Source organism: Hordeum vulgare, chromosome 3H (genome assembly GCF_904849725.1).
Source record: "Hordeum vulgare subsp. vulgare chromosome 3H, MorexV3_pseudomolecules_assembly, whole genome shotgun sequence".
Taxonomy (NCBI): Eukaryota; Viridiplantae; Streptophyta; class Magnoliopsida; order Poales; family Poaceae; genus Hordeum; species Hordeum vulgare.
In genome coordinates this window covers 576,611,841-576,683,929 of record NC_058520.1, presented here as the reverse complement: position 1 = coordinate 576,683,929, position 72,089 = coordinate 576,611,841, and the positions used below count along the sequence as shown (strand labels likewise).

General features: G+C 44.2%; 1 protein-coding gene across 1 annotated transcript; it reads right to left on the bottom strand.

Moving 5' to 3' along the window:
* Window positions 1–22,706: 22,706 nt before the first annotated feature.
* LOC123442076 (protein HASTY 1-like) lies at window positions 22,707–56,748 on the bottom strand. Its single transcript, XM_045118187.1, has 41 exons — window positions 56,683–56,748; window positions 56,216–56,473; window positions 56,003–56,104; window positions 55,413–55,457; window positions 55,246–55,326; window positions 55,116–55,161; window positions 54,970–55,040; window positions 54,701–54,864; window positions 54,550–54,621; window positions 54,222–54,456; window positions 53,986–54,048; window positions 51,379–51,639; window positions 51,095–51,208; window positions 50,859–50,994; window positions 50,605–50,774; window positions 49,918–50,016; window positions 49,487–49,574; window positions 48,293–48,570; window positions 48,105–48,209; window positions 46,268–46,371; window positions 45,863–46,154; window positions 45,382–45,581; window positions 44,198–44,668; window positions 43,804–44,119; window positions 42,965–43,114; window positions 42,774–42,854; window positions 35,309–35,425; window positions 35,128–35,217; window positions 34,969–35,064; window positions 34,846–34,905; window positions 34,688–34,756; window positions 34,533–34,619; window positions 31,899–31,997; window positions 31,723–31,797; window positions 31,530–31,610; window positions 31,113–31,193; window positions 30,952–31,041; window positions 30,802–30,876; window positions 30,687–30,728; window positions 30,542–30,607; window positions 22,707–23,142 (listed from the first exon to the last, which is right to left on the bottom strand). The coding sequence occupies exons 1-41, from the start codon at window positions 56,746–56,748 to the stop codon at window positions 23,101–23,103; spliced, it is 5,238 nt and encodes a 1,745-aa protein (XP_044974122.1). The 3' UTR covers window positions 22,707–23,100.
* Between the last annotated feature and the right edge of the window lie 15,341 nt (window positions 56,749–72,089).

Genomic DNA, 72,089 nt, shown 5'->3' with positions numbered 1-72,089 from the left:
CTAGGTTGAATCATCTTGAACATCACTATTTATATTATCATTAGGCTCATGTTCATCACCAGATTGTGTTTCAGTATCAGAAGCAGAGGCATCATTTGGACTCTCAGGGGTAACAGCAACAGGGTTGCTAGTGTTCCTATCATCTTTCTTCTTCTTTCTAGGATGACTAGGTGCATCAGTGCTAACTCCTTGAGAATCTTGTTCAATTCTCTTAGGATGACCCTCAGGATACAAAGGTTCCTGAGTCATTCTACCGCCTCTAGTAACGACTCTGACATAATTGTCATTCAACTCATTGAGCAAGTCATTTTGAGCCTTAAGTACTTGTTCTACTTGAGTAGTAACCATAGAGGCATGTTTACTCGGGAGATTAAGATCATTGACATTTCTGTCCACACAAGCACTTAAATGACTAAGCATACGAGCATTCTGTTCCAATTGTCTGCTAACATAATCATTGAAACTCTGTTGTTTGGCAACAAAGTTATCAAATTCATCGAGGCATATGCTAGCAGGTTTATCAAAAGTAATATCACTCTCATCAAACCTACGCACAGAATTTACTTCTACTACCTGTATCGGGTTATCAAGACCATGGATCTCTTCGATAGGTGGTAGATTTTTAACATCTTTAGATTTAATGCCTTCTCTCGCATAGACTTCTTAGCTTCTTGCATATCTTCAAGACTGAGGAATAGAATACCTCTTTTCTTAGGAGTTGGCTTAGGAGGTGGTTCGGAAATAGTCCAAGCATTCTCATTGCACAAGATGTTATTCAATAGGATCTCAGCTTGTTCTACGGTTCGTTCCCTCAAAACACAACCAGCACAACTATCTAGGTGGTATCTAGAAGCATCGGTAAGTCCATTATAGAAGATATCAAGTATTTCATTCTTCTCAAGAGGGTGATCAGGCAAAGCATTCAGTAGCTGGACGAGCCTCCCCCAAGCTTGTGGGAGACTCTCTTCTTCAGCTTGAGCAAAGTTGTATATTTCCTGCAAGGCAGATTGCTTCTTATGGGCAGGGAAATATTTTTCAGAGAAGTAGTAGACCATATCTTGGGGGCTACGCACACAACCAGGAGCAAGAGAAGTGAACCATGTCTTAGCATCATCCTTTAGCGAGAAAGGAAACAGCTTGAGGATATAGTAGTGGCGGATCTTTTCCTCACTGGTGAATAGGGTGGCTATATCGTCCAGTTTGGTAAGATGGGCTACAACGTTTCAGACTCATAACCGTGAAAAGGATCAGATTCGACCAGAGTGATTAACTCAGGGTCGACAGAGAATTCATAATCCTTATCGGTCACAAAGATAGGCGAAGTTCCAAACTTCGGGTCGAATTTCATCCTAGCGTTCAAAGATTTTTCTTTCCACTTGAGCAGTAATTTCTCAACATCATAGCTATCCTTACACGCAAGAAAGTCCTCAGCTATCTCTCCCTCCATAACATAATGTTCAGGCATAACAGGCAATTCAGGCATAATAGCAGGTTCTACTTCAATAGTATCAGCTGTTTCAGAAGTATCATCACATCTAGCAGCAACTCTAGCAATTTGTGCATCAAGGAATGCACCTAGTGGCAAAGCAGTATCAAGCATAGCATTATCAGGCAAAGTAGTATCAAGCATAGCATCATCATAAGCATCATGGGCAGCAGAAGTAGCATCATCAAGCACAGACGACATATCAAGATTTCTAGCAGGAGGTGATGTTGCAAACTTCTCATAACTGAAGGTGAATCAAGTGCAGAGCTAGATGGCAGTTCCTTTCCCGTCCTCGTAGTTGAGGGAAAGACTTTAGTTCTTGGATCTATCGGATTCCCCATAGTGACCAGCAGACGTAAATCCCAAGTGACTCAGAGAATATAGATGTGCTTCCCCGGCAACGGCGCTAGAAAATAGTCTTGATAACCCACAAGTATAGGGGATCGCAACTGTTTTCGAGGGTAGAGTATTCAACCCAAATTTATTGATTCGACTCAAGGGGAAGCGAAAGAATATTCTCAAGTATTAGCAGTTGAGTTGTCAATTCAACCACACCTGAAAGATTTAGTATCTGCAGCAAAGTATCAGTAGCAAAGTAGTGTGATAGCATCAGTAGCAACGGTAACCAGTAGCAGCAGAGTAACAACAGTAGCAACAGAGTAACAGTAGCAAGGACCAGTATTAAAAGACTCGTAGGCATTGGATCGGTGATGGATCATTATGCCGGATGCTATTCCTCATGTAACAGTTATAACACGGAGAGATAAGTAACTAGCTCCCGTTCGTCAATCTAATGTAGGCATGTATTCCGTATGTAGTCATACATGCTTAGGGAAAAGAACTTGCATGACATCTATTCTCCATCCCTCCCGTGGCAGAGGGGTCCTAATGGAAACTATGGGATATTAAGGTTCTCCTTTTAATAAAGAACTGGACCAACGCATTAACACTTGGTGAATACATGAACTCCTCATACTATGGTCATCTTCGGGAGTGGTTCCGGCTATTGTCACTCCGGGGTTGCCGGGTCATAACACATAGTAGGTGACTACAACTTGCAAGATAGGATCTAAAACACACATATATTAGCGACAACATAATAGGTTCAGATCTGAAATCATGGCACTCGGGCCCTAGTGACAAGCATTAAGCATGGCAAAGTAGTAGCAACATCAATCTCAGAACATAGTGGATACTAGGGATCAAGCCCCGTCAAAACTAACTCGATTACATGATAGATCTCATCCAACCCATCACCGTCCAGCAAGCCTACGATGAGATTACTCACGAACGGTGAAGAGCATCATGGAATTGGCAATGAAGGAAGGTTGATGATGACGATGGCGACGATCTCCCCTCTCCGGAGCCCAAAACGGACTCCAGATCTGCCCTCCAGATGAAGAACAGGAGGTGGCGGCGCCTCCGTATCGTAAAACACGATGAACTCTTCTCCTTGATTTTTTTCCGGGCGAGACGGACTAAATAGAGCTGGATTTGGAGGCGGTGGAGCGTCGTGGGCTCCACAAGCCTGCCAGGCGCGACCAGGGGGGCCCGCGCCTGGTGGGCTTGTGGGCTCCACGCTCCACATCCTCCGCATACATAGTGCGCCATTAATGTCCATATTAGGTATAGGCCTTTTTCTAGTAGTGTTGGATGTCATTGATAACGGGATCACATCATTAGGAGAATGATGTGATGGACAAGACCCAATCCTAAGCATAGCACTAGATCATATTGTTCGTGTGCTAAAGCTTTCTAATGTCAAGTATCATTTCCTTAGACCATGAGATTGTGCAACTCCCGGATACCGTAGGAGTGCTTTGGTGTATCAAACATCACAACGTAACTGGGTGATTATAAAGGTGCACTACAGTTATCTCCAAAGGTGTCTGTTGGGTTGGTTCGAATCGAGACTGGGATTTGTCACTCCGTGTGACAGAGAGGTATATCTGGGCCCACTCGGTAATGCATCATCATACTGAGCTCAATGTGACTAAGGAGTTAGCCACGGGATGATGTGTTACGGAACGAGTAAAGAGACTTGCCGGTAACGATATTGAACAAGGTATAGGGATACCGACGATTGAATCTCACGCAAGTATCATACCGGTAGACAAAGGGAATTGCATGCGGGATTGATTGAATCCCCGACATCGTGGTTCATCCGATGAGATCTTTGTGGAACATGTGGGGACCAACATGGATATCCAGATCTCGTTGTTGGTTATTGACCGGAGAGGTGTCTCGGTCATGTCTGCATGGTTCCCGAACCCGTAGGGTCTACACACTTAAGGTTCGATGACGCTAGGGTTGTTATGGGAATAGTATACGTGGTTACGAAGGGTTGTTTGGAGTCCTGGATGAGATCCCGGACGTTATGAGGAGCTCCGGAATGGTTCGGAGGTAAAGATTCATATATAGGAGGTGGAGTTTTGATCACTAGCAGAGTTTTGGGGATTGTCGATAATGTACCGGGACAACCGTAAGGGTTTCGAGGATCCACCGGGAAGGGCCACCAGCCCTGAAGCGGTGTGTGAGCCAAAAGTGGATAGGAACCAGCTCCAAAGTGGACTGGTGCGCCACCACCATCAGCCCAAGGCGCAAGAGAGGGAGGGTGGGCTAACCCTGGGCGTGATGGGCTTGCCTTGGGTGGCAAGCCACCCTAGGGCACCACCTCCTCCACCCTTGGCCCCCGCCCCCTTGCCTATCTAGGGCTGCCACACCCCCTAGGGTGGAAACCCTAGGGGTGGGCACCCTCCTCCCTCTCCTCCTATATATAGTGGAGGGTTTTGGAGCTGCACACAACACAATTACACCTCTCCACAACGCAGCCCTACTCCTCCTCCTCTTCGTCCTCCGTAGAGCTTGGCGAAGCCCTGCCGGAGTACCACACAGCTCCACCATCACCACGCTGTCGTGCTGCCGGAGCTCTCCCTCAACATCTCCTCCCTCCTTGCTGGATCAAGGCGTTGGAGACGCCACCGAGATGCGCGTGTGTTGAACGCAGAGGCGCCGTTGTTCGGTGCTTAGATCGGAATCCACCGTGATCTGAATCGCTACGAGTACGACTCCATCAACCGTGTTCTAGCGACGCTTCCGCTTGGCGATCTTCAAATGTACGAAGATGCTCTACTCCTTTGCTCATTGCTGTTTTCTCCTAGATAGATCCTTGTGTGAGATAGGAATTTTTTTGAAATTACTACGTTCCCCAACAGACCCTCCTGCTCCTTACATAGACGTGGGAGTGCCAACAAAATCTCATCGTTGACCTTAGAGGGTACTTTGGACATTTTGTCTCCTTAATTCAAGAATAATGTTAAGATTTTTCCCTTGATCTAATTTCCTAAACTAAAAATCCCATCCGATCAAGCGCACGTCGACTCCTCTCATCGTGCACAATGACGGTTGCCACATCCTCCGAGAGGAATTGCCAACATAGTCGCCGACAAGTACTCCCGACAACTCGGCCCACCGCTGGATCTACCCACTACCTACACCTCTGTTCCTAGCATTGTCAACCAATTCATATTTCTAATTTCAAAAATCGCACAATTACTAATAGTTGTATCTCACCGCATCGCGTTTTATCCCTTTTGAGATCTGACGTATCAATTTTGCTTTGGGGATATGAAGAAGTCCTGCTCTAGGGATCCCATTATTCTTGGCTTGGCCGGCAGCTTAATCAGCGGCTGCATGTTGATCATAACCCTTGATTAGTCAAGAATTAACAATCTAATCCTAGATTGCCAAATTACCTATGAAGTGGTGATACTCCTCACCTTTTAATGGTAGTACTCCAAGACATCTATACTGGAGTACCAAATAATCCTATCCATCAGAACAGAGCAAATGAAGGGTTTATATTCATTTGAGGCTACCATAAAACAACTCATTACTAAAATGGAGTGGGCCGAAAAAATTGCATTGGCAATTGTAAGAAGTAAAACAAGAATACAAAATGACCAAAAGCCAAAATAAATATTTGCTTAGAGCATCCACGACCACACAATGGGTAAATTTGGCTCCCAAAATGTTCACGGACGCGTCTGCTCAATGCACGGGTGAATCCACTTTGAACCCCTATTTCCCGTGGACGCAACCATGCTCCCCATTTTTCCCGTTCTTTTTTCTATTGAGGGTCAACTCAGGTTACCTCTGTCCCTCTCTCTCTTGTCCAGGCAGTGATCGGGTTGTTTGTCCAAAATTTACCTTTTTCTTCTCTTTATTGCCTAGACAGTTATCGGGTTATCCGCCCAAACGTTCAGATAAAATTTAAGAGGATCGGCTGTAGATGCTCTTAGTAAGTAAAAATTCGCTGTCGGGTCAGAAAGCAAGCTGAACAACAATGCATGGAATTGCCATCATTGAGATTTTCAATCCATTTTCCTATAGTGGTTACAAAGCAGGAGTTGAACAGAGTGGGGCGTCGCAGAGACCGGGCTCCATGAAACCTATTTTACCAAAAAAAAACATAATATACTTAACTATTTTTTTAAATATCAATATTTTATGTAAATACATATGCATGGTCGTCAAGTATGTAAAAACTTTCATCAGGTAATTCCTTTATTTGCATGCTTCACAAAAAAGATGAATGTCTATCCCAAAAACAACAAAGATAAAGCCTATTTTAATCTGTGTATTTTTTGTATATGTTACATGAGAGCATATATGTTCATGGAAATTTGTACGTGTGTACTACAAATACACATCTATGTACATACTTTTCTTCAGATTTTTTAAGTATGTGGAAATAGTATTTTGGCTGAAAAAAAATAAAGAGCTATGTGGAGCTAGGTCTCTCCCGTGCTTTTTCGGAGTTGAACAATTGTACATAAAATTGCCATTGTTGACATCTTCAATCAAATTTCCTATAGTAAAATCATTCTCTGACGGGAGTGGTAAAGAAAGATTAATTAGTATTTTTTGGGGCTAGGTTGGGCGGTTGGGTGATCGCATAGGGGAGACTGCGTGCGTGGGTAGGTTGTTTCTTTTTTTTTCTTTTGGTTTAAAATTTAAATCGCTCTAAAGCGGACGTGGGAGTGGAACTCCCGATGATAAAAAATCGGTGGGATGTGAGAGGGTGGGAGGACTTATCGATAGGGACGAGAGCGAAGAGCTTGAACCATCACGACGGCAGGTCCCCTTCAATAATAAAGATGTACTGTTTGTTCTACTTAAATTTACAAGGGATTGGGCAGACTTCAATATTTTGGGCAGAGTTTTTTTGGACATGGTCCTAATTAAGCTAGCTGTGATACGAGGCTCATATATAGAGAAGCACAGACACACAAGGGACACGTGACGAAGTACCACATATGAAAAGGAGCTAGTTGTGATACTTGTAAGCATCAAGGGGTTATGTGCATACTAACATTGTTGAGAACGGGCGTTTTTCTGAAAAACTACATGTAGCAGTTATAGATGAGGCCTCGTTTGGATTGTCGGTTTGTTTTCAATACCTCCTAATAAAAATACAAACCTACAACCATCGTTTTTAATCCAGGCAAAAATAACATCGTGACCGGTAATATACACCTGCAGAATAAATCCGGGTATATAAATTTGCACTGAATCCAAGCGAGGCTTGAATCTAGTCCATGCATGCAAGATCCAACAACATGTGATGAGGTTTCCAAAACTGGATTTTCACATGATATTGTCTCTTCTACTTGACATCACATGTATCCTTCCAAGCATCTATATCTATATTTACATTTTATTTTTTCTATTAATAAAAAATAGATATTTTTAGTCCGTCGAAGCGTTTTGCTGAATTTTTCTGAAGTTTTATTATAACTAGTAAACATGTCCGTGCGTTGCAACGGGAGAAAAATATCACATACACCTAATATAACTCATGCAAGTACATGTCCTTTGTTTCAACATGGTGTCTCATTTGTGTTGGTCATTGCTATAAAACATCAATTCTTTTGAAAAAAAATTAAAACTACTACATATTTTATAAGAAATTCGAAAAGCATATGTACTTTTTTTTTAAATGTCAAAACTACCACCCCGTCAGCCTCTGGTGGACCGACGGGGTACCTGTCGGCCTGTGGGAGGCCGAAGTGGGTCTATCGGCCTGCGGGTGGTCGAAGAGACACCTGTCGGCATGCGATTGGCCGAAGAGGGTCCGTCGGCCTCGAGGAGGCCGAAGAGTGTCAGAGGCATAATAAATGATTAAGATGGCCACAAATGAAAAAGTTATCAACATGAAAAATCTTCGTCTCGTCGAAACGGTTAATTTTGATTTAAAAATCATCTTAATCCGAGGTCGTATGCGACCTGTAGAGCCAAAACAAGGTCAGAGACAGAAGCTGTAGAGTTACTTCGGATGGATGTCAGAAAATTTGTCACATGGCACCCGGTGCACTCGGTGAGACCGTGTGAAATACAGAAGAGTACACAAGTTTGGTCACGTTTACTCGGAGCACAAAGAGAAGCACGAAGCTTCGAAACAAATTTCAGCCGATGTGAACAATAATTTACAACTCTGTAGGTAAAAAAGAACAAAAATAATATTATGATAGTATGTTTCACTTTTGTGTCTTGTCCAGTCCATCATCAACAATTTAGCCACCACTCATATTCATAGTAACATCATCCTGATTGTATGAGAAACTAACAAGCACGTCTAGAGACAGTGCAGCAAAATATATGTACAATCAAAGCATCCATGAGAAGAGAAGCAATGAAGCACACACCAACATAGGTCAAAAATAAAATTCTTCAAAAAAATCAAAATGCCAGTACAATTTACCAAGATAAGCAACACAACATTGTTTGAAGCATACTTTAATGTTGGTTGAAACATACTCTAGCGACGGCCTAAGCAAAAGTTCATTGCCATAGTAACACATGTGAGAAACAATAATATATAGTTACATGTTTGTTGGTGTCTACATTGTGAGCCCCAAGAGTCCCGTGGAGAGCAGCGACACTGTCACCAACGAGGGAACGACGCCCTTGAACTTGAACAGCCTAGTTGTGTTGCTAGTTTGCTTCCAAAATAATGACAAAACATTGGGCCCTCGAGATGCTCGATCTCATGTTATACTCCATGCCCACCATCGATGACCATGACATGCCCACCGTCGGGAAAGCATGACCTTCACTCTTGCTAGCCTTGCAGAAGTTTAGGAAGCATGATTAGTTTGATTTGGATACGAAGATGATGCCTAAGAAACAATATGAAGCATGCAATGAAGCAAACTGAACACAATGTAGAAGCACGAGTGTGAAGCACTTAAAGTAAACCATATGAAATGAAGAAGCATAACTATGATGCGTATGAAGCAAGTTGTGAACCGTAAAGAAGCAAAATTATGATACAAATGAATCATGAAAATTGCATGCATCATATTTATGTGATCTCAACATAATTTCTGTATGGTGGAAGCGTATTTTAAAATGGGGTTAACAAGATTTATGCAGTCACTCGGAGAGTTTGGTCACGTTCACTTGGTCTCATCGAGTGAACGTGACCAAACTTGTGTACTCTTCTATATTCCACACGGTCTCACCGAGTGCATCGGGTGCCCCGTGACAAAAACCAAGTGAACGTGACCAAACTTGTGTACTCTTCTATATTCCACACGGTCTCACCGAGTGCATCGGGTGCCCCGTGACAAATTTTTTGACATCCATTCGGTCTGTCCGAAGTAACTCTACAGCTTATGTCCCTGATCTTGTTTTGGCTTTACAGATCGCATACGATCTCGGATTAAGACAATTTTTATATCAAAATCAACCGTCTCGACAAGACGAAGATTTTTCATGTTTATAACTTTTTCATTTGAGGCCATATTAATCACGTTTTATGCCCCTGACACTCTTCGGCCTCTTAGACTCCGACGGACCCTCTTCGGCCAACCGCAGGCCGACAGGTGGCTCTTCGGCCACCCACAGACCGACAGGCCCACTTCGGCCTCTCACGGGCCAACAGGTCCCCCGCCGGCCCACCATAGGCTGACGGGGTGCTAGTTTTAACATTTAAAAAAAGCACATATGCTTTTCGAATTTATTATAAAATACGTCGTAGTTTTGAAAAAAAAAATCAATTCTTTTTCATGCCAAAGCGGCTACTCAACTGATCAAGCAACATGACGATTGCATGAAGCAAACATGTATTCATAGTAATTTTCTTTGCATCGAAGAATGAATTTTATTTTTCATTTGCAGAAGGAACAAACAAAAATAGTAAGTAGAGATCTCACATGGTGCTTGGCTAGCATGAAGTAGAAGATGCCATGAACAGAGACCTTGATGATGCCCTCCACTCACTCGGATGGATCAGCATCCACCGTCGTCGCCCTCCCCGATAGCCCCGCACGCCAGTTCCTCTTTATTGATGTGACGAGCACCAATGACACCCTCACCGATGGCGCTTCGTCTAGCGGCTCATTCGCTGCTTCTTGCCCTCCTCCCTGGCAGCGAATTCATGGAAGGGGTTAGGGAAGGTTCGACTTCGAGCTGGAATCCTGATCGTGAGGAGAACGTAGAGAAGGATTTGTTTCATAGTATACTAGCAAAAATGCCCGTGCGTTGCAACGGGAGAAAAGAAACATCACATCTCTAAGAATGATACAAGACCCTTTATTTAGGCCCATGATCTCTATTTTAACATACCAATTCAACAATGTCGTCACTTATCCTCCAAACCATCTCCCTCTCTTATGTGTGGTCTATAATTGCAATGCTTTAAGATCTAATGTAATACTAAAAATCCTAGCCCGTGCGTTGCAACGGGAGAAAAGAAGAAACATCACATCTCTTAGAATGATACAAGACCCTTTATTTAGGTCCATGATCTCTATTTTAACATAGCAAATCAACAATGTCTTTACTTATCCTCCAAACCATCTCCCCTCTCTTATGTGTGGTCTGTAATTGCAATGCTTTAAGATCCAATGTAATACTAAAAATCCTATTACCAGAAGCTATATTTGCTTTATTATTATAGCAAATATGTCAGTGCATTACAACAGGAAAAAATAAATCATTCATCGTACATACATTAGACGTTATTAGCAGATCTCTTAAAATCTTTCACGGGGTCATATTTGAAACAACATGATAAGTGGTGTTGTGCAAAAAACATGAAGGTGATACGGTGTTATAAGTGTACTGAAGTTGTGTCCAATTTATTAGACAAAAAAAACCTATCTAGTTGCTGCTATCAATTCATGTTTTTGCCGGCGTTTCTCCTAACTGATGGCCAACAAATAGTGCATTAGGTTGAAAATAGCAAAGTACATTTTAGTACTCAATGTTAGCATGTGCATAACAACATTATTTTTGTCTTGTTGATATATGTTTTTGCAATTGTATCCATTTGAAGACTTAACTTAGTTTCAAACATACACCAGCAATTTAGTGTACATCATCGTATATGGGTTGGTTATTGTGCGCTCGACGAATTAGAGAGAATGGTCATGTGCTTGTTGTGACCTTTTGCATATGGTAGTTGATAGGAATGAACATTCCTAATGTGCCGATAATCGATTTTATGAGAGTATTTTTTTTTTTGCGGGGTGATTTTATGAGAATATTAATCTATCCTAGCTAATCAATTTAAATGGTAGGAAACATATATAATAGACATTCAATATATCGCATATAAAGAGTATGAATTAAGGATAGATCATAAATATAATTATTGAAATGATAAACATGCATGATAATATTATAATTGGAATCTGCATAATTTTTTGGATGACTTTCATATGTAAGATGTTAAATTAGAGTCAAGGCTTGGAAGATATCAAAAAAAAATACAGAAAAAGGAGAGTAATAGGATTTGAACTCAGATCTCCCGAATGCAAGCGTGAATACATAGCCAGTCGGGCTCTTGTTTTTAGGTGATGCTTGCCGGGATAAGCTTTTATGAATCATCTTTGATGGACTCGGGTCTCCCGAGAGCAACTCCAATAATGTAGCTAGTCGGCCGCTTATTATCTTATGCACATATCTAGGGATAACTATATATGAAACATGTGCGACGGGCTGCAATTTTAAAAGAAACGAACCATTTTTTGTAACTTATGGATAACATAATGGATAATTTATTACTCCCTCCGTTTCTAAATATAAGGTGTATTATTTTTTTCAAAAAATTAAAGTTGTCGAACTTTGAACGAGTTTGTAGACCAAAATATCAAGGTCTAGAATACCAAATCATTATCACTAGATTCATCATGAAATATATTTATATACTATAAATATTTTGTATTGTAAATCATTATATATTTTGCTGTAATGTTGGTTAAACATAGAAATGGTTTGACTTTTTAAAAAACTAATACACCTTATATTTAGGAACGAAGGGAGTACAACTTTAAGGTTAGTTTTAATGACGAACGACAGAAACAATATTTGCTTTATTAATAGGTATAGATATTTGGACACAAATACGAACGTCGGGTGACGAACATGATTATGTGATTCATTGGAAGGGTAAATCTATCTTTTACACATGACGGACAAGAAAAATATCACGCCCTTTGTAACCTTGAATCACGCCGTGTAGTTTCCTAGTGCTATCTATCTTTAGATTTATAGTATTCTTGTATCTTGTCCCTTTCTTCTACGGATTTCTAAAACTATCATGCAACTCTATCGAGGATCTATGAATACTGGTGTGCTCACCTTTAACTTTCTCAATCTTATCATCCAATTGTTTGTTTAGCAGTTCCAAACTTTTAATCCTGTTAGAAATTTTCTCAGGCTCACCAACTCGATTCCACTCAAGCAAAGTAGCTTCTCTCTAAAATGAAACATCTCATCAGCTAGCTCCACCAGCGGCCAAAACGACTCATTGGAAAAAAGTCACCACGAATTCCCACGGTGGCTCGGACACCCCACCCCTAACAAGGGCGATGGCGGGAAAACGAGAAGGGAAATGAGGCGGGAAAGGAGGCGGGGAAATTTGGCGGGAAAGTAGGGGGGATAAATTGGCGAGAAAGTAGGGGGATAAACTGGCGGGAAAGAAAGTGGCGACAGAGAATGGCGGTAAAGAAAATGGCGAGACAGTACGATCACTATGGCAGATTGCTGAAAACAACAGCTAGCTCATGTTCACGCTCTTTGAAGGTTATGAACACCAAAGTGTTGACTTCAGTAGACGATGCCAGAAGAAAATTATCGAAACCTTCCTTCTTCAACACCATTCTACCACCCAAGCCAATAAAGTAGGAACAAGGAATGCTCACGGATATATCATCATCTTCATAATCCAAAGTAATTTCAAGAGTTAAAGAACCAGTCCTAGGAATTGACACAAATTCCTTCAAACTCCTCACAACCATGCTAGGAATAACCTGACAAAAAACATCAAGTTATATGGTATTTAGCTTACAAATTTAAAACAGTATGCTACAACAAAGAACAAACAAATAAAAAAGTACCCAAAACCAAAGCTCACCATATGTTGAGAAATAACTTTCGTGGAATCCATCCTATGAACAAAAGGAGTATACAATATGTAGTTGTCATCAAAGATCTGTCGCGATATGACATACATTTGATGATAATCCAGAGTGACACCACGACTATAAAAACACATGTCAACAAGTTCCCTCTGAGTTTCACTCAGATCCTCAAAAGCTACAAAAAAATGATTTCACAAACTGAGAAGAAAAGCAAAACGTATAAGCTGAAACAAAACTGAAAACCAGTCTAACAAATAACTCACCAACACAGGGTAAAGGGAATAACATAACACCATTCCGATGAAAATCGACACCAACCATAGTTCCATAGTGCTCAAGCCTAACAGTCATCATCTCACGATGACGGAGACCATAATCATTCACAAGTTCCTCCCATGAAGAACCATGGAATTTACTGCTCATCCGACCATGTCTAAACAGAACATGGTATAGCTTACCCTCACTGTTGTGAAGAGCAAGATCAATATCTGTGTCACCCCTGCGAATAGCTAAAGTCCTGCACTCCTTAATGTACCGAGCAAGATGTGATCAAACACCGCACAGAACATACTACAACAAGAATGGAAGCAAACATCATAATCATATAAACAAAGGCATTCGCATACATTCCAACCAAAACAACATCCGCCCAGGACAACTTCCTGCGACGTCGCGCACGTCTCATACTCCCCTGCAGATGCTTCATGGTTCAGCTGGATCGGCCCTTGCTTTGGTACACAGGGGAGGCCGGCTGTGGTGTGCCCTGCAGTGCTGCATCACGACACCTCCCCACGGACTACAGAGCTGGACATCATTGAGCTGCACCCCACGCCAGCTCTATCCCACCCTTGTGGTTCTGCTACATCACCGTTGTAGCCGTCTTCATCAACCCATGGCTCGCCTCCTGCGGCAGAGGCGGAACCAGCCACTCCGATCTTCATACCAATGTCCAGCCCGCCTCTCAGTCTGGTGGCAACATCTTCTGCTGGTCCTCTCATGCAGTCCCCATTGTTTGTGGATTGTGCCCCACCCCTGTTGTCAGCGCCGAGCTCTACACCGCCGAGACCGCCCAAGACAAGGAGGAAGACACTCACTGGCGTGTCGATCTTCAACCTCAACCGTAGGAGCTAGCGTCTCCAAGCAAAGAAGAGGACTATGCCAGTGGCCTACCTAGCTGAGCAGCTTCTCTGTCAACGCATGGGCATCATCAACAAAGGCCAAGAAGCTACCGAAGAAGCCATCAGCAAATTTGTTGCCATATTCCAGGGACAACTTCCTGAGATGTGGAGGATGCGCTGGTCGAACACGGAGGCGCGACTGGAACTGAACTACAAAACACAAGCGGAGAGGCTGCTGGCAAGGCGGCATAGATGGGTTGCCAGGTCCCTGATGATGTAGTCTAGTTCCTCATGTTAGCAAAGGAATCCTGTTACTTCCTGCATGCGTGTGTGTGTGCCTGTTTCTGGCTGTCGATGAAGATAGTTGCTTCTTGTAGCCTTGGCAAGGCGAATATGTGTGTGCTTCGTAGCTGCTGCAACCGTTGTAGCGTTCTGCTGATGTGCTGCTACCACTACAATCTCTGCTACCTGAAGATGTTCAATGGAGCGTGCTCTATCAATGCCAAGCAACCCCTCCATGTCGTGCTCCAGACTGTCGTTTCCATTTTGATGTATCCCAGGTTTCATTATGGCATGACCAAAACTTCTGTATCCTGAGCTGGAATGTTCGTGGTTTAAATTGTCCCAATCATCGATCAGCCATCCGAGAGACCATCGCTGCTACGCCTTGCCACCTTCTCTGCTTACAGGAGACCAAGCTCGAACAGACCGACACCTTCCTGGCCTCCTCTCTCGGTGGAGAGAGACTCAAAGGCTTTGCACAACGGCCTGCCATTGGTACTCGTGGTGGCATTCTATGGCTGTGGGATGAAGACCTCGTCGAGGTTAAGGATATTTTCAGTGAATCTTTCTTCCTTTCTGCCACAGTCAACATCATTCGTACCGACACTTCCTTCAAGTTCACAACCATTTATGGGCCAACTCGTAGTTATCTCAAAGACTCCTTTTTCCAAGAGCTGATCAGCGAGAAACCAGCCCCTGGTTCTAGATGGCTGCTTGTCGGCGACTTTAACCAAATTTATCGGGATAGCGATAAGAAAAGATTCAACAGCGACCGGAGCCACATGACTCGCTCCCGAAGCACCCTCAATACCTGCAAACTGAAAGAAATACACTTACAAAACAGAAAATTTACCTGGAGTAATGAGCAAAGTGTTCCAACGCTTTGCAAGCTGGACTATTTTTTCTCCAACGATGAGTGGGACATTGATTTTGGCAACCATCTCCTGCACGCCCTCTCCTATCACTCTTTGACCACTGCCCTCTCCTACTTGCCAATAACCAAGGGCCACCGAAGACCAAGTGCTTCCGCTTCGAGAACTTTTGGATCAACATACCAGGCTTCAAGGAGATCGTGCAAGCTGGAGAAAATCAATCAAGCCTTAAAAAATGGAGCACGACCATTTTTGCACACTCCAAGTTGCAGCTGCACATGGCTCTCGAGGTCATCCTTCGTCTGGATGTGGCACAAGAACATAGGCATCTCAGTACTGAGGAACGTGATATGCGTACGAGGCTCAAGAGAAAGATTGTTGCCCTGGATGTCATGGAAGGTGCACGAAAGTGGCAAACTTCGTGAATTACAAATCTCAAAGAGGGCGACGCAAACACTCGCTTCTTCCACTTGTGTGTCAACCACAGAAGAAGAAATAATTTCATACACCGTCTGAAGCACGACAACGGCTGGGTTGTGGATCATGAGCACAAGAAATCCATCATCCAAAACCACTTCGTCAAGGTCACCCGTGCCGTAAGGACGTAAAATGGAGCAACATTCTGATGCCTGCTACTGACCTTTCCGAGCTTGGGGCAGCCCTTACGGAGGAAGAGGTTAGGAAGGCGTTTTTTGACCTGCCCCGTGATAAAGCTCCAGGCCCTGATGGCTTCACCGGAGCCTTCTTTAAGGAATGTTGGGAGATTATCAGGACTGACATTATGACTGCCGTGAGCCACTTCTCAAACTTGCACACTTCCAACCTTCATTGGATCAACTCGGCCAATATTGCTCTCTTACCAAAGAAAGATGGGGCGGATCAGACTTCCATCCCATTAGCCTCATTCATGCCATTGCGAAGATTCTCACCAAGGTGTTTGCTACGCGCCTAGCTCTGCATATGAACAATCTTGTATCCCCTGCCCAAAGCGCATTCATTAAGAAAATAAGCATCCACGACAACTTATGTATGTCAGAAACTTGGCGAGGAAGCTCCACAGAAATCGTACACCAACTTTGTTATTCAAGCTGGACATTAAGAAGGCATTCGACTCGGTGAGATGGGACTTCCTTATGGACCTGATGAGACACCTTGGATTCCCGACCAGATTTAGAGACTGGGTTTCGGCTCTCCTCTCCATGGCCACCTCGAGGGTCTTGATTAATGGGGTTGTGGGTGACCCGATGAAGCACGGTTGTAGTCTTCGGCAAGGAGATTCACTATCCCCACTCCTTTTTGTCCTGGCAATCGACCCCTGTACCACCTTCTCAACAAGGCCACCAAACAAGGGCACCTGCACCCAATATGTGGAAGAGCGCCGACCATCAGGACATCATTATACGCAGACGATGTCGCCATCTTTATCAAACCCACGGGAGAAGACGTCTAATTCCTTGCTACATCCTTGGCTACCTTAGGAGAAGTGGCCGGCCTTGTTACTAACTGTGCCAAAAGTCTGGTGGCTCCTACCCGATGTGACAACATAAACCTGGACAACATTTTGCCTACCTTCCCAGCGGCGCATTCCGCGTTTTTGTTGCGATATCTTGGCCTTCCCCTGTCAGTTAAACGTCTCAATAATATTCACTTTCAACACCTTATCGATAAGGTCGCTAGTAAACTTCCCCCTTGGCAAGGAAGACATGTAGCTACCGCTTGGCGTGTGGTTCTTGTGAAAGCGGTTCTTACGGCCATCGCGATCTATCACCTCACACCTCTTGATATCCGAGTTGAAATCTTGAATGCAATCGACAGCCTTCGATGCGCTTACCTATGGGCCGGTACGGACAAAGTTTCAGGCGGAAAATGCAAGATTAATTGGGACCTTGTCTGCAAGCCTAAACATGTTGGTGGTCTACTCAATCTGAACAAATTCGCCAAGGCCTTACGCCTACGATGGCTATGGCTAAAATGGGTGGACAAATGCAAGCCTTGGATTGGCATGGGATCGCCATGCACCGAAGATGACCGCAAATTTTTTGCGGCTGCAAAAATGGTTACAGTAGGAAATGGCCGCACGGCCAGATTTTGGAACTCACCTTGGCTGAACGGCTTGTGCCCCCAAGATTTAGCGCCAAGCATCTTTGCCATTTCCTGTAGGAAGAACTTCTCTGTTTTGCAAGCACTTACCAATAACAACTGGATCTCATCCATCGACGCCTCCATTGGTTTGTCTCTCGCTCATGTGCAGCAGTTTGCTAGCCTTTAGGGGAGGATTTCCACCATGAGCTTGTGAGAAGACATTGAAGATTCCATCATTTGGAAGTTCACCAAGGATGGGGTGTACTCTGCCTCCTCTGCCTACAAGGTGCAGATTGAGGGACTATCTTCGTCCGATCTCGTACACTCAGCGTGGAAGGTTCCCCCCCCCCCCGGTTTCAAGTTCTTTGCGTGGCTTGTCCTTCAAAATAGGATTTGGACTTCAGATCGCCTGCTACGTCGCGGCTGGCCTAACTGTGGCCTCTGCCCCCTATGTAAGCAATGTCAAGAGTCGGCCACCCATCTCTTTTCCAATGCTGCTTCACCACCCGCATTTGGAGTCATATTCTCACGTGGCTGGGCATACATCACATCTCCACGACGGATTGGCAAATATTAGCTTCGGTGAGAGCTTGGTGGAATGGCAACCTTCAGATTCGTCTTGGATCCCCCAAGGCTCTTTCCTCCCTGATGATGCTCATTTCATGGGAAATCTGGACGGAGCGTAATGCAAGGATCTTCAGAAATACGGCAAGCCCTTCTTCGGATTTAATCAATAAGATCAAAGCGGAAGTGTCTCTTTGGGCGATGGCCGGTGCGACACACATGAGTATTGTAATGTCGCGAGAGTAGATCTTTTATTTGCTTTGCCGCTAGGCGGCTTTGTTCTAAACTCTTCCTTCTTAATCAATGAATGGCAAATCTTTTACCGTTGTTTCAAAAAAAATCTACACCTTTATACATGAGCACATAGCTCCAGTACAGTAGCTATAATAACTTGAAGAAGTCTGGCGCCAATAGCTACTAGTACCATTACTCTAGCCAAGAGCATATGAATGGAATGGAATACCATTAGTCCTATTAACTTGTAGAACTCGATTGGGCCACCGAGCAACCTGAAACAAAAAGGTTTAATTGGTCAAGCAGCAAGAAAAATCTCAAGAAATTATATTGATTTATATAATTATTTTTGATATTAATCTATGGATATAGATACATCAGTGCATGTTGTATTTATTATATTTATTAGCAAGCAAAATTTTAGCACTATTCTCTAAACTAAGTCGAGACGATGTACCGTAATCATGTCTGCTGCATTTCCTTGTCCTTGTTCTTGTTCTTTTCTTTCTGTCTTTGCTTTCCTCCGTTATCCCTGTATCCCTTTAGTCTTTTGATTTTGCCCCTGGATCGAATATCATTTGGAGGATGGGTCTCAACCTCGCTTGGAATGGAACAACCTAGAAATTCCTCAATTGTTCCGTTTGAGTTTGTTCTTCCACTGGAACTTGAGTCGACAATTGCTCTCCAAGTGTGAAAATGTGCTCTCTCAAGAATTGTATGCCCACCTGAGATTGCTTCGCTTGTACTAAAAGGTCTTCTATCTTCTTACATGTTTCTGAAACTAATTTTTTTTATCTCTGGATCGATTGAACTGCTCTCATTGCCTTCCAATAGAATGCCATCCTCGTCAAAGACTGGGTCGGTTTTGCGGTCCTTTATAAACCTTTTGAGCATATAGTGCTTTCGCAGTTCATTTAGTTGGGCAATTCTTAGAACATGTATGAGATGACGACATGGGATACCATGTGTCTCAAACAACTTACATGTGCAAGAACCTACCATGGTTGTTGTGTTGTAAGTTTTCACCCTTAGTTTCTTATAGCCATCACGCATAGTTACTGTTTTAACCTCAGCATCATGTGCCATCATCTCAACAAGGCAACGATCCCTGAAAATCCTGAAATATCTCATGTGTGAATACCTCAGTGCCATGCTTTTCAATCGCCCATGATGTCTTCAACACAGTCATCGTATGTAGGCTCACATGGTGCTCTTGCAACTCCTTATGATGTTGTTCTTCCAAAGCCGTGTCAAACCTAAGCCAAAACTCAACCAAGGCATGTTTGTAACCGATAATACGTGAGAAAAAAGAATTGGCACTCTCTGACCTTGAAGTAGTCCGCATAAGCCCTCACAAAGCTATTTCTTTGAAGTAAGCTGGTATCCATGATTCTCGAAGGGTGAACCTTTTACTAAAGCAATCATCATCTTCCAATCCATACTCTGACATAATTTCTTTCCATCGCTCCTAAAATTCAGTAGGAGTTCCAAAAGACCACACACATCGACCTAATCGTTCATGGAAATCCTCATTGGCCTTCAAATCAGGGCCAACCTTCTGTGGAATCTTATTCATAATAAGCCACATGCATAACCGGTGTGTGGCTGCTGGGAAAATTTCCCTTACTCCATTGTCCATGCTACTACATTCGTCGGTTATTATAAACCTAGGTGCATCCCCTCCCATAGCTTTCACGAATGTGTGAAACAACCACTTATAGGAATCTGCCTTCTCATCATATAACATTGCAGCACCAAAACAAACACTTGCCTTATGATGATTGATTCGAGTAAAAGGGATCAATATCATGTTATATTGATTGGTGCTATACATTGATTCAAAGGACACAAGCTCTCCAAATAGAGCATAATTTTTCCTACATGTGGCATCCGCCGAGAACACATGTACTAGCCTGCCCTTATCATCAAGAACATAATCAAAATAAAATCCTGAATTTGCAAGATGTTTTCTAGCAAGTTGGTCGACAAACATTTGAGCATCGGATGACTTGATGAGGCACCTAAGGTTTTGGTGGTAATTTTGCAAGTCCCTCTTTGTACAACCAACATTCTCAACCCCCCTCCCCCCCCCCCCCCCCCCCCCAAGTCTACACGAAGGAACCTATATGCTAGGGATGTGCCAATGCTAGCTTTATGACAGTTCCACAATCTAATGTTTGCTTGTTGGTTAACTTTCCTGTTTGATCTAATGAATTGTTTTTTACTGGGTGATACAAGTGTGTGTGTGTGCTCCTGTTCGAAAAGTGTCACAATGTACTTATTCTCGGTCGTGCATTTGACTGCAAGTTTAGCTTCACACCCACATCTTGTGATTTTCCTCTCATATCTCCTCTTACTACCAGTGCTAGCTACCAAAGTTTTCGTACGTTTCCGCTCCTCATGGAAACCTTCATGATCACAGTAGAAATGCTTTGTGAGTAATGACACCATTGACTGTCTTTCGCTGCCCCACACGTACTGAAAAACCCACATGATGTGCATAAGCTTCATAGAATTCCTTGGCTGCGTTCAAATTAGCAAAAGTCATGCCTATGATTGGTCTGATGGCATCATCACACTGCGGAGTACAAGATGAGCCCTACAATTTGAGCGAAAAGCACAACAGATTTACTATGTTGGAATACAGGAAATTATAGAGATATATTGTACATATTAGTTAGGAAAGTACTTACACAGAAAGGTGCACTATATGATTTCTGTGGTGTGGTAGACCCAATGTACAGACTTGGCCTAGTGTGTACGGCTGATTCTGCATTAGATTGGACATCACAAATAGCCAAAGAAGGAGCCTTGCTCACTTCACTTTGGCATTCCATAGTTACTGCACAAGACAAGATATACAGATTGTCACCTCCTCTGTTTGCTTTGCAAATCTGGCCCAATCTAGAGAAGAGGGAACCACTAGATGAGCCATGGTACAAAGGAGAACGGGGCAAAGCACAAAATATGAAGGGTACAAATCCTCATACCTGGGATCCTAGATCCAATATGACGTCGTTGGGGATCGCTTGGACGAGTATGGTCGGACAATCACCGGAGAGGAACCAGCCGCGTCGCTCGCTGACGGCTGCCCCAACACGGAACGCTCGGAGGAGGACTGTCACTGTTAGCAGGACAATCGCCACAGAGGAATCACCCGCGCTGCTCGCTGGCTGAGCACAGAACAAGAGGGTCTCGCCGGCTCATCTCCTAACCCTTTTTTTAAACAAACGCAAATCCATTACTCAACGAGGGCAGCAAGATTGCTGGCTAGATAACAGTGTACAAAATCACGAGGATGCCCTGGCCAAACTACTTGGGGAACGTCCCTGAGCATTGCACCAAATGTGGTGAGGCCGTCCGCAACTCTATTACAGGTTCTAGGACAGAAACTGATATTGAAGCAAAAAAAATTTAGGAAAATAGACTCCTTTATTTCCTTGATTAGTACTCCGCACTGCCCCATCTCGTTGCCTTCATTGTTTAGCGTCTGAACCAATAGTTGCGAGTCAGACTCAATCTGAATTCTTGATATGCCACATTCCTGGACCAGATGTAAAGCTCTACTACATGCATCTGCTTCCGTATGGAGTGCATCCTGAGCGTGGTCCAGACGACCAACTGCCACCCCCACAGCCTCGCCATTGGAGTTTCTCACCACGAAGCCCCAACCACCGCTTCCAGACATATAATTAAAGCAGCCATCAGTGTTAATTTTGAGGACCTCGCCATCAAGGGGGTTCCATCGAGGGGTAGGAAAGGTTTGTGAATTTTCTCATTCAGGAAGGATTCCCCGTACTCCCTCGCCAGCCCAGAGACCTGCGACGCCACTCGGTTTGGCTGCCAGGGGCACCTTCAGAATGTTTCGCGTCTTCCACCAAGTCCAGAATAAAGCAACACACTTTACTCTAAACTTTGGGTCCAATTTCATAACTTGAGAGAGGACCTGTTTTGGGCCTAAATAGGAGAGAAGTTTGTGTTGATATCTTCCATTCCAGGAGTTTCCAAACTGCGTGAACACCTTTACAACGAAACAGCAGATGCACGCAATCTTCATTCGGATGGTTGCAAACCGGGCAAATAGGGTCAGCCTTAAAACCTCTGCGAGCAATGCTTTCACGGAGGCTGTTATGGGCAATTCTCCATAGAAACACTTCCACATTTGAAGGGCAAGGGCTACAAATATCATAGCAGCTAAACGCCTCATGGTCAGCCGGCTCATCTCCTAACCAGAAGAGGAAATTGAATCAGGATGGCATAATGCGACAGGAAAGGGGAAAGGTACAGAACGGCTTAGCCTCACGAGGTTTCTGTAACTTGGTACATAATTCTTGCAGGGTTTAATTCGTAATTTGTACGTCCTTAAATCTCCAAGCGCAGATTTCCTATCCAATGGTACACAATCAAGACCGTGGATGAAATACAGATACAACTAACTCCTCTATCACTAACTTCTAAGACACGCATACGTGTGGGTTAGTAGAATTTTGAATATTGCTCCATCTTAATTTCCTATTCCACTCTTATGGAATAGAGTACCAGCATTTTAGCAGAACCAATACATAAATCGTATTCACTTTTCATTTCAGACCTCTTTTCCCCCATCTCACTTCTGCTGCTTATTTGGATGTTTATGTGACACATAGAAAGTTGGTCATATAATTAATATATACCCCCTCTGTCCCATAATATAAGATTGTTCTTCAAGCTATGTGTACAACTATAAGAAAAAGAAAGAGAAATTGTGTAAGATGAAGAAAGCTAACTCTATTACTAATACTAATAAAGATCCAAAGGCATCCGTGCGAACACAACACTGAGTTATTAGGTGATTGTCCAGCAACACAACTTTTCACATAATTCAATCCATCCCCAGTGCGGCATGTTAAACACCACATGAAAAAGATGCTCTAAAGGAACAAATAGCTAAAAAGGGTGTGCCATGAAAATTGCTAGCATCTTCTGCCCTGAGCTTGTGTTGCTCGATCTGATTTCCCCAGAATGTGATATCTGCAATTGATGTGATCCTATTATGTGGGTCCCATTGCTACAAACTCGCTTGATTTAAACACCTGTACAAAAGGTACAGTTCAAATAAATAAAAAACAGATGAAGAACAATAATTTGTATAACTCGACAGAGCATAACTCTGGCAATGTCAGGATTCAACAAGAAAATATGATTGCGTTGGCTAGTGCATGAAGCTTAACAATCACCACCAGTACACCCTCCTACAGCACGAGTGCCTCACACTACTTACCCACAAGAAGTAGATTGTGCTAGGATTTAATTAGCACATGTCAGTGACCACATATCTTTATGTCACCTGATCAAGTCATATACGTTCCTCATGCTGAACCCAAACGCGAATCACAACATATGTTATCTAAACTCTTTAGGTCACTTTATATCTGGCCCAACCGACTTACTGAGTTCTTATACAAACAGACACTCCCTATAATAATAATTGCCCATGTATGTTCATCAAGAATCCTCGACAGGATTTTGCAATATCTCAATGTATGTTGATGATTTAATATCATTTCAGATTTTGCAATATCTCAATGTATGTTGATGATTTAACATCATTTCACAACACGCAAGTTATTGACAAAGCATGTGATCATCCTAAAACAAGACTATAAGATGAAGGAACCACATTGGGTTGTTCTAATTTATGGTCAAAGTTCAATTTTGAAATGTGTGCGCCCCTTATTCATTGGAATGGAGGGAGCAGGATGTGGAGCGGTGGAGGTCAAAAGCATGCAAAAGAATCGAAAGTGCCTTTCTGCTCCCGAGCTCATTTGAGCTCAGGTGAACAGTAAAATCGAAAAAAAATCAAAAAATGTTCAAAAAATTCTGAATTTTTTTAGACCAACTTTGACAAAAGTTCTAAGTGCATGCAAAAATTTGGCATGAACTAACATTTCTACACGGCGTGGAAAAATAAACAAAATAGACACTCTGAAAATGCGCATTTTCAGAGCATCCATTTTGTTTATTTTGCCACGCCTTGTAGAAATGTTAGTTCATGCCAAATTTTTGCATGCACTTAGAACTTTTGTCAAAGTTGGTCTCAAAAAAAATTCAGAATTTTTTAAACATTTTTTGAATATTTTTCCGATTTTACTGTTCACCCGAGCTCAAATGAGCTCGGGAGCAGATACTCCAGATACTCCACGTCCCAAAAGAATCAGCTATAGGACACAAGGGACCACAGTTGCAAAAAGTCAGACAAAGGAACGATGTATAGGGACAAGCACACGGAAGAGAAATCATTAAGTCGTGGTTAGGCGATCTAACGATGGTGTGGGTAGCCGATGCATCCCAAGATATCAGCCGTGTGATTTGAAGACCTCTCCAAAGTATAATGCAAATACACAGTAGCCACACGCTTGAGCCCAACAACAACACGCAACCTTGTGCAGCCCACAGTTGTCGAACTCCAAGCACAGACACACTGACCTTCATTGCTCCACGTGCTCGCTCGGGGCATCTCGCAGCTCTTAAGCTTCATGTACTAGCCAACGCAACCAAAATTCCGAACTGATGAAAAGCGCTAGTACAATCCACATATACTGTAATACCCCCTCTCACGTGTGACGGGAAGACAAGTCAACACGTACAACCAGAAGAGAGCGACGACGCACGAAACTTATGTGTTGAACCGGTATGGCCCAGCCCATACAAGTTATCTCTTAGGGCCCAGGCCCATGTAGTGGGACTGACCTAAAAAGGATGCTCCCAGCCATCCCGTTACTAGCTCAGCCGCCACACACAAAAAACACAGCTGCTGGAGGTACTCCTCTCTCCCTCCCGTACTCCTCTCTCCCTCCCGTTCCTACATGGTATCAGAGGCCAGGTCCGGCAAGGCCTGACGGACGGCGGCGCCGGCCGGCGTGGCTGCGGGGTCCGGTGGGGATCGACGGCGGCCCTGCGCGCTGGAGAGGAGGCGGCTGTGCGTGGGCTGTGCGCGCGCGAGGAGGAGAAGCGGCTGCGCGGGCGACAGGGCGACGGCTGGTGCTGGTTCCTTCCTGCCCCGGCTCTCTTATCTCTCTTTGTTCTGCTGTGTTTCTGGAGGTGGAAGGGAGAAGGAGAGAGGAGGAAGCGAAAGAAGGGCAGCTGCTGGAGTCTGGGGTTGCGGCTGCTGCTGTTTGCCCGAGAAGGAGGTTGCAGCTGGTGGTGGTGGTGTGCACTACAGGGGAGACCGGGAGCTGGGTGCTGCTGCTAGAGGAGAAGGTGCTGGTGGTGGTCTGTTCCTGGAGCTGCTGCTGTGCTGTTAGTGGAGCTATTGTTGTGCTGTTCCTACTGTTGTGCATCTGAGTTGCTGTTTTTGCTGTTGTGTGTTGGTTCTGCTGTGGAGAAGTGAGGCTGTGGTGCTGCTAGAACACCAAAGATGGCTGAACCAAATGCTCTCGCTGCTGCTTTCGAGAAGCTCATGGAGTGGGGAGATCCCAACACATGTCATATTTGTGGGGAGGTAGGTCATTGGAAGAGGGAATGTCCAACTCGTGGTAGAGGCACGGGATACAACAGAGGGGGCACTGGCAGAGGCAGGTATGCTCGAGGCAGAGGTGGATACCCATGAAACTCAGGGGGGCAACTTTCTAGAGGCAGAGGTGGCTACTCAGGGGGCAGGGCGCATATGGTAGTTGAAGAGGACACTGGGACGTCACAGGGCAAGGGAGTTGATGAGGCTGCCTATGGAGACTTTGCTCACTTGGCCTCCACTGATGAAGGTAATTCGATGAAGGCATTTCTTACTCCTAATGAGAGTGCTTCAGAGTGGGTCTTAGACTCTGGAGCATCTAAGCATGTTGCGGGTAATTCCTGTGTGTTTGAGTCTTACCATAAGCATGCTCCTACTCACAAGGGCACTATACAAACTGACGATGGTACCAATCAGCCTGTCGTAGGGGTTGGCACAGTCAAATGCACTTCAGCCATCTCCTTATCATCAGTTTTGCATGTGCCAGCTTTTCCTGTCAATTTGGTCTCTTTCGGTGCTCTCATTGATCAAATAGACTGTCGTGTGATCCTTGACAAGTTCGGTTGCTTGATTCAAGAGCGAAAGACGAGCCAGACGGTTGGAACTGGCACCAGGCGTAAGGGGCTCTGGTACATGGACCAGGAGGTGCAACCGGACTTGGTGTGTGCTGCGACCATGGAGGACAAGGAGAAGCAGGCGATGATCCATCATTGTAGAATGGGTCATGTATCTTTTGATAAGATGAGTAGAATCTTTCCGGATGTTATGTGTGGAATAGGCAAGGGCAAGTTGACATGTGATGCTTGCGAATATGCAAAACACACACGAGCCTCATATGTGAGTAAGGGGCTTAGGAGCATATCTCCTTTTATGCTCATTCATTCCGATGTATGGACTAGCCCAGTAGTGTCAATGAATGGAAAGAAGTATTTTGTTACCTTTATTGACTGCTATTCTCGTATGACTTGGATTTACTTGATGCGTCACAAGGATGAGGTGTTTAGCTGTTTTCAGAACTTCCATGCTCTTGTAAAGAACCAGTTTCAGGTGCAGGTCAACGTGCTCAGGACTGACAATGGTACAGAGTATGTGAACAATATTTTTGGGGATTTCATGGCTAACCAAGGAATTCTTCATCAAACTTCATGTCCGGACACCCCACCTCAGAATGGAGTGGCCGAAAGGAAGAATCATCATATTCTTGAGGTTGCTCGGTCATTAATGTTTACCATGAATGTGCCTAAGTTCTTATGGGATGAAGCAGTTATGGCAGCCACGTACCTGATCAACCGGACACCTTCCAGGATATTAGCTATGAAATCTCCGTCTGAGTTGCTCATTGGAGATAATAAGTTTGTTGTTTCCCCAAAGTTGTTTGGCAGTACTTGCTTTGTTCGTGATCACCGACCATCTGTTGGAAAGCTTGATCCTCGGGCAGTGAAGTGTGTCTTGCTGGGATACTCTTCTAGTCAGCAGGGGTATAAATGTTGGTCTCCCTCTGAAAAACGCAGGTTCGTGAGTATGGATGTTACCTTCAGGGAGTCCGAGCCATTCTATGGTACGCCGACTGATCTCAGTCTGCTATTTGCAGAGCTTGACCACCTACATCATGTGCACGATGGTCAAGAGGGGGAGAAGGATGTGTCTCATACTCAGGGTGATTCTGTGGGCAATAACACTGCTAATGATGTGCAAGTTCAGGTCCAACCAATAGTAGGAACAATTCCGATTAGTACTCTCACTGATGATGATGTGCAGGTTCCTGTCGAACCAACCGTCGATACACTTAAGATTGGTGCTCTTCGGGTTCCTGTTCGAGATCGATGGCAGACGAACACCCTAGTGTACTCTCGACGGCAACCACACGTGCAAGGGGAGCAACAAGGCAGTGAGGCAAGAGTGCAAGGGGAGCAGCAAGGCAGTGAGGCAAGAGTGCAGGGGGAGCAACAAGGAAATGAGGCAAGAGTGCAAGGGGAGCAGCAAGGCAATGAGGCAAGAGTGCAGGGGAAGCAGCAAGATAGTGAGACGAGCTCATCTGACACAGTGGAGTTGCCCATTGCATTGCGAAAGGCTACACGTGAAGCAGCAAGAAAGGGTGAAGTAGCAAGAAAGGCTCTACCGAAGGATGATGCTTGTGATGATCTTGATATTGGCAATTTTGTGTCTTATAAGGCTTTGTCACCCACATATAAGGCGTTTGTTGCCTCCCTTCAAACTGTGTCAATTCCAAAGGATTGGAAGGCTGCAAAGCAAGATCCGAGGTGGCATGAAGCGATGATAGAAGAGTTGGAAGCACTAAGGAAAAACAAGACATGGGTGCTAACCACATTGCCGGCAGAAAAGAAAGCAGTGAGTTGTAAGTGGATCTATACAGTGAAGCAGAATCCTGAAGGGAAGGTGGAACGGTATAAGGCCAGATTGGTCGCCAGAGGATATAGTCAAACTTATGGAATTGACTATGATGAGACGTTTGCTCCCGTGGCAAAGATGAACACAATAAGGATATTGGTCTCCTGTGCTGCAAACTTTGGGTGGAAGTTGCATCAATTAGATGTCAAGAATGCCTACTTGCATGGTGAGTTGCAAGAAGAAGTGTACATGGAAATACCACCAGGTTTGGGTACTTCAGAGACTACGGGGAAGGTATGCAGGCTGAAGAAATCCTTGTATGGACTGAAGCAATCACCAAGGGCCTGGTTTGATAGGTTCAGACGTGCTGTCCGTGGTATGGGGTATGGTCAGTGTAACGGTGACCACACGATGTTCTACAAGCACTCTGATCGGAAGATCACCATTCTTGATGTTTATGTGGATGACATTATCATCACTGGAGATGATGAGGAAATAGAGAGATTGAAGGGTTGTTTGAGCAAGGAGTTTGAGGTAAAGGATTTGGGTAACCTAAAATACTTTCTTGGCATTGAAGTGGCTCGGACAGAGAAGGGAATCTCTTTGCGCCAACGAAAATACACCTTGGATCTCTTGAGTGACGTGGGCATGATGGGATGTCGTACTGCCCCTACTCCGATTGAACAAAATCACCAAGTGACAGCACAATCAGGAGAGCTAGTGAATAAGGAAGAGTATCAGAAACTGGTTGGAAGGTTGTTGTACTTGTGTCATACCAGGCCTGACATTACGTATGCTACGGGGGTGGTGAGCAGATACATGCATGAACCAAGGAGTGGGCATCTTGATATTGTGCACAGAATCCTGAGATACTTGAAGGGGACTCCAGGTAAAGGGTTGTGGTTTGAGAAGAGTGGACATCTTGAGGTGGATGGCTATAGTGACTCTGACTGGGCCAGTTGTCAAGATGATAGAAGATCAACTTCTGGTTACTGCGTGTTTGTGGGAGGAAATTTGGTATCATGGAGAAGCAAGAAACAGCCGGTTGTGTCTAGATCAACAGCAGAAGCTGAGTATAGAGCATTATCTCAAGGGTTGTGTGAGATGCTCTGGGTGAAGTACCTACTGAGCGAGTTGAAACTTCTGAGGAAGGGGCCCTTGAAGGTGTGGTGTGACAATCAGTCAGCTATAGCCATCGCTAATAACCCAGTTCAACATGATAGGACAAAGCATGTGGAAATTGATCGGTTCTTCATTAAGGAGAAGCTTGATGCCGGGGTCATCAGTCTTACTCATGTCAGTTCTGGGCAGCAGTTTGCAGATTGTTTGACAAAGGGTCTGGGAACAAAGGATTGTAACTTGGCATGTGACAAGATGGGAATGATAGATATCTACCACCCATCTTGAGGGGGAGTGCTGAACCGGTATGGCCCAGCCCATACAAGTTATCTCTTAGGGCCCAGGCCCATGTAGTGGGACTGACCTAAAAAGGATGCTCCCAGCCATCCCGTTACTAGCTCAGCCGCCACACACAAAAAACACAGCTGCTGGAGGTACTCCTCTCTCCCTCCCGTACTCCTCTCTCCCTCCCGTTCCTACATTATGTATGACTCAAGAGGCCTCTACATGGACACAAAGGAGGGCTACCAACAATTTTTAATAAATTGCGAAAGTCAAGACTTGAACTCAAGACCTTAACTTCGGATACCATGTTAACCTTCATGCATAGCCAATGCAACCAAAAGTCCGAACTGATGGAAAGGGCTAATACAATTCACATATACTGTAACAGCAGCCAGCGACATTCCTGAATTCACGACTTATTTTTTAGATGTTCATGATCCAGTTTACTGCTCGTGTCTCTGTTTTCTAGTGGAAGAATCTCAGATTTATCTAGATACTGGTTGGAGGATTTGGACTGCCTCCCCAATGATATGATGTTTGTATGAACCCTAATTCTATTATTTAAATACTGGTTGGAGGCTTTGAACTGCATTCTGAATTATATGATGTTCGTATGAACCCTAATTCTGTATTTCTGTGGGTTTAAAGTTTTGGCATATTAAGACGCAGCAAGATTAGTATAACGATATACTCTGGATCTGCCAATCCTGCTTAATATGTAGTTATGAGAACAAAGCAAACAAATGACAAAAAAAAAGTTGGGTGGTGTGGCATGAAGCGGAGTCAGGTCGCTAATGGTGGCAAGCCAACAACAATGAGGCAGTTTTGGATATGTGAAGCAGTGGAGAAGAGATCAAGGGAGGGCAGAGCTAAAGATAGGAGTGGCTGCAACGTGGGAACAGGTTCATTATGTGGCAGCTTATGCGGTACAGTTATACTCCCTCCGTTTCTAAATACAAGTCTTTTTAGAGGTTCCACTAGAAGACTACATACGGATGTATATAAACATATTTTAAAGTGTAGATTCATTCATTTTGTTCCGTATGTGATCTCCTAGTGAAATCTCTTGTACTGTCCCAAAATAAATGTCTCAACTTTATACTAGCTCTAGTATAAAGTTGTACTAAACTTGAGACACTTATTTTGGGACGGAGGGAGCATTTAGGAATGGAGGGGTTTCATACAACAAATTTTCCAGTACAGTGCATGAGGATTCAAAAAACACTCACCTCCTCAAGAGGTTGTCTAAGCATGTTGTAGTATCCATGTTCATAATGCCTTGTGTCCCTCCAAAACTGAAGAAGCAAACCAAATAGTGAACACAACAACACAATAGTCCCAAAGTTACAGCAAGATATATATACTTCAACATACATGCTCAAGATTTCCCTTCCACACCTTGTTTGCATGATCAACCTGTCAAAAGTTGCCGATGAATGTATATTTAACTGAAGGAAAATTACCATGAACAAATGAGTTATAAGTTGACCTTTAGGAGGAGGTCTGCCATTTGAACAGTGTCATGACATGTATCATCTTTTCTTGGTAAGAATTTTTGAAGATCCTGATATTCGAGAAAAAGAATCGAGCCTAATCAACCATGGCATATGAGACAATTTAGATAGCAAAAGAAGTATACCATTATTCCTTGGATTGCATAGCATCCATCAAAGCAATTCTCAGTTAAATCATTAAATTTCTCCACCAATTTCGTAAACGATTCCTTAGCCTTCAAAGGAAAAAAACATGGTCACTATGAAATATGGAATTAAATATAACAGTTATGAATAAGAGAAGTACCCAATCAATAGAAGAATCATCAGTGCTGAAAAAGCCTTCTTCATCCAGCAGATCCATCAAACTTGCAAGTTGATCTTTTACCTGGAAGTTTCCAATGTGAATACATGGTTGAAATGAGCATAATCACAAGAGATCAATGTTAATCCATAGTTCAATTGAGGATTTTGCACCAAAACAAATTATTGGATAGTCAAGATATTCAAAATTAGTACGGAAATCTTGTCTTGGGAAACAAAACAAACAGGAAATTCAGCATGATGTGCAAAGTCTGAAGTTTTTTTATCCTAGAAGAATTGCATTAAATTATTATTGAGAAGCAGAGCCCTCCATGGCAAAGGACAAGCATCGCCAGGGAGAGAAGACTACACCAAACCTCGCTGAAAAGTTAAGTTGAAAATGCGGAACAGGTTTCCATACCTTATCATTAAGAAGGAGATCTCTCAACTTTTGAGTGTAAGAGTTCATTTCGTGTCCCCGCTTAACAATTTTGGCCTTTCGCTATAATAAAAGAGTAAAAGTGTGTAGGAGAATAATTTGTAACATAAATCATCAAAAACAGAAGTAGAAGAGTGTAAAATCGATCAAGGAATTCATGCGAATTAACAAGTACCTCAAAGGACATTTTGGCAAGATCGGCATCCAGTTCTGCAAACTGAGCATCCTCATCATCTCTACGAGCACTTTCCTGAAAAAAGTGAGCATACAAACAATGCATAAAGGAAATAACAGATAGATGTGTGGAGCTATACAGTGGAACGTTTCCAAGAACAGAAAATGATGTTCTACCATGAAAGAATGGAAGTCAATAGCATGATCCCATGTGCATGTAGCCAAATAATTATCGAACTCTTCATGCAGACGTACTTGTTTTTTAGCTGTATAATACTGGAAAAAAGGACCTCACAAGTTAGTACAGACTAGAAAGTGACCAAGTTAAAAGAGCTAAAGCACCAACAAGTCAAAATTAGTAGTCCTGAGATGGTAACAACAATATAGGTACAGAATATAAGGCTGAATAAAAGAATATATAGATTACCATTTTTGAAACTATAGGTTTCCATTGAGTTGTATTTTAAAGGGACAAATGATAGGCTAGAGAATGCAGGAGTAGGTCGAAAAGCAAGAACACATTATTTTTGCAACTGAATTTCAAGAGAATTATACTCCATATGACACCCTGGCCTTATTTAGAGTGGGCGAGTGGCTGTTGAATCCATTATCGACAATGGTGAGACGACCAAGTTCTGGTCTAACTGCTGGTTGCAAGGTAGAACAGTGGCGGAGTTGGCTCCTAATTTGTTCTCTTTAATTCCCAAATGAGACATTAATCGGTGACGCTGGCTCAAGCTCATACCAACCAAAGATGGGTGGCTGACATTAAGGGAGCACTAATTGTGCAAGTCATTGTCGAATATCTTCAAATATGGGAATTGGTTGACAACCTTGTCTTACACCATGATGTGCCGAATCAGCACAAACGGTGCCTTAACTCAATCAGGCTCATATACCAGTAAGTCAGCCTATGATTCTTGCTCTCTGGGATCCACATCGAGTTTGCGCCCTGGAAAAGGATCTGGAAATCTTGGGCTCTGTTGCTTCGATTTTTCATCTGGTTGGCTGTCAAGAAACGCTGCTGGGCAGCTGATTGGTTATCTAAGTGTGGGCTGCCGCACTCTCCTGCTTAACCTTTGTGTGATCAGGAAGAAGAAGAAATTTCAGCACATCCTGGTTTCTTGTCTGTTCTCATGGCAAGTCTGGATGCTGGTCCTCCAAGAGTTGGTATGTCAGCTACTGCCCCCTAACCTGGCGCAACTTCTTTCTCCAGGTGGTTGTGCGGTGTTATCAAGAGGGCTCCTAAAGAGATGAGGAAAGGTCTCAAGTCCCTCATCATTCTGGTTGCCTGGGAATTATGGAAGCACAGGAATGCTTGTGTGCTGAGGGAGCAAACCCAGTATTCCTATGGTTTTACAAGTGGTGGCTAGTGCAAGTCGTTTGCGGTGCTTTGCTGGAGCTTCAGCACTCCACAAATTGCTCCAGTGGTCGCGTATCCTGGATACTTAGCCCACCCTGGGGTAGTGTGTGGTAGTGGTCACTGTTCTTCTGTGTGTGGCGCAACTGTTTTTTGCGTGTGTTCTGGGAGCAAGCCTGTCAGCCTCTCCTTTGTGTACTTTATTCCTTTCTGAAATGACACGCAGCTCCCCCTGTATCGTTCGAGAAGAAGAAAAAAGGCAAGCTTATAAATATGTGTTCTTGTGGCTTATAAGCCAAAACTAAGCCCAACAAAACAACCCTAAGCTTAAGGCAGTAACCTTTGTAAGCTTGCACCTCCGTTCAGCACTCAAAGTTAAACCTCAAACGGAGCATAAACTGAGTTTACTGAAACAGATTTCAGAGCTTAACTAACAGCTAATGTATAATTTTGTGAAGGGTCCTGAAACTCACTTTTGGCAGAAAAATTGGACTAGGTTGTTTTCTCTGGCTTCTTTGCCTAGAATAATACTTATATTTTGTCAGGACACCATACAAGTAACCCTGTAACACCGATGCTAGAAGACACCAACAGGCAAATTAACAACTCTGGCATTCCTCCATCTCTGTTGGTGATATACTATATTCCAATGAAGTAACTTATGCCGGACTTCACTAAGTCCACGCAGGTTAATCCTCCAACAATAAAATCTTATAAGTATATCCAACCATTTAAACAATCAAAGCTTGTCCGCTGGGAGAAGTGTATAAGAAGTTGAACCAACAAGTCTACTGATGTACTATAACATATACATAACAAAAGAGAACTCATAGTTCTCTTCACACAGATTCAACAATTGCATGCATTCACATCATGTGCTAGTTTTAGATATAAATATATCTTCCACATATGAGCATGTGCACACCAAAAGTTATACGATAGCTATGCTTATAGCCCTATACTTGCATGTAACAGTCCTCAGTTCAAAAAAACAGCCCCTCGGTTACTAGCTTAATAGGTACTCCCTCCATGCTTGAAAAGAAGACATACAAGTTTTGCCTAAAGGCGCAAAGTTTGAATTGAGTTTGTAGGAGAAACTATCAACAACAATACTAGATAGGTATAATATGAAAGCATAATTTTATTGTACATTCAGTTATACTAATTTGGTATTGTAGTTGTTGATAGTTTTTGTATAAACTTGGTGAAGCCTGACACTGCTGGACTTCAATCAAAATTTGTAAGCCTTCTTTTCAAGCACGGAGGGAGTACATAATTGTGTTACACAGTTCTAGTAGTCCCATGACACGTTTAATGTACCATCTGACCATCTCGTCAGCAATAGCCTAATCCATTAGAATATCAGTGCACATAGCACAGTTTGGATTTAAAATATGCATGAATACAACTTTGGGGATGGGGAAATACAATTAAAAATAGTAATGGCGTACCCCAGACTGTTCCTTCCTTGTCTTGATGTATACCGATGCATATGGCCGCAAATGCGCCAAGAAATCAGCAGGGTCAGGTTTTAGTGGCTGTGAGAAGGAACTAGATTAATAAAGTTCTGGCCATGCCTCCCAAAAAAGAAAATTAATGCACAAACCTGAAAAACTGCACACCCTTCAGCTAACTCACGGGCACTTGTTAGCAGTAGCTCCTTGTGGTTGTGGTGCTAGAAAATGTTACTTTATTTAGCTTGCAACATAGGCGGAAAAAAAAAGGTAGGATACATATGAAACAACTTCAAGACAACATAATAACCTCACGTATCAAGGGATGAAACTGAGGCTCCCAGAAAACCAACAACCAATCAAGGAAAATCTACAAGAGAGATAGTCAGTCCAACCTTCCGTCAAATAAATTACAGAGTAAACTAATACTTACATCAACTGCCCTTAGTGCATAAACTTCCCAAAGGTCAGATTGTGGATGACAGCTTTCCTCAAGACGATCCATAACATCATCCGGACAATCATTTTGCTGTAAATGATAGACAAGTTAGGGATGTCCCTGTTACAGAAAAGTAAGAACCAGGTCAAATACCTTAATGTAAGGTTTCAGATTGATAAGTTGGACCAAAAATTTGTAGATCTCATCAGTACGTCGCCGACAGCATACATCACGCTCCTTTCTCTTAAAAAACAACAAAATAAACTAACATCAAACAGGGATAAAATGCACGTGCATATTGCAAGCTGAAGGTTATCAAGAATACAGTACTCACCGGTAGCATACGGGACATGATTTGCAAATAAGGATGTTGCAAGCTGTTAATGGCATACTTTGCCTTAAACTCTGGGTTCAATCTCTCAAGAAGAGCATCCCCATTTAAATATTTATGCTGCAAAATTAGTTCATTGGTGCAACTTACAGAGCTACAGTTTTATTAACAAAATATAAAGTCATAAAAAATTGTAGTGTTCTTAAATTAATCCCCAATAAAGTTATGTTGTACCGTACAAAACAAAGCTTTTGAAGGCAACTCCAGAAGGTAATACCTGTAGGAACGGGAGGGAGAGAGGAGTACCTCCAGCAGCTGTGTTTTGTGTGTGGCGGCTAGTTCTGGGAACGGGATGGCTGGGAGCCTCCTTTTATGTCAGTCCCACTACATGGGCCTAGGCCCTAAGAGATAACTTGATGGGCTGGGCCATACCGGTTCAACACTCCCCCTCAAGATGGGTGGTAGATATCTATCATTCTCATCTTGTCACATGCCAAGTTACAATCCTTTGTTCCCAGACCCTTTGTCAAACAATCTGTAAACTGCTGCCCAGAACTGACATGAGTAAGGCTGATGACCCCGGCATCAAGCTACTCCTTAATGAAGAACCGATCAATTTCCACATGCTTTGTCCTATCATGTTGAACTGGGTTATTAGCGATGGCTATAGCTGACTGATTGTCACACCACACCTTCAAGGGCCCCTTCCTCAGAAGTTTCAACTCACTCAGTAGGTACTTCACCCAGAGCATCTCACACAACCCTTGAGATAATGCTCTATACTCAGCTTCTGCTGTTGATCTAGACACAACCGGCTGTTTCTTGCTTCTCCATGATACCAAATTTCCTCCCACAAACACGCAGTAACCAGAAGTTGATCTTATATCATCTTGACAACTGGCCAAGTCAAAGTCACTATAGCCATCCACCTCAAGATGTCCACTCTTCCCAAACCACAACCCTTTACCCGGAGTCCCCTTCAAGTATCTCAGGATTCTGTGCACAATATCAAGATGCCCACTCCTTGGTTCACGCATGTATCTGCTCACCACCCCCGTAGCATACGTAATGTCAGGTCTGGTATGACACAAGTACAACAACCTTCCAACCAGTTTCTGATACTCTTCCTTATTCACTAGCTCTCCTGATTGTGCTATCACTTGGTGATTTTGTTCAATCGGAGTAGGGGCAGTACGACATCCCATCATGCCCACGTCACTCAAGAGATCCAAGGTGTATTTTCGTTGGCACAAAGAGATTCCCTTCTCTATCCGAGCCACTTCAATGCCAAGAAAGTATTTTAGGTTACCCAAATCCTTTACCTCAAACTCCTTGCTCAAACAACCCTTCAATCTCTCTATTTCCTCCTCATCATCTCCAGTGATGATAATGTCATCCACATAAACAGCAAGAATGGTGATCTTCCGATCAGAGTGCTTGTAGAACATCGTGTGGTCACCATTACACTGACCATACCCCATGCCAGGACAGCACGTCTGAACCTATCAAACCAGGCCCTTGGTGATTGCTTCAGTCCATACAAGGATTTCTTCAGCCTGCATACCTTCCCCGTAGTCTCTGAAGTACCAAAACCTGGTGGTATTTCCATGTACACTTCTTGCAACTCACAATGCAAGAAGGCATTCTTTGACATCTAATTGATGCAAATTCCACCCAAAGTTTGCAGGACAGGAGACCAATATCCTTACTGTGTTCATCTTTGCCACGGGAGCAAACGTCTCATCATAGTCAACTCCATAAGTTTGACTATATCCTCTAGCGACCAATCTGGCCTTATACCGTTCCACCTTCCCTTCAGGATTCTGCTTCACTGTATAGATCCACTTACAACTCACTTCTTTCTTTTCTGTCGGCAATGTGGTTAGCACCCATGTCTTGTTTTTCCTTAGTGCTTCCAACTCTTCTATCATCGCTTCACGCCACCTCGGATCTTGCTTTGCAGCCTTCCAATCCTTTGAAATTGACACAGTTTGAAGGGAGGCAACAAACGCCTTATATGTGGGTGACAAAGCCTTATAAGACACAAAATTGCCAATATCAAGATCATCACAAGCATCATCCTTCAGTAGAGCCTTCCTTGCTACAAACCTTTCTTGCCGCTTCACGTGTAGCCTTTCGCAATGCAATGGGCAGCTCCACTGTGTCAGATGAGCTCGTCTCACTATCTTGCTGCTCCCCCTGCACTCTTGCCTCATTGCCTTGCTGCTCCCCTTGCACTCTTGCCTCATTGCCTTGTTGCTCCCCCTGCACTCTTGCCTCACTGCCTTGCTGCTCCCCTTGCACGTGTGGTTGCCGTCGAGAGTACACTAGGGTGTTCGTCTGCCATCGATCCCGAACAGGAACCCGAAGAGCACCAATCTTAAGTGTATCGACGGTTGGCTCGACATGAACCTGCACATCATCATCAGTGAGAGTACTAACCGGAATTGTTCCCACTATTGGTTGGACCTGAACTTGCACATCATTAGCAGTGTTATTGCCCACAGAATCACCCTGAGTATGAGACACATCCTTCTCCCCCTCTTGACCATCGTGCACATGATGTAGGTGGTCAAGCTCTGCAAATAGCAGACTGAGATCAGTCGGCGTACCATAGAATGGCTCGGACTCCCTGAAGGTAACATCCATACTCACGAACCTGCGTTTTTCAGAGTGAGACCAACATTTATACCCCTGCTGACTAGAAGAGTATCCCAGCAAGACACACTTCACTGCCCGAGGATCAAGCTTTCCAACAGATGGTCGGTGATCATGAACAAAGCAAGTACTGCCAAACAACTTTGGGGAAACAACAAACTTATTATCTCCAATGAGCAACTCAGACGGAGATTTCATACCTAATATCCTGGAAGGTGTCCGGTTGATCAGGTACGTGGCTGTCATAACTGCTTCATCCCATAAGAACTTAGGCACATTCATGGTAAACATTAATGACCAAGCAACCTCAAGAATATGACGATTCTTCCTTTCGGCCACTCCATTCTGAGGTGGGTGTCCGGACATGAAGTTTGATGAAGAATCCCTTGGTTAGCCATGAAATCCCCAAAAATATTGTTCACATACTCTGTACCATTGTCAGTCCTGAGCACGTTGACCTGCACCTGAAACTGGTTCTTTACAAGAGCATGGAAGTTCTGAAAACAGCTAAACACCTCATCCTTGTGACGCATCAAGTAAATCCAAGTCATACGAGAATAGCAGTCAATAAAGGTAACAAAATACTTCTTTCCATTCATTGACACTACTGGGCTAGTCCATACATCCGAATGAATGAGCATAAAAGGAGATATGCTCCTAAGCCCCTTACTCACATATGAGGCTCGTGTGTGTTTTGCATATTCGCAAGCATCACATGTCAACTTGCCCTTGCCTATTCCACACATAACATCCGGAAAGATTCTACTCATCTTATCAAAAGATACATGACCCATTCTACAATTATGGATCATCGCCTGCTTCTCCTTGTCCTCCATGGTCGCAGCACACACCAAGTCCGGTTGCACCTCCTGGTCCATGTACCAGAGCCCCCTACGCCTGGTGCCAGTCCCAACCGTCTGGCTCGTCTTTCGCTCTTGAATCAAGCAACCGAACTTGTCAAGGATCACACGACAGTCTATTTGATCAATGAGAGCACTGAAAGAGACCAAATTGACAGGAAAAGCTGGCACATGCAAAACTGATGATAAGGAGATGGCTGAAGTGCATTTGACTGTGCCAACCCCTACGACAGGCTGATTGGTACCATCGTCAGTTTGTATAGTGCCCTTGTGAGTAGGAGCATGCTTATGGTAAGACTCAAACACACAGGAATTACCCGCAACATGCTTAGATGCTCCAGAGTCTAAGACCCACTCTGAAGCACTCTCATTAGGAGTAAGAAATGCCTTCATCGAATTACCTTCATCAGTGGAGGCCAAGTGAGCAAAGTCTCCATAGGCAGCCTCATCAACTCCCTTGCCCTGTGACGTCCCAGTGTCCTCTTCAACTACCATATGCGCCCTGCCCCCTGAGTAGCCACCTCTGCCCCTAGAAAGTTGCCCCCCCTGAGTTTCATGGGTATCCACCTCTGCCTCGAGCATACCTGCCTCTGCCAGTGCCCCCTCTGTTGTATCCCCTGCCTCTACCACGAGTTGGACATTCCCTCTTCCAATGACCTACCTCCCCACAAATATGACATGTGTTGGGATCTCCCCACTCCATGCGCTCAGTGACTGCAAATGTCGAAGCCGGCACAAACTTCACGTTTGCATGCTCAAGAGATAGCCTCACCTCCTCTTGAGAAATTGCCGCAATAGTCTCCTCAATAGTTGGCAGGAGAGGTTGGTGCAACAGGGAAGCCCCCCTGTCATGAAAGCAACCTCTGAGGCCTTCCAACAGTTTCAGCACACGCCTGCGTGCAATCCACTTGCGCCCTGACTCGATGCACGCCGCATCATAGAGTTCCAGAGGATCACAGTTATCCTGCTCTGCCCACAAAGCCTGCAGCTCTGCTACATATGCCATCACTGACATGTCATCGCCTTGGCGCAGCCGACTGATCTTCCCCTCAATCTGAGCAATTAGCATGAAATTACCCTTGCCTGAGTATTGGGTGGATAGAGTCTTCCATATCTCGGCGGACGTGGATAGTCCCTGCACAGAGCGACCAATGGAGGGCACCACTGAGTTCAACAACCAGCCAACAAGCATAGAATTTATGACCTTCCCCCGCTTTCCCTCCGCGGTAGTCTTGTCTCCGAGTTCATCAACCGCACCCAACAAGTGCCCATCAAGTTCCTTCTGTTCCACAGCCAGCAATGCCCTTCTGGACCAGCTCAAATAATTTGTGGCCCCCTCTAGCTTCATGTCCAGGGGTGACATTTCGAGCTTCTGAGCCCCTTCCTGTCGAGGAACGATGGCCCCAGAGTTGGAGTTGGACTCCGCGAGGATCTTAGCGAGCTTCTCGAAAGCAGCAGCGAGAGCATTTGGTTCAGCCATCTTTGGTGTTCCAGCAGCACCACAGCAGAACCAACAAACAGCAGCAAAAACAGCAACTCAGATGCACAGCAGCAGGAACAGCACAACAATAGCTCCACTAACAGCACAGCAGCAGCTCCAGGAACAGACCACCACCAGCACCTTCTCCTCTAGCAGCAGCACCCAGCTCCCGGTCTCCCCTGTAGTGCACACCACCACCAGCAGCAACAACAGCTGCAACCTCTTTCTCGGGCAAACAGCAGCAGCCGCAACCCCAGACTCCAGCAGCTGCCCTTCTTTCGCTTCCTCCTCTCTCCTTCTCCCTTCCACCTCCAGAAACACAGCAGAACAGAGAGAGATAAGAGAGCCGGGGCAGGAAGGAACCAGCACCAGCCGTCGCCCTGTCGCCCTGTCGCCCGCGCAGCCGCTTCTCCTCCTCGCGCGCGCACAGCCCACGCACAGCCGCCTCCTCTCCAGCGCGCAGGGCCGCCGTCGATCCCCACCGGACCCCGCAGCCACGCCGGTCAGCGCCGCCGTCCGTCAGGCCTTGCCGGACCTGGCCTCTGATACCATGTAGGAACGGGAGGGAGAGAGGAGTACCTCCAGCAGCTGTGTTTTGTGTGTGACGGCTAGTTCTGGGAACGGGATGGCTGGGAGCCTCCTTTTAGGTCAGTCCCACTACATGGGCCTGGGCCCTAAGAGATAACTTGATGGGCTGGGCCATACCGGATCAACAATACCTAAGGCTTTTCTGGTTCTATCAGTAATCTAACAAGTTTTTTCCAGCTCTATAAGGGCGTACGCAGTCTAGGGAAGGGAATTTCTAGACAGCCTTACCCTTGCTTAATAATTCTGGAAGGAGGCTTGTTCAAACCCAGGACCTTCAGGCCACAAGTGCAGAGACTACCACTGCGCCAGGCCCACCCTTCTTTTTCCAGCTCTATGTCTAGAGGAATTTGTTTTAATTTGAAATGACCGTATTAAAAATCCAACAAGTTTTTTCCAGCTCTATCTCTAGAGGAATTTGTGGAATTTTGAAAATAGCAAATGCAGTCCTAACAAAAGCTCAAAAAGGTAGTAAAATAAACTAAAAATATCAAAAAAATACCCATAAAAAAGAATCCTTGCCTCCCAAAAATATTGATTCTTGCAAGCACATGCATGCAACAAGCTGTGTGCCTCCTATAGTTTAAAAAATGACGATATTTGCATTTGTTCATACGGTTAGATGTCGATTGGCACAGTAGGACGCCATGGAACCACAAGAAACATGATGGAATCTAGTTTACTCGGAAACGTTGTAGGGTAGCTTAGATGTGTTTTGGCAGCTGGCACGAATGGGATTAGAGATGGGAGACGGCACGAGGTGACTGGGTGATGCAAGATGACGGAAGGAGAGAGGATTCAGGAGGGGTCTGTTGCTGCTGTGTCTGTAGGTTTGCACCTGTCGGAGTTGAGAGAGAAGGAAGACTGAAAGATGAGTGAATGGACGACCGCCAACTCCAATCTTTATAAGTAGGAACGCAATTGCACATATATAATTTCGTAACGTAAAGTAAAATCATTACAATTGATAGAACACTTGAGATATCAAATGCATCCAATAAATAGAAGCGAAAAAATATATCGGGTGTGTTTGGTTGCATTCTCAACTCAGCATAGTTGTCCCTCTTCGTGCATGCTCATCTCAACATCCCTCTTCATGCATGTTCCTGGTGTATTTGTGTTAAAACTAGTGTGGAACCATGCACCCTTCATACACTCTACCAAACACCCATGCACCTTTCACACACTCTACCAAACACACGCATCATATGTAGTAGACTAACATAACCCTGGTTCCAGCCAAACTGCCCCTCGATCAAAATTCGTTTTCAACATCAAGATCCGTAAGGGCAAGGCAGGCAACAGCGAGTACATATCATGTGGCACAGGCTAATCAATGGCGAACAAGAACACAATTCAAGAAGCATCAAGACCAGCATTTGCATCATTCCAAAATTGTGCCTACTGGAATTTTATCTTTTTTATTGGTAGGAATCCAAGCCTATAGCAAAATACATCTATCAGATAGAAGTTCTCCTAACACTAGAGAACAAGCCATCTTCACACACATTTTTTGTTTTAGACACACCTTTTTCATACTAGTCTTTGATTGATTATGATAGCCTATACAAGTGATTTTGCCTTAGATGAACGATGAAAAGTTTATCCTGTGAGCTGGGGTCAAAAGGCCTACAGACTTAGAGAACAATTATTTTATTGGCATTTGTGGAACTCCACAACATAATATTGTAAATTATCTGTACATGCCTAGGCAAGTCAATGATGTACAATTACTGTAAGGTACTCATAGAAGGCAAACAGAACATGCGTACGAACACCAGAAAACATGTTTCCTTGACATGGTCAGACACAACTGGGCATTTTATTTAACATTGGATAGTATGTGCTTAATAAATGAATACCACATGATGGAGCAAAAATTTACCTCCAGACAGTCATTCATTGTATCCACCTCATGCAGCATTTCCATATAAGTAGGAAAATATCTATCAAATTCTTCATTGAACTGCGCAAAGCATAAAAGGGAACATATTGTGAAGAAAAATAAGCACTAAAAGTAAGCCAAGTAACTTCTGAATGTGAGACATAAAATATAAGAAAAACAAGAGAACTCACCTCCCAATTCCACACAGAGTGCTTTGGGAAAATATTTGGAGCAGGCAAAGACGCACGGTAGTGGAGACTCTTCAATTCATTACTCAACCAATCAATGAATCCATCCGCACGGGTTTTTATGTCTGCCCTTTCCCCATTCATCATAGTAACCTGATAAAAAATACACGGATCATAGCAGAATTCACTAGCAGTGTTTGACTGAACTGAGCTTTGCCTAGAAGAGAAAAGGCTAATGCCAGTATACCAAAGCAACATAAATAGCTATATGCTCATGATTTAAGTTAACCTTTACAGAAGTATCTCACACCTAAGGCCAATCATACAATAGGGAGCTAAATGGAAAATCCAGAAGGGCCAGCAACCAACTTGCTTTGTTACTACAGTGCTCTCATGGATTATTATCCACGTGATCACTCAGACATTATTACATTTCATCTCGTGCCAACAATAATGTAATGCATTTTGGACTTAGAAGCACAACAATCACCAAGAAATGTCAATATGCTATTTGATTCAATGCAGTTTACTCCTAACCATCTAAAAGAATTAGTCCATTAGCAACCAGTACTCAGCTAGATAACAATGATCCAAAAGCAGTCATGGCATGTCACTGTCAAAATTAGACCTTATAGCCATCAAATTTTACAGACTCAAGAGGTATCTTGGCAGAAAGCAATTACCAATTAGCACACAGAATTTGGACCTGATATTTACGAAAACAGGACAGAAAATTGATGTACAACACATTTCGTATTGATTTGAGTGCACATATGGCTTGAACCCTTGAGATCACAACAAATTACAAGTATACAATAGGAGGAGATACATTCATAACTTGCCTGATTGTGTAAGTAAACTTCGTATATTTCTTGACCAAGGCAAACAACATCATCCATAGAACTCACTGCATTGCTTGAACTTAAGTCCGATCTTAACCGTGAGATTCCACTTTGAGGACTCTTATCACTAAAACGGACAATAGTTGGAAGCATTTCATTAAGAATAAACTGTTTCAGCCTCCCATCATCAGTAGCAACGGCAAGGCGGATCAATGCATGAAAAAAGGGTAGTGCTTGTGTAGCTGCTTGATAATCCACCAAGCACCCAAACAAGTACATACTAAAGCTCCCAAAGCAATTGTTAAGTAAAAGATACCTACAAGAAGCATTGCTAAGTAGTAAGTAAATGTGCAGTGATCACACACAAAAAAACATAACTGAATGACGTTCATACCCCATAAGAGAGCTGGAAGATATGGATTTCAAGTCAGACTTTGGACAATTCAAATCTGGAAGGCCGCTATTAAGTTCTTTTGATGCTAAAACCCTGAGCAATAAAGATACAGAACGAGTGAATTTAAGCAGCAGCTCCACTTCTAATTTCTTTAGTTTTTCTTCTGGTCCATCTAGATCGCCAAAGAAATCTGGTACTTTAGCTCGGCCCTCGTTTATAAGAGTGAGCCACGCATAACGAAAATTCCTTTCGCAGTAGAAAAATAAAAATTCCAACAACAGCAGCACCCATTTGTCCCAACATTCTCGAGGGCAACATCTGACTAATGGAACGAAGGTGAGCTGTATGAGTTTCCCCAAATGATCAAATTCCATGGAACTTATATCCGCTACAAGAGCATGGATGAAAAGAGAACTGTCCAACTCAAAAAATGATCTTCCAACATTCGCGCACAAGCCTATGACATTGTACCTACAACATTATACAAAATCTTTCAAACACACAGACAATTGGAAGATTGGAGGGAAGCAGTTCAGTGTCATTAGAACCTCCATTGCAGGGTATTAAATAGTGATCTGAACATAAATGCATACGTTGGCCAACTAATAGGCGACATGTCCAACAGCTAGGTGTAGCAGAGATGCGCATGCTGGGATGGATATGTGGCCACATAAGAAAGGATCGTGTCCGGAATGATGATATACATGATAGAGGGGGGTGGTATCAATTGAAGAGAAGCTTGTCCAACATTGTCTGAGATGGTTGGGGAATATACAGTGCAGGCCTCTAGAAGCGCCAGTGCATAGCGCACGGTTAAGGTGTGCTGATAATGTCAAGAGAGGTCGGGATAGACCAAACTTAACCTGGGAGGAGTCCGTAAAGAGATATGAAGGACTGAAATATCATCAAAGATTTAGCCATGGACAGGGGTGCGTGGAAGTTAGCTATCCACGTGCCAAAACCATGACTTGGTTTCGATATCTTATGGGTTTCAACTCTAGCCTACCCCAACTTGTTTGGGACTGAAAGGCTTTGTTTTTTGTTGGTGTTTCAACATAAATGCACGACTTCACAATATGGAAAGGGTGTATATCATTAATGCACCCGGAGTACAATTCTTTTAGGACATACCTCTAGAAACAATAGAATTGGTTTGACAAACAGGTGTGAAGCAGCAGACTTACCCAGTCTCTCGAATTTTACGTAAGCGTGTTGCGATAGCATCCACCCTAATAGCATCAACTCCATCATTGTCAGGTAAAGTATTAGTCTCCGCTAGAAAAGTGGATATCTCCATGGTACTCATGAGTTTAGCTCTTCTAAGAATTTCTGGCAGATCATACGCAGACTGATCCGTCCAAGCCATGTGTATAAAATGAAGGATCTGAAGCAAATGTGAAACATTGTAACTACATAATCACAATAAAACATGAAAAACAACAATGTAAACTATGGTAGTTTTCATAAGCATTTGAACAGAGGGAGAACCCCAAAAAAAACCAGCAGTTGTGCCCCTGGCAGATGGGGCCCATGCACATGCATCTTTGCAATACTAGTTTAAAAACAGAAGTGATTTTTCTTATTTGCTATCTGAAAAACCCTAAAATTTGTATATGAGTTCTAGTACCACAATCTTTAAAAAATATGTTTGTGGTAGTTATTTACCCGTAAGAGCAGGGTAAGCATTAGTTGTAGAAAGGTAGAGGACTGCCGGTAATTAGCAGTTGATGTTGGAGAGCATTTTTCCTGTGTTCCTGTAGAATGTTTAATTTTGCTTCCTTTGATCTCCTCAAATGACTTCACCAACAAAAGTACTGTCTCCATAAATTGATCATTGCAAAGAAGACCACATAGACGATATGTATAACTCATGTATTCTTCATCCCACTCTGGCTGGGTCCAAATTTTGTTCAAAGACTTCAATAGAGACATAAGCAACTGCTTCTTACATTCAATCCTGACAGACAAAAGGCATAAAATTTGTTTTGCAATCAACTGTAGTGAACTTTATAACTTAGTGCACTTAATGCGACAACATGGAAGTCTAAAATGATGTTATTGCCAATGTACCCAGGGCAGGCCGTCACACTGATGAATGCTTCAGACAGGAGATTATGCTCCCAAAGAAGTAGCTTGGCCTTTCCTTGATAGCCTTGCGTTACTTTAAACTTACCCTGCACCATCAATGATATTAGAACAATCAGGGATGTAAATACCTAGAGCAGCATAGCAAAAGCTACAATGGCTACTTTCAGTCTCCAAACCTCAAAGCAAAACATAAGCTACGATGCACCCATAAGATTCGGGATACAACAACAGCAACAACAACAACAACAACAACAAAGCCTTTCAGGACCTGTTTGGATTCATGCCAAAGCACACCCTACCAAAAAGTTGGCTAGCCCACGTATTTTGGTTGCTGTTTGGATCGACGCCAGAAAACTGGCTCGCCCACCTTGCCTGGCTCCCCTCCATGTTATTCGCGCAATGTATGGGTGAGACAAGGGTGCCGAAATGCTTCGCCAAAAGATTAGCGTGGCGACTTCGGTTGTTAAATTGGTGGGCCCTGCATGCATGCAGTAGGATTTGGCGATTTTTTGGCTTGAAAACAATCAGCAGCGCTTTTTACTGAATATAAGAATATGTGGGCCTTTGCGTGATTACTGCATGCATCAAATAAAGCCTTCATGCAACGTGGTGGTGCACATAATTAGCGACTTCCAACTGCAGCATAACTCTTTTGTATAACTGACGACTTCTTTCTTCACGCCCACTCTTAGATTCAATTTGAAACTTTCTTAATGTTAGATAATAAATGTATTTATATACTTCCAAATCTAGTATCTCCAATTTTGGTGGCTATAATGGTCACAATCCAAAGAACATGCCGAAATTTTGGAGGCTGTAGTGGTCACAATCCAAACACCAATGGCTTGCCAAAATTTTGGTCATGCCCTTGCTTTGGTCATGCCAAAACTGTGGTGGGGCTAACTGGGGCTCAAACCAAACATACCCTCAGTCCCAAACAAGTTGGGGTAAGCTAGTGTTGAAACCCATAAGATTCAGGATATTCAAAGAAAAATAAAACTTCCCCACTCCCCAAAACACTGCAATGTATTGACTGCTCGAGGATCTCCACTAGGGCTAGCTCCATCCCTTCTGTCAGCTTCCCTATTTCTCTTACCTATGCTAGCATTGAAATTAGATGTTTATTTTTGTCAAGGCTTCTTCCACCTCTCCATTGCTGGTTCTCTCAATGGCCATTGTCAACCCATCATATACCGGTTGAGCATGATTTAGCCTGGGTACATGTTTAATGTTAGAGTGCATGTTTAGTTGGCAAGATGGATTTCGCTTCTGGCCTATGGCGTGGCGAGGTCGGCTGGAGCCAAGTCAATGGGAAAAATAAAAGAAGAGTGCATATGGTGAGCCTGGATAAGGTGGAAACCAAAGTGCAATGTGCCCATCTGTAAACTGATAAATAACATGGTTCACACAAAACTAATTCAGTTATTTAGTCTTCAAACCAACCACAATTCCCGCACAACAAAACAGAAACTGTTACAGTGCACAGACACAGCCTAACTAGCTCCAGTAACTCTTACAAACCAGACTACAATAAGTCCAAATTCCAATACTGTGATGATGGTGCATTACATTTTACTCTCTCCGCTCCATTTGAACTAAAACCTCGACAAGAATTACGGAACGGCGGGAGTACAAGGTAGGTCAAGTCACAATCATAGTCTCATAATAAAAACACCTACAGGACAAGTGTACTATCATAACTCCAAAAACAAATGTTTTAAGAATCACTTGAACTTTAGAAGAGGTAATTCTGTAACCACAAGTCCAAATATGTGGGAAAAAAACTTCAAGAAAATGGAGAGAATAACACTACACTTACCAGACATTTTGGCCCAAAAGACTCGATGGGTCTTTCCAAATCACTATTAGCATTACCCTGAACAGGAACGTACTCTTGATCATCAAAATTGTTAACAGCCAGGGCCTGATGGAAGATAGGCAACAAGATATAAACATATATTGTTGATGGATAGGAATAGTATACGAGTTCTTTTAAAGAAGCCCCACCTCCAATCCTGGTTCATCAGTGCCACTGACCACTTGCTTCACAGATAAGCTAGTGAACGGATTGGCTTTGCGACATGAAGGTTTAAAACAAGAATCAGGAGATGGTTGTATAATGAGTGGATATTCTAGATAAGGATGAGCAACTGATAAGCCTGTATTTTCATCTTTCAGAGCGCAAGGTCCCAGCCTTGCAGTCTGAACATGTATTTGACGAGATGACATTGTATTGGAGGATGCAGAGAGGTCAATAGTGTGTCCGTCTTGACTCCAATCTCCCCCTACAGAAGGGGAAAATATATAAGAAATGAGCAGACACATTCATATACTGTAACAGCATAGATATTCAATATGTATACCAGTGCTGATGAGTTCTAAATAGTAACAAAAAGAACGCAACATCCTATATATCTAAGCAGGTGATCCCATTTTCGAGCACATGCAAGCCCTCCACATTCTATTTTCCAGCACATGCAAGACTTCCACACCATTATTTTCTTTTTCGGCAACAAAAAATTCAACTGAAGCAGGTCACGAGCTATTATAACATGCAACCACCCTCCATTTACTGCTATTTCTGATATTGTTCATATGGCCAGAATGTCGAGGGGTATTATTTTCGTACATAAATTCCTGCAGCAATTCCCGCATACTCTCTCCATAACTACTCCCTCCAAACAAAGCTAGAACATCTTATATTTTGGTAAGGACAGAGTACATTGTAGGCAGGAAAGAATCTATGAAGCACATAAACTGGTACCAGGATATAGCAATATTTTGCGTCTAAAAGTTTGATGGTTGCCAATTCTCAACTATTATGTTTTCAGATAGAATTTACTGCTGAATCCTAAAAAAAAAGGTCAGACTAAAACAAGTTTACAACTCAGGACAAAGCTAGAACATCTTACAATTTGAGGACGGAGTACATGGTAAGCAGAAAAGTATCTATAACTTTTAGGTGCTAGGTTAAAATTTAATTATTAAAAGATGGTCTGCACATAAAACTAGTACCAGGATATATAGTCCATATTCTGCATCTGCAAGTTTGATGGTTGCCATTTCTTAACTACTATTTTTCAGATGGAATTAACCATTGAATCCTCAAAAATGTTGAGTTACTATATATTTCTTTCCTCTCCAGCAAGAGTTCTCAAATAATTCCATGTTAGTGGCGTAAGAGCAAAAGGTGCATCTTACCTTTGTTCTGTTCGATGGAATAATTTGCTCTGTCTAGCATGCCAAAGGCTAGCACATCTTCTTCGGTGATCTTAGGAGAGAAGAAATCCTGCATGTCAATCGATTCATTAACTTGAGAATTAAAGACACTTCACAAAATTGACTTCTTACACATTTCTACCTGGTTTTATTGTCAATAATTGCCAAAAGTATCTAATAAAATAATCAAGCTAAAAGATCCCCAACAGAGTTGAATATGCATATATCTCATAAAGCAAAACAGTGATAATATGGTATGTGATATCCCTTGTAAACAATATGCAGCATAACAGTAATAAAGAACTTTACTAATCAAACTGGCAAGGAACCCCATACATGTGGCTAAAATATAACAGAAACGAGTCTGCTTCATATCTGAATACAAGGTCATGGGAAGTGAATTGAAAACTAACCTTCATATCTGAAGGAAGAGCAGTGCTATCAACAGCTTTGCATACGCGAATGATACATGAGCATATTTGCGAACGGGCACTCTGGGCTGTTAAAAGATCCTAGACAACAATGTTAATAAGCAACGAGAAAGCAAGTTAGCCAAACTTATAGAGAACTCGGACACTATAAAACAGGATTTCAAGCCTACTTAAAGACATGGAATAGTTATTTATGCCCATCTCCTTGCATGTTGGTTGCACAAATCTTTGACCACTTAGAACACTTCCAACCTTGGTTAAAAATTCAATTATTGTGAAATTTTCAAGGTAACAACTCAAACAGGTAGACTAAATATCCAGAAGCAAATACCCTACTTCAAAAAAGAACTGCAAACTAAAATCAGGGAGAGTGATTTCAAGTTCATGAGCGTGGAGTATTAGATTAATAGTAGACTACAGTTCTACTTAATGAATAGGCAGCACTCCTGCTGGGTATTCCCGGAAAAAAAAAGGTAAAATAAAAGCTAATATCAAGCATGACAATGAAACCAGATATAAATGCACCATAAGCCGAATCCCAATAGTCAAGGTGAGGAAAACTAGAGAGCATATGCAATGAGATCTAAACTGCCAACAAAGTTCATTTAACCAGTCTAAACAGGTTACAATTGTGTTTCCCTTTTGACTGAAAGGAAGTGTTAAGCTTACATGAGAGCTGGCAGTGATTGACGGCAATAGTTCAAAAAGTTTATTCACAACTGAGGGAACTACAGGTGGATGACACCTCAGGTAAGGGCAAAACGCATTCAAGTAGTGTCCAAGGATAACAGCCAGTCTTGGTTCCGTCCACTTCAATGATAGAAGCTGAGCAAGTAGACCTGATTTACAATAACAAGGGTGAGTTAATGATAAAACAGAACTACGTATACCACAAAAACAAAGGAAGTGAATAATCTGCAGACCTCCAAATATGTGGTGTATCCTGTGCAATGAAAATTGTGTGTCCAGAACGATCTCTCCATTCTCAACCGAATCATCAAATATTGCATTGACAACCGTGTTAAGCACTAACTGTGCACTTTCAATTGCAGCCAAATCCTAAAATACTCATGCAGTCAGCATGATTTCACCAGCACAAATAAATTTGTAAGACAACACAACAAATATTAAGCTCTGTCTGAATAATTAAGGGTCCAACCTTGGGGGGGGGTGATACAGTGCTTGCATCTCCAGTGACACTATTAATTCTCTGTGCAGCTCTGCTGGCGGCAAGGATTGGTCTTCGATAAGCAATATATTTTATGAGATCCAACTGAGTGGAGGAATCAAATTGTTACATTCAGCAGACAGCAAACATAAGAACCACCATAAGCAACTCTTATGATAAAACTGTTGAGAAAGCTTCAACAGATAGTAAACATGCAGTGGTAGACAACAGACTACTAACTGGACGAGAGCTATGAGATGTAACAAGAAACACACCAGTCTGGAGCGGTACTGTATGAAGCCATTCTTTCCATGAAGCTCATCGCTCCATAACTCTAACGAGTATGGTAATATGGTTGCAGGTGTCTTGAGCATTCTTTTAAACGAAACGTCCAGAATCACACTGCATATATCATCACTAAACAATAAAAATGTTCCAATATTGGCATTTTCTGCTGAATTGGTCCCAGATGCAGAAGCAACATCCGCAGGGTCAGAGGCTACAAAAAAATCTTTAGGTCCCTCGCTTAGCACCATCTGCATGAGGGATAAATTTCATAAGGATAATGTTGCATCTACTCCCTATTTCGAATTACTTATCCAAGCCTACCATATGCCATAGACCAAGGGTGCACAAGAAATTTTAGTGGTGTTGGACTAAGGCCTCCTTTGGTTTGGAGGAATTTTGTAGGATTTCTATAGGAAAAATTCCTTTAGAGTCCTTTGGTTTGTAGGAATGAAATCCTATTCCTGTTGAGGAATCTTCCTATCCTCCACATTACATAGGAAAATAAACATTAGCCTAGACTCAATGAAAAAAATCCTATGATGTGGATCAAAAGGCATCTCCTTTTCTGTTCCTATTCATAGGATTTGAGATACACGCCATCTCATTTCCTATGATTTTCCTACCCTATGAACCAAAAGAGGCCTAACTTGCAAACTACCACTACAACATCTTTAACAACACTAAAGCAGGGGCACAATCCGCAACTAGTGTGATAGCTGCACTAATGATTTTCTCATTGGACAAACATTGCCAGACGACACTTTCCGTAATTATGTACTACATAGTGTATGGATATCAAGTCATATGGACTGTCGGGTCTTTCTTATCTGATGGCTCACAATTAACGTCTTCAGCTAAAGGACAATGTGGCTACAACTACAACGTTGGATAGACTAATCAAACGGTCCAGTGTAGGAATATGCGGAGGCCCCGGCAATGTGCTGCAGCATGCCCCTCTGAACAGGCTTGTATGCATGCGTGATTCTCCCATCTCTGCCTAGAAAGTTTTGGCATGCTCATGTGAGTAGTGCTAGCAACTACTAGCAAGAAAACAGAGAGAGGGAGCGAGAGAGATTAGAAAATTCTGGCATGCTCACGTTAGTAGTACTTGCAAGTAGCAAATAGGAGATAGAGAGATATGGCATGCAGCGGTACAGCCTCTGGAAAGGCGTAAATTTTATTTTACCAAACTAGAGAAACGCAAGTATAATATAAGTATGAATGTGATATATGTTGTAACTAAATATCTTCACCTTCACTTATAGTTCCATTTTACAAATGTTGTACAGTATGAATGTGATATATGTTGTAACTAAATATCTTCACCTTCACTTATAGTTCCATTTTACAAATGTTGTACATGGTTTTCCCTTTGTTTACACCAACAATTTTCGTGTATAAGAATCGTTCAAATCGTTGTTCACATAATCATCTGATTTATAACTATAAATAACAGACTTAATACTCTCTACATTGCTCGGTCTAGAACTTATAAATTTTATCAAGAAAAAGATTGGAGGGGGTATCCCTTTTCTTTGGTACGACCGCACAACCCTCTCTGCCGAGCCAGGCTGCCTAACCTGGAAATGGAGCGCAAGCGGCGCCTAGTCCGCCAAATCTGCCTATATCGCCACTTCCAACGGCTCTATCACCTGCGACACATGGAAGCTTACCTGGAAGAGATGGGCGCCGCCTCGCGTCAGATTCTCCCACTGGCTCGCCCACCTAGACCGGTGCTGGTCTGCGGATCGGCTTGCCCGCCGAGGCCTGCAGCACCCCGCGCACTGCCCCCTCCGCGACCAGGTCCCCCGAGACCATGCACCACCTACTCCTCGCATGCCCCTTCGCCCGGAAGATTTGGCACGAAGTGCTGCGCTGGCTCAGGATCCCCTGCACCCCGCCCGACCATGAGGACTCGCTCAATAACTGGTGGCAATCGGCAAGACAACTCGCTCCCAAGCCCATGCGCAAGGGCCCTGCCTCCAGACCCTGCTCGTCCACTGGATGATATGGAAGCACCACAACAATTGCGTTTTCAACCAAGGACGCCCATATGTGACCGGCCTGCTCATGAAGATCAAGGATGAGGCTGCCCTCTGGGCCGGCGCCGGTGCATTAGGGCTTAGAGACATCATCCCCCAAACCTGGGATGTCCACTAAATCGTTTTGAAACTATGTAACTGCCTCCTGGGAGGATTGAACCCAAACTCTCCCTTTTCAATGCAGTGAAATGAAAGCTCTCTTGCGTTTTCTCGAAAAAATAATGTGTCGTTACAATTTTTTTGTAAGTTTTTACAGTTGATCATTAATTAATTAATGAGTTGCACGAATGCACTCATCATAGTTTATATGACAATACTTACATTACACACACCCATGTTTATATACCTTTCTCTAGAAAGATTGTGAGATTAATAAATTTATTATCGTGCCATGTCTGTGTGTGTATGGGTCTTACTTGAAGAAAATAAGTTGATGAAATTGACATATGTCCCTCCCAAGATATGACATTTCACAAGACGTGCATGGCACGTGCCGTAGAGAAATATTGCCATACAGAAAGAATAGTTCAGTAAAGCTGTGTGAGAGTATACCAGCCAAAACGGTAAGCACTGAAAATGAAGTGCAATCTTGTAATGTTGGTAATATTCCAGCATCTACAAGCACAAACGTAAGGTAGGCATCAGGGCCACTTAGAACTCAGAAAGGGGGAAAATTACCAACCAATATGCATTAAGGTATTTAACAAGATACCAAAATAAGCAAAGTATACTATTTGGTGAGCACTGATACCATGAGAAGCAAAGAATACTATCTGATGAGCACTGACCCGTCGAAGGAAATGGGAGGTCTTAATGGAATCTGCAATAATACATTGCATGTTGGATGAAACCAGAGTAACCAAACAGTCGCAAATACCCTTAGCAACGTCGAGCGCCCTCTCACTATTAAAATCAGAGCATGCTCTAACTTTGGTCAAAGAATCTTGTGAAATGCTCATCAAGATCTCAAAGACATGGCCCATTGCATCGTCATAATCCTTTGCGACAGTAATAGGCCTTCTTCTGTGAAAACATTCATAGCCATAAGCAATACAGAAGGAAGGGGGGGGGGGAGTTGTTGGCTTAGGAGAAAGGAGAAACCAATATTATACACACCTTTGGCACAAAATTTTGAAAAACTTCAAAGCATATGTCTGGAATTTACTGAGATGAAGTAAGGACTCACATCTGCAAAATTAAAGATCATGTGGTCATCATCAAAATAAAGATAACACAAACAAACAAACTCAAATATCTGAAAGCAAACCTTTTAACTAAACCATGTTTGACAAGGTGAACCACTGGAACCCATTCCGCATACGCATTTGCAGCAATCAAGCAAGATGTTACCGTCAAGACATCCTTTTCAGTTGATACCATGAGCTCGTCACGGCGTTCAGCAATAATTGATTCAAAATGTTTCTCGAGCAACTACAATGGGAATATGGGATATCCAAAGAAGAATTCACATTAAGAAGCCATATCTTACCAGATCAACTATCAAGGTTGAATGCATGGTAAGAAAAAATAACTTACTGACGAAAGGAGAAGCATGACATTTGTGAGAAACTCATCTAGATCAGGTAAATCTGCTTCACATAGGCCACCTAACCAGGAAAATAACATTTGTTTACCTTAATTGAAATGGTTGCAAAGAAACTAACCAAGGAAAACATCATTACCTCTGAAATCTGAAATCCACTTTAACGTGAAGGCGGCCAACTCAGCCTAACAGTTTGAGCAACATTTATTAACAATAACTTCAATGCTGGGAAGGAAAGGAACTGGAAGTTTACACATTGATGAACTCACATCATCAGGACCTGGTTTAGATAGATAAGCGACGGGAGAAAGCAAATCATTCAATAGAGAAATTCCACCACTCCAAATTACCTGCGAAATAACATTGAGATTTGAACACAAAACAGGCACAGAAACAAACAAAACAAATAACGAAAATGGACAAAAAAAGAAAGAACCTTTGCCACTAAAGCAGCTGCAGTACTCCTTGATCTAGATAGGTGCTGCCGATATCAAAATGCCACGAGTTATAGCTGAGTCGCACAATCAGAGTAGCAACTTATGCAATACAACTATATAACAATCAATCCCATGAATGCTACGTATTTTACAGGCAAATTCCACAATAGCCATACTAGCATCATGATGAAGTAGTGACCAAAGTAAGCTAGACCGTGTACAAGAGTTGCATACGCAGTGAATAAGTAGCATTATTACAGATTGTATCCTCGTCTACTAACTGTCTCTGGGTAGAACTCCCTGCGTGAGAGGAAAAAAATCAAACATACTACCTACGTTCATTTTTGTAAGAAGTTGTCTAAAAGGTACTGGAGTTGTTACAAATGGGAACATATATTTAGTAATACCTAGTCTTGGTGGATGTTGTCTCGATTAAGAAAAGATTAAAGCTGAGTGATAATAGATGTCTTCCCGGTCTGAGACAATAGGGAATACGAATTGCGAGACTATTCAGTGCGATCTAACTGAGAAAGCATAAGAAAACGCAAAAGCAGCCTCGAACTCGAGCTAATTGAAAACGAGGAATAACCCGCATCATTTTGAAGCCATGGTGCCGGACTTGAGGCGGAAGACCCTTCCCAAGCAGCTCAAGCGATGCCTTCGCCAACAAATCCTCGTACAATTCTTCCCCCTATAATAGACCAGATAATTACACAACATCCTCAAATCAATCGGTAGAAAAAACACGAAATCTCAAAGTGCGATCCGGAGAATTTCGGGGGGAGGGGGGTTGGGGACTAACAAGCTGGCGCATTGCAGAGGCGGCGGACACGGTAGGGTCGAAATCGACGTCGTCACCGGATAATTCCTCCTCCGCCGCCGTCTTCCTAGAGGCCGCGCTGTCTCCCGGAGATGCTTCTACAATTCTCTGATGGAGGAGTTCGCGTGGTGGTGGTGGTGGTGGGTGGGGGGGTAGGGTTTCCAGCACGGTGAAGCTTCTAGGAGAAGGGGTCTGCGTCGCTTGCGGTGGACTCGGGTCTCGGGGTTGTTGGCTGATCCACTTAAAAGCAACTCCAGCGGCTAATTAACCGTATGAAGCCCGACCCATAAAATAACCCTAAAATATGGGTTAACGTAAAAAAAACTCTGGATGAACAGACCCTCAAACACGTTCGACCAGTAAAAGTTTTTACGAAACGTGACAAAAGTTCGTCCTCAACAAGGAGATTCACGGGGTGGGAGGCCGACCCGAGCTTGCCCCCTATTCACAGCGAGATTTGGCACGAGTGAAATTTCCGCGCAGTCGTTCTCGCACCCCTCCTCCTCGGACACCATTGCCCCGCCACCGCACGCTCCAATCCATCTTCCCCCGTCATTCTACGCCGCCATGGAAGCCTCTTAGCCGTCCCCAAGTTGTGCACATCATTTGCATCATATGAAGTGATTGCATCATTTGACTTTGTTTTAATTGTATAGGACAAAATCGCTCAACAACGATACAAAGACATGGAAACTTACGAAGGCAAAAAAAATTAAAATAGAGCATTGTTGGGATATGTTCAAGGACTGCAACAAGTGGAAGTCGATTGACAAAGAATCACCACCGAAAAAAGGTTCACTTACAAACATGGATGAAGATGAAAATGATGATGGCCCAAAAAACTTAAACAAGCTCGATGGTGACAAGAAGACAAAGGAAAAGATCAAGAGGGGACACGAAGCATCGAGCTTGCGGGACAAGATAGATACCATGTTGCAATCAAATGAGTTTTTGCTAGCGAGATCATTAGAAACAAAGAAAGAGTTGGCCGAGAAGAAGTCACAAGAGAAACAAGAGAAGTGGCAATTGCTCAAGAACGAGGAGTTGCGCAAGGCGGACATCGAGGAGAGAAAAGCACTTGCCGCTGAGAACAAATCCATGTACAAGCTTCTTGCCGAAGAGAATAGGATCATGACATTGAACCACAATGACATGGACGACATCAGCAAAGAATGGCATGATATGGCAAGGAGAGACATCTTGAAGAGGAGGATGTCTGCGTCGGCCAGTGCGTGTTACAGTGCCGATGATGTTTTCTCATCGGGATTAGGAACCAATGTCGCCGGTGATTTCAGTGCCGGAGTTGGAACAAGTTCGGCGATGGATCCGGCGGCGGCGATGACCTCGATGGATGTGATGTGGAGTGAAGAGCGACCAAGATGATGACGGACGTGGTCGTCGCTTTTCCATGAAGTCCTTTTACGTTTGTCCTGCGAAATTATGCTTTTATTTGTGCGCAAACTATGTTTTATTGTTTGAATTTGAACTCATTTGTCGGAATCGCTGTCAAATTCGCTTATCCGGGGGTTTCTGTTTGCGGGTCGGCACGGTGGCATCCAAGCAGACCCCGCGTAGCCGACCCGTAAAAAAGCATCTTTTGTGAATATCCTTTTTTACGGGTCCGTTTTGCGGGGTCTGACTCTGTCCCCGCCCGCGCCACCCCGCAAAGCCGGTTTTACGCAAATTGTAAACGTGTTTTGCGGGTCGTAGTTATACGGGGTCTGCTAGAGATGCTGCATCTCCAGCTGTTGGAGCCCCAAGATCACCACCGAACCAAAAAAAGTTGGTGTCTTCACAGGTCAAATGCTTCATCTGGCAATGTAAGTGCATCTAGTGCCCCTTAGTGATTTTGGTGGTTTGAAGACTTATAGGTTAAGTATCTAATGTGCTTATGAGTGTACACAGGATCTATAAGTCATTGAGGAGTTTGAGATATTTGAAGAATATCGACCCCTAAAAATATATGTCTTCAGTTGAAGAAATTGGTCTGAAGCTGAAGAAATGAATCGCGAGGAATCTGCGATGAAATTGATATTCCTCATGAAGATACTGATATTGAGGAATCCGGTGTATCCTGAAGAAAATCACTCTGAAGAATTTGAAGCATGAAGATTTACATTTTCTGTTTTATTTTCTTCGCATTTGAGTAATAGGAACATCGTACTGTTAAAGGGGGTCGAAGTTACACTTTGGAATGAATTTCCTCATGATGCTCAACCCAAGCCTAATCCTACCAAAAGCCTCAAGTGAGGAATACGAGTGACATGAGGACTCTCACAGTTGAGGGTTCCGACCGTTTCGATAGCCACGCCAAGTCATTGGTCTTATCCACTCCAACGGTCATATTATTTAAGGGCATTAGTGTCAAATCATGTCGGGATGCTCCCAGGCTATAAATAGCCACCCCCCACAACCACTAGCTGGTTGGCTGCTCCGTTAGAAACTGACACTTGTCATAAGAGCAACCCAATTCCTCAGAGCCTTCGAGAGTAATTCATCAGTGAGGAAATACACCATACACCGAAACCACAAACCAAACCTAGTGATTGAGCATCGCTGAAGAAGTTGTTCCTGTGTGGGACTGAAGCCTTTTTTCCTTTGAGGACTGTGCATCCTCCAGACGGTTAGGCGTCATGGTCTAGAGCTTTTCCAGCAGTCAATTGTGGATCGCCGGGTGACCAAGTTTGTGAGGGTTTGGAAGTCTGCCATGAAGACTTACTACGAGTGTTGGGCGAGGACTATGTGTCCTTAACTCAAGGAGAATACGGTAGGGACTGTGTGTCCCGGGACTGTGTGTCTTCTGGTTTCAATACCAAGCCGCTCCAAACCAGATGTACGACTGTCACAGCAGTTGGAACTGGGTCATCAACGACTGTCTTCACTGAGAAACGGGTTCTAATTCCTCAACTCCTTACTTTCCTCGTATTATGTGTTGATGACTTTCACTGCGACTGTTTGAAGAATTTGCTGAAGACTTTCTCTGAATTTCCTCAACCCAAATTCTTCATGTCAGTTAATCCTCATCTGTATTCTGCGTGCCTGCTCACAGTGCAATCTGTTTTCTCATTCTTCACTCTGAAAAACTGCTGTTGTGAAACTTTGCACTTCTGATCCTTTACTGTTTTCCGCTGTAAGTTAGTCATCAGTGAGGAATTTCCTCAAAAGGAATTTCCTCAGTGATGAAATTCTAAAAATCTCCTATTCACCCCCCCCCCTAGTCGATATAATGCACTTTCAATTGGTATCAGAGCAAGGTACTCCCTTGTTCTGTGTGATTTTGGTTTAACCACCTGGAGTTTTAGTTATGTCGATTGCAGGCATGTTTAAGGTGACTGCAGCATGTCCTACCTACGAAGGAAAGAACTTTCCCTTATGGAAGAACAAAATGCAAATGCATCTACAAGCTATTGATAATGATCTCTGGTATATTGTGGAACATGGCGTCCCCATCATCTCTGCCAGTGTCTCTGTTGCTGATGTGAAGAAATTCAAGCAACTCGATTCTCAAGCTAAGAACATCATCTGTGGCCATCTGAGCCCAGGCCAGTTTGGAAGAGTAAGTGCTTTGGGCTCTGCAACACTGATCTGGGAGAGACTATGCAAGGTAAATGAAGGAGTATCAACCCAGCGTGACTCTCGTGTTGATGTTCTTCGCAATCTCTTCAATCGCTTCAAGAGACATGACAATGAAAGCTGCCAAGACACCTTTGATCGCCTCATTGACATATCAAATGAACTGCAAGCACTGGGAGCTCGAGACATCACTGATCATGAAGTTGTGAAGAAACTGCTGAGATCTTTGGATTCTTCATTTGATACTTTAGTTCTGATGATTCAAGAAAGACCAAACTACAAGATGCTTGATCCAGCTGATATACTTGAAAGGCTAAATATTCATGAATTCCAGCTAGAAGAAAAGAAAGATCTATATGGACCAAGCTATTCCAGACCACGTGCACTGAAGGCTAGAGCAATTTCCTCATCTGAAGAAGAAGACACAGATGACAGCTTTGGTGACCCTGAAGAATTTGGACAGGAGCTTGCGATGCTCGTGAGGAAATTCCAGAGATTTACACGACGTGGCCAGTTCGGTAAATCTTCAAGAAGAGACATGAGAAAATCAGAATCTTCATCTGAGGACTACAAGAAACGAACCCGCCACAAGTGCAAGAAATCAGGTCATTACATTGCTGATTGTCCCCGTTGGGGAAAGGAATCAAAGAAGAAGAAATACAAGGATGACAGTTCAGATGACTCGAAGAAGAAGAAGAGATCTTCAAAATCCTCATCTTCAAAGCCCTCATCACACAAGAAGACTAGTTTCAGAAAGGCTCGGACACTTATTGGCAAGGAAATGGAGTCCGAGGCAGAATCAGAGGAATGTGATGAAGAAGAGGGTTCTGATGAAGACTCAGAATCCGGACAGGCTAGTCTTGCACTGGCAACCACTTTCGTCAGCAAGTCAGTCTTCAATCTTGAAGAAAATGATTGCACCATCCATACTGATGACTATGCTGGTGACTTCGTTCCAACCTATTGCTTCATGGCAAAAGGTTCAAAGGTACCAAATAATGCCTCCTCCTCTGATTCAAGTGACTGTGAACCTAATGATTATAAGAAACCCAGTTACAGTAAACTTGCTATCATTGCCACTAAACAACAAACTGCTCTGGAAAAGCTTCAGAAACTGCTAGATAAAAGTGATGAACTGTTGAATGATGAAATGAACCTTACCTAAATCCTCACCGAAGATGTGAAAAGTCTTCAGTCTGGATTTGATAATCTTCAGGATCGTTATGATACACTCCTCACTGATCATGAGAAGCTTTCCTATGAATTTCTTCAAAGGAAGCTTGATCTTGAGAAGCTGAGGATGTCTCATGATGATCTTCGTATGGAAAATGATTCATTACTAGCTCAACAGATCAGCGCTGATCAAGTTGAATTCATTCATCCATGTCTTAAATGCATTGAACGTGAAACTGCTAATTCCTCACCAGAATCATCAAATGCTACCATTGCTACAAATTCTTCAACTGCACCTGCTGTGTCTATTTCCTCACTTGAGGAAAACACAAATGTTACCGATGAAAATGCAGGGTTGAAGGAATTATACGTGACAGGCATATACAAAAGCCTCAAAGGACATCAAACCCTTTGTGATGTGCTCAAAAAGCAGATCTTGAACAGGAACCCGAGGAAAGAAGGAATTGCCTTTGAGAGGAAATTAAATGCTGATGGATCTTATTGGAAACCTGAGCAGTATCCCAAAACCTCATGGGTTGCTGCTATTGGGCCTCCTTTTGATCCATCTAATCTAACTTGCTTTTCATGTGAATTATCCTATTCCTCAGATGAGTCATTTGACTCCAACTATAAACTGTTCAAAAATCAATCTGGTGAAGTATTTGCTCGATATGTTGGAACTAACTGCAGGAATGGCCCTCCTCTGAGGAAAATCTGGGTTCCCAAAAGTTGTCTTGAAAATCTTCAGGTGAATGTCCTCATGACACCACCATTGAAGAATCTGAACCCCAGATCAAATTCCTCAGGAGGACCAAAGTCTTCAAGAGGATCAAAATCCTCAAGTGGTCAAAATTATGCTCGTACCCGTGCTATTGCTTCTAACATGCAGGAAAACTACAAGGAATATGAATATGAGCGTTACTCCTCAAATCATTATGTTCATAAATCCTCAAACCAGTTCTCTGCATATTCATATGAGTACTTTAATCCCCCTACTGTTAAGAGAAGTGCATTGGCTTCAATGCCACCTTTCTCATATGGTGCTCGCAGGATGATGAATGCTTTGCCACCCCTTCAGATGTGTGTGGTGAAGAAATCGAACTAATCACTTCTGCAGGTCAGGTCTCCAGATGAAAATCATCATCTGAAGAATTTGCTGGAGACCTGAGGAAATGCTTGATAGGACGCAAGCTAATGATTGATGAAATAGAAATATTTCACACGTCCTTACATTTCTGTTATGATGAAATTACTGATCTGATGAAATTAGTATCATATTCTTCAAATCTGAAGCATATGAGATGGTAAGCTGTACTAATTCATCTGCAGGATGACAAACCCAAGAATACTGAGTGGGTTCTTGATAGTGGCTGCACACATCACATGACTGGTAATAAAAGCTTACTGATGAATATGCCACTAACTCCATCACCTCTGAAGCAAATCACATATGCTGACAAAGGTAAAAGCAAGGTATTGGGACTTGGCAAAGTGGCTATTTCCAAGGATAGGCATATGGACAAAGTGATGCTTGTTGAATCCCTTGGTTTTAACCTCATGTCAGTCTCGATGCTTTGTGATCTTGATATGATTGTCATCTTTGGTAGATATAGATGTGTAGTCATCATGGAATCTGACAGATCCAAAGTCTTCGAAGGTGTAAGAAGAGGGGATTTGTACATTGTTGATTTCTCTACACATCCTCAACCAGCCACCTGCTTATTAGCAAAAAACTCAGAAGGATGGTTGTGGCACCGAAGACTAGGTCATGCAGGCATGAGGAATTTGCACACGCTCGCGAAGAAGAAGCATGTCATCGGCATTGAATCAGTCAAATTCCTCAAGGATCATCTCTGCGGTGCTTGTGAATCTGGGAAAATGACCAGATCCAAGCATCCCTCGAAGACTATCATGACCACTACATGTCCATTCGAATTGCTTCATATGGATTTATTTGGACCTACTCACTATGACACACTAACCAATGCAGCATCTTTATATGGCTTCGTCATAGTTGATGATTATTCTAGATATACATGGGTGCATATCATAGTGTATAAATTTGAAGTGCAGGAAATCTTCAAACGATTTTCTTCAAGGGCCTCGACGAACTTTGGCAGCAAGATCAAACATATCAGGAGTGATAACGGAACCGAGTTCAAAAACACCGGTCTTGATGATTATCTTGATGAACTTGGCATTACTCACGAATTATCTGCTCCTTATACTCCTCAGCAGAATGGTGTCGTTGAAAGGAAGAACAGGACTCTGGTTGAAATGGCAAGAACTATGCTTGAAGAATATCAGACTCCTCGTCGCTTTTGGCCTGAAGCAATCAACACTGCATGCCATATCATCAAGAGGGTATATCTTCACAAATTCCTCAAGAAAACCTCATATGAACTCCTCACTCACAAGAAACCCAATGTAAGTTATTTCAAAGTCTTCGGTGCAAAATGCTGGATTAGAGATCCTCACCATAGCTCAAAATTTGCACCTAAGGCACATGAAGGTTTTATGCTCGATTATGGAAAGGACTCGCACACTTACAGAGTCTTCAACAACTATCACAACAAAATTGTTGAGACTGTAGATGTGCGGTTCGATGAAACTAATGGCTCGCAAAGAGAGCAATTGCCTTCTGATCCAGATAAGCTGTCTCCTGAGGAAGCAATAAAGCTCAAGCCTACTGAAGACATTGTCCCCACTGAGGAAATTGGTGAAGAAACGATCCCCATCACTGATGAAAATCAAGAAGAATTTTCTTGAGGAAATTGCAGCAGAACCACTTCCTCAGCCCAGACAAAATCCTCAACCAGCTCATCCGAGGATTGCAAAAGAAGTAGAACTTGACAAAATCCTCAACGACATCAACGCGTCAGGTCCTCTCACTCGCTCAAAAGCTTCACACTTAGTTAACTTTTGTGGGCATTTTTCCTTTGTATCCATCACAGAACCCTCAAAAGTTGCTGAGGCTTTTCTGGAACCGGAGTGGATCCAAGCTATGCAAGACGTACTTCTTCAATTCAAGCTGAATGACGTATGGGAGCTCGTCAAACGACCAGATCCTCGCAAGCACAACATCATCGGCACCAAGTGGATTTTCCGAAACAAGCAAGATGAGGACGGTCAAGTGGTGAGGAACAAGGCACGACTTGTAGCCCAAGGCTACATCCAGGTTCAAGGAATAGATTTCGATGAAACTTTTGTTGGAATTATGCCCTAGAGGCAATAATAAATATAGTTATTATTATAATTCCTATATCAAGATAATCGTTTATTATCCATGCTATAATGTATTGAATGAAGACTTATATACATGTGTGGATACATAGACAAAACACTGTCCCTAGCAAGCCTCTAGTTGGTTAGCCAGTTGATCAAAGATAGTCAGTGTCTTCTGATTATAAACAAGGTGTTGTTGCTTGATAACTGGATCACGTCATTAGGAGAATCACGTGATGGCTAGACCCAAACTAATAGACCTAGCATGTTGATCGTGTCATTTTGTTGCTACTGTTTTCTGCGTGTCAAGTATTTGTTCCTATGACCATGAGATCATATAACTCACTGACACCGGAGGAATACTTTGTGTGTATCAAACGTCGCAACGTAACTGGGTGACTATAAAGATGCTCTACAGGTATCTCCAAAGGTGTTCATTGAGTTAGTATGGATCGAGACTGGGATTTGTCACTCCGTGTGACGGAGAGGTATCTCGGGGCCCACTCGGTAATACAACATCACACACAAGCCTTGCAAGCAATGTGACTTAGTGTAAGTTGCGGGATCTTGTATTACGGAATGAGTAAAGAGACTTGCCGGTAAACGAGATTGAAATAGGTATGTGGATACTGACGATCGAATCTCGGGCAAGTAACATACCCAAGGACAAAGGGAATGACATACGGGATTATATGAATCCTTGGCACTGAGGTTCAAACGATAAGATCTTCGTAGAATATGTAGGATCCAATATGGGCATCCAGATCCCGCTGTTGGATATTGACCGAGGAGTCTCTGGGTCATGTCTACATAGTCCTCGAACCCGCAGGGTCTGCACACTTAAGGTTCGACGTTGTTTTATGCGTATTTGAGTTATATGGTTGGTTACCGAATGTTGTTCGGAGTCCCGGATGACATCACAGACGTCACGAGGGTTTCCGGAATGGTCCAAAAACGAAGATTGATATATAGGATGACCTCATTTGATTACCGGAAGGTTTTCGGAGTTGCCGGGAATGTGTCGGGAATGACGAATGGGTTCCGGGTGTTCACCGGGGGGGCAACCCACCCCGGGGAAGCCCATAGGCCTTGGGGGTGGCGCACCAGCCCTTAGTGGGCTGGTGGGACAGCCCAAGAAGGCCCTATGCGCCATAGGAAGAAAATCAAAGAGAAAAAAAAGGAGGATGATAGGGTCATAGTCCTAGGGTAGGGTCATAGGCCTGCCCTACAGGTCCTACCCAAGGACTACCCCACACAAAGGACAGGACCCTAGGTCTGCCCCGACTGAATTAAGGAGTCCCCATCATCCAGTCGGTAACAGGTCCTGAATCATCCAGTCGGAGACTAGCATTCGGAGGATACCAGGCTAACCGACTGGATACACTCGGTATATCGTAACCTCTGTGGAGAGAAACTGCCATACGTTTCCGGGTGCATTTATTAGCATTTAGGGCATACGTTACGTGTAACGTACGCATTGAACCCCCGTTACTCCGCCCCTGAATCAGAACCGTTGTGGAAGGCAGCGCACTCTATATAAGCCACCCTCCCCCACTGGTAAAGGGGTTAGCAAATCATTGTATTCCATATTCCACTCGACAACAAGCTCCGAGAGCACTGAGACGTAGGGCTGTTACCTCCACCGCAGAGGGGCCCGAACTCATACAACCTCGCCGTAGCTAGGACTCTGCCCATCTCATTCGTACCCTACACATCTACTGTCAGGCTTATACCCACGACAGTTGGCGCCCACCGTGGGGCAGGCGTCTAAGCGACTTCCGGCGAGTTTGCAACTACTTCCTTTCGTCATGTCGTCTGGTGGAGATTCGAGCATGGGTCACCAGATCTTCTTCGGCGCTCTCTCCTTCACCGTCGACGATTCGACGTGGCTTCGGGAGGCGCCTCTCGACGTCGAGGCGCTTCCCCGTCGCGGGGCCACGCACTTCTGTGCCGGCGCTCGCGGCGTTCTTCTTCTCCAACAATCGGCTCCGTTGTCGGCTTGCTCCTCCGTCATGCGCCGCAACAAGCGGTCCCGCAGTCCGCGTCTCCAACGTTGGGTGCAGCATGCCCGAGCGCGTCAGATTGCGTCCTCTCAAGTGGCAGTTCTGGAGTCTGTTGTGGTGGCCCCGCGTTCCCAGTGCTCGGACTCGGTTCCGACTGAGTTCCCTTCCGAGTACGCAGGTTGCGGGCCTGCAGCAGAAGTACACATGGCCAATTCCCATGAAGATCCCCGTCAAGCTGGCCGGAGCGAGCGCGAGATCGGTGAAGCATCCGGTGCACGCCGTCCACCTCGCCGTTCTGCTAGTCGGCACACTCGGCGGAGCAACGTGGAGTTGTTCCGCACACCTCTTTTCAACTTGGCTGCGGCGGCCAAGATTGTCGATTCCCTCCAGCCGACTGATTCAGAGGCAGGAAGGGGAATCGAGCAGATCCGAGCTCTGTTGCACACGGCGCAGCAGCAGAATTCGGCAGTCTCCCAGTCGCACAACCGGATCTACAATAGTTCCGTCCATGCAAACACGCATCGGTCGGTTCACAGCCCTGGTTCCCATTAGCACCACAGGGGAGGCAGCCGCTCCATGATCCGCGAGGATCGCCGCCGCTCACGCACCCCTCCGCGGGGTGGGCCCTATGGGTCCCGGCATCATGATGATCGGCGTTCAGTCGGCGACACTTACGACCCAAGACACGACGCAAGAGGGTGAATCGCCCAGCGAAGGGTCGACACGGGTCGAGCCCACCGTGATGGTCACGATATGGACCGTCCAAGCGGAAGCAGGATCATCGTGTCCGGCCCCGAGTGTTTTAGTCGAGCCATCCGCTCGGCTGACATCCCGCCCAACTTCCGATTGGCAGCGGGAATCGGTAAATTTACGGGGGAATCCAAGCCTGAAACATGGATAGACGACTACCGAGTGGCAGTCCAGATCGGAGGAGGGGACGACCATGTCGCTATGAAGCACCTCCCTCAGATGCTCGACGGCTCGGCGCGAGCGTGGCTGAACCAGTTGGCCCCCTCAAGCATTTACAGTTGGGCAGATCTGGCCCGAGTGTTCATCAGGACTTTCGAAGGGACGTGCAAACGCCCTGCAGGCCTTGTGGAGCTCCAGCACTGCGTCCAGAAGCCGAATGAGCCCCTGCGCGACTTCATCCAGCGTTGGACAACTCTCTACCACACGGTGGAGAACGTCACCGAGCATCAAGCAGTCTGCGCCTTCAAGGCAGGCGTGCGGTACAGAGAGTTGTACCTAAAGTTCGGTCTAACAGGCGACATCTCCATGAGCAAGATGATGGAGATAGTGGCTCGCTATGCAAATGGCGAAGAAGAGGACCGCATCCGGAGCGGCAAGCACAAGACAGTCGGCGATGTCGACGGAGGTAACACTCGGAAGCAGAAACAGAAGGTTCCGCCCGCACCGCAAGCGGAAGCTGCAGCTGTGACCAGTGCCAAGTTCAAGGGCAAAGGGAAGGCGCAGTTTACCCCCAAGAAGAAGCCGTTCAACAATCCCATCCTGGACCAGCCTTGTTCGGTTCACATGAAGATGGACGAAGAAGGCAACCCCATATACGCGAAGCATACCACTCGACAGTGCCGTCTCCTGATCCAGGGGTTCAGCAAGGGGCAACCGAGTGAGAAGGATCCTGAACAAGATGAGGAGGATAAGGAGGATCCGTTCCCCCAAGTCCATGCAACCCTCATGATTTTTGCTGACATCGAAAGCAAGAGTCGACTGAAGCTGGTGAACACGGAGGTCAACATGGCCGTTCCGACCAACCCCAAGTTCCTTAAATGGTCTCAGACTGCGATCACCTTTGACCAGTCGGATCATCCAGCGCATATTCCCACCCCAGGAAGGCAGGCTCTGGTCGTTGACCCGGTGGTGGAAGGAGTCCGACCGCGCAAAGTCCTCATGGACGGCGGTAGCGGGCTGAACATCATGTACGCCGACACTCTCAAGGGAATGGGCATTCTGATGTCCAGACTCAGCAAGAGCAGTATGCAGTTCCACGGAGTCGTCCCTGGACGGAAGGCCAAGTCACTCGGCCAGATCGCGTTGGACGTCGTTTTTGGCTCCGACAAGAACTTTCGCAAGGAGAAGCTCACATTTGAGGTGGTGGATTTCCAGAGCGCTTACCACGCAATTCTGGGCCGCCCAGCATATGTGAGCTTCATGGCACGTCCATGCTATATATACTTGAAGTTGAAGATGCCAGGCCCGAAAGGCGTGATCACCATCACGGGCAACCGTCAGCGAGCCGAAGAGTGTCTGCAGCAGGGATCAAGAATTGCCGACCAGCAGATGGCTGTACTCGAGCTCGACGAGTACAAGAAGACAGTCGACCCTGCCGACCTGATGCGCTCAAAGAAACCAGCTTCTGAGTTCGCGTTCCAGTCGGCGGGGGAGACGAAGAAGGTCAGCATCCACCCGACGGACGACTCAGCCGCCCCGACGAACATCTCCACCACCCTCGATCCTAAATAGGAAGCCGAGCTCACCCAATTCCTCCGTGAGAACTGGGACATCTTCGCATGGAAACCCTCTGACATGCCAGGTGTACCCAGGGAGTTGGCTGAGCACCGACTGCATGTGGATCCCGTCGCTCGGCCCGTCCGAGAGCGTCTGCGTCGATCCGCCGCGCACAAGAGGAAGGCAATAGGAGAAGAGGTGGCCAAGCTGTTGGCTGCCAACTTCATTCGCGAGGTTCACCACTCCGAGTGGCTCGCCAATGTTGTCATGGTGCCCAAGAAGGACAAGTCACTCCGAATGTGCATTGACTTCAAGCATCTCAATAAGATCTGCCCGAAAGACCATTTTCCGCTCCCCCGCATAGATCAAATTGTCGATTCGACTGCGGGATGCGAGCGTTTGTCATTTCTTGATGCCTATTCGGGTTATCATCAGATCCGTCTGTATGGTCCCGATGAGTTAAAAACAGCCTTCATCACCCCATTCGGGTGCTTCTGCTACATCACTATGCCTTTCGGTCTGAAGAATGCAGGAGCTACCTTTATGCGCATGATCCAAAAATGTCTCCTCGACCAGATCGGTCGCAATGTGGAGGCATATATGGATGATATCGTAGTCAAGTCAGGCAAAGGTTCCGACCTGCTGACTGACTTGGCAGAAACATTTGCCAACCTTCGTATGTACGATATCAAGCTCAACCCAGCCAAATGTTCATTCGGTGTTCCCAGCAGAAAGTTACTCGGTTTCTTCGTTTCCGAACGAGGGATCGACGTCAACCCCGAAAAGATTGGGACCATCGTCCGAATGGAGAGGCCGGTCAGAATACACGATGTTCAATGGCTTACAGGTTGCCTAGCGGCTTTGAGCAGGTTCATCAGTCGACTCGGTGAAAAAGCACTTCCTCTGTATCGACTCATGAAGAAATCAGATACCTTCGAGTGGATAGACGAAGCCCAAGTCGCATTCGACGACCTCAAAGTCCTACTTTCCACCCAGCCGGTTCTTACTGCTCCGCTCAGTAAAGAGCCCCTTCTTCTATATATCGCGGCTACAAATCAAGTCGTCAGTACTGTTCTTACAGTCGAGCGAGAAGAAGAAGGCAAAGCATACAAAGTTCAGCGGCCAGTGTACTACGTCTCCGAAGTCCTGACTCCTTCCAAGCAGAGGTATCCCCATTATCAAAAGCTTATCTATGGGATCTATATGACTGCGAAGAAAGTGGCTCATTATTTCCAAGACCACTCGGTATCTGTCGTTTCTGATGCTCCGTTGTCGGAAATTCTCCACAATCGAGACGCATCAGGCCGAGTGGCGAAGTGGGCAATGGAGATGCTGTACTGTGACATCAAGTTCGAGGCCAAGAAAGCTATTAAGTCTCAAGCCCTGGCTGACTTTATAGCAGAATGGGTAGAACAACAGCAACCGACCCACATCTACTCGGCTCATTGGACAATGTTCTTCGATGGGTCTAAGATGTTGAATGGCTCCGGCGCTGGTGTTGTGATCATATCACCAAAGGGCGACAAGCTCAAGTACGTGCTTCAGATACACTTTGATTCCTCCAACAACGAGGCGGAGTATGAAGCTCTCCTCTACGGATTGCGCATGGCCATCTCACTCGGCGTCCATCGCTTGATGGTCTACGGCGATTCGGATCTGGTGGTCAATCAAGTGATGAAAGAGTGGGATGTAAGGAACCCCACCATGACAGCATACTGCAATGCAGTGAGGAAGCTGGAGAAGAAGTTTGAAGGTCTAGAGCTCCACCATGTTCCGAGACTGAAGAACCAAGCAACTGATGAGTTGGCAAAACTCGGATCCACTCGGAGACCAGTCCCGAGTAATGTCTGCCTCGAGCACCTCCATCTTCCCTCAGTCAAAGAGGATCCCTTCATAGAAGAACCGGTACAACCCAAAAGCGCAACAGATCCGACTGAAGTCGATGTACCTGCCGTGGTTGATCTGGTCATGGAGATTCTGGCTGTCATCCCCGATTGGACTGTGCCGATCATTGCATATATCCTGAGGCAAGAACTTCCAGAAGACGAAGTCCAAGCCAGGCAAATAGTCCGCAGGTCGAAGGCATTCACTGTCATTGATGGCCAATTGTACAAGGAGAGTGTTTCAGGCGTTCTTCAACGTTGCATTTCCCCAGAGGAAGGGCAGTTGATCCTAGAGGATATTCACTCGGGAACCTGCGGTCATCACGCTTCGTCGAGAGCAATCGTCGCCAAGGCGTTCAGAGCCGGTTTCTCTTGGCTCCAGGCAAACGAGATGGCTAAAGATATGGTCGACTGATGTGAAGGCTGTCAGTTCTACTCTAACAAGTCCCACAAGCCAACATCTGCATTGAAGACAATCCCACTTGTGTGGCCATTTGCAGTTTGGGGATTAGATACAGTCGGACCATTCAAGACAGGCCAAGGAGGCTACACACATCTGTTGGTGCTAGTCGACAAGTTTACAAAATGGATAGAAGCCAAACCCATCAAGAAGCTTGATGCCTCAACAGCTGTCAAGTTTGTCAGGGACATCATTTCCAGATTCGGGGTACCCCACAGCATAATCACGGACAACGGGACAAACTTCGACTCGGACAGATTCAAAGGCTTCTGTGCGAGTCAGGGCATCCGAGTGGATTTTGCTTCCGTAGCACATCTCGGTCCAACGGACAAGCTGAGCGGGCGAATGGGCTTATTCTTCAAGGTTTGAAGCCCCGACTCCTACGAGAGGTAGGACACGCTGCTGGCGCATGGGTCACCGAGTTACCTTCAGTGCTTTGGGGCCTTCGCACCACTCCGAACAGATCAACAGGGCGATCACCGTTCTTCCTCGTTTATGGAGCAGAAGCGGTCCTTTCGAGTGACCTGCTTCATAACGCCCCACGAGTCGAACTCTTCTCCGAAGCTGAAGCAGAGCAAGCGAGGCAAGATGGAGTAGATCTTCTAGAGGAGGAACGCGAGATGGCACTAACTCGCTCAACAATTTACCAGCAAGATTTGCGACGCTTTCATGCGCGTCACGTCAGGAGTCGCACATTCCAAGCAGGCGACTTAGTGCTCCGAGTGGATCAGCAAAGACCTCACAAGTTGGCTCCAGCATGGGAAGGGCCTTTCGTCATCTCCAAAGTGCTGAACAACGGAGCATACAGACTCTGCAACATTCAGAGGGAGACAGATGAGCCTCGTGCATGGAAAGGAGACCTCCTCAAGCGCTTCTATACGTGATCGCCGACTGAAGCAGTGTAACGAACAAGTATTGATGAAATAATATACAGCAGATTCAGTTTTTGGCAGATTCAGAGTTTTTCCACGGTCACAGACTTCGGTCACACAAAAAAAAAACTTAGTTGCGATCATGAATCGCCTAAGTTCTAACTTCCTCCGAGTGTGCACTAAACGTCACACTCGGGGACT

Bases quoted from the DNA above. Each gene is read 5' to 3' on its own strand.
- LOC123442076 (XM_045118187.1), bottom strand. From the start codon at position 56,748: ATGGTGTCCGAGGAGGAGGGGTGCGAGAACGACTGCGCGGAAATTTCA. The intron at 55,041-55,115 runs GTAATGATGTTT...TTTCCTGGTTAG, and splicing joins GTGGATTTCAGATTTCAGAG to GTGGCCTATGTGAAGCAGAT. The intron at 45,582-45,862 runs GTAAATAACTAC...CATTTGCTTCAG, and splicing joins TGCTTACCCTGCTCTTACGG to ATCCTTCATTTTATACACAT.